Source organism: Pongo abelii, chromosome 18 (genome assembly GCF_028885655.2).
Source record: "Pongo abelii isolate AG06213 chromosome 18, NHGRI_mPonAbe1-v2.0_pri, whole genome shotgun sequence".
In the NCBI taxonomy this organism is placed as follows: domain Eukaryota; kingdom Metazoa; phylum Chordata; class Mammalia; order Primates; family Hominidae; genus Pongo; species Pongo abelii.
Window position 1 is genome coordinate 45,546,355 of NC_072003.2, and position 72,089 is coordinate 45,618,443.

At 43.0% G+C, this 72,089-nt stretch overlaps 2 protein-coding genes and 1 long non-coding RNA gene across 4 annotated transcripts; 1 reads left to right on the forward strand and 2 right to left on the reverse strand.

The window, feature by feature from the left end:
- Positions 1-24,105: 24,105 nt before the first annotated feature.
- On the reverse strand, positions 24,106-48,212 carry CCNYL1B (cyclin Y like 1B). Its single transcript, XM_054533842.1, has 7 exons — positions 47,506-48,212; positions 46,124-46,183; positions 43,748-43,782; positions 37,136-37,255; positions 32,916-33,082; positions 28,215-28,377; positions 24,106-26,314 (listed from the first exon to the last, which is right to left on the reverse strand). The coding sequence occupies exons 1-7, from the start codon at positions 47,861-47,863 to the stop codon at positions 26,201-26,203; spliced, it is 1,017 nt and encodes a 338-aa protein (XP_054389817.1). The 5' UTR covers positions 47,864-48,212; the 3' UTR covers positions 24,106-26,200.
- Positions 48,213-48,855: 643 nt separating this feature from the next.
- LOC129050773 (uncharacterized) lies at positions 48,856-53,197 on the forward strand. 2 transcript variants are annotated; one of them, XR_008514536.2, is made up of 4 exons: positions 48,856-49,119; positions 49,598-49,744; positions 51,025-51,199; positions 52,903-53,197. It is a non-coding gene; the product is annotated as an uncharacterized LOC129050773 (long non-coding RNA). The 2 variants fall into 2 exon arrangements; XR_008514535.2 differs by lacking the exon at positions 52,903-53,197 and having other exon boundaries at positions 51,025-52,524.
- Positions 53,198-55,675: 2,478 nt separating this feature from the next.
- Positions 55,676-56,550, reverse strand: LOC103889545 (putative uncharacterized protein MGC34800). Its single transcript, XM_009236432.1, is given in 4 exon segments — positions 55,676-55,720; positions 55,722-55,925; positions 55,927-56,259; positions 56,431-56,550. Coding segments are annotated over 4 exon segments (702 nt in total).
- Between the last annotated feature and the right edge of the window lie 15,539 nt (positions 56,551-72,089).

Consider the following 72,089-nt stretch of genomic DNA (forward strand, 5'->3'; position numbering starts at 1 on the left):
AGAGCTTTTCCTGCTCATCCTGAGGGGACTGCTGTGTTGTAGGCTGAAAAATAAAAAAATTCCACTGATGTCTCAAGCACATTCTTCTAGCAAATATGTTATTTCTATAGTTCTAGCCATAGTCCTTCTCCAAGACTGTCACAAAAGGATCAATCCAGCTCTACACCTCAAACTCATTTACCAATTATTAACAGCTGCTGCACACAGAGCCATGCCTCATCACTGAAGTTAACAGAATAAGACTGACAAAGGAGAACAGTATGTGTACAAAGAATTGCCTCTCTCTCAGAAACTGACTCAACATTCTTGTAGTAGGCTGGCATCAAAGAAACTTGCAGTGGTAGTTCATGGCTGTGTTCTGCTAACACACTCTGAATACAACCCAGACGTAGCCATCCGGCCAATCGAAATCTTGTGATAGGTGTAGCCGAAACCAATCTCTAAAGCCTCTCTTTTCCTCTAGACTACTTATCATCTGCATTTCAGTCTATTCTTAGACAGACTAAGGAACTAGTTTATGAGATCACTGACCATTAATATGCACCATTTACCATGACATTTACATTCTCATTACTACAATTTATTCCCAAGTAAATGTCTTTTACTTTAGAGAGTCTGTCTGTTTGTTGTTTAGGTTTACACATATGGTGCCATAACTGGAATCTGAAAAGTTTGCTGTGGGAAGGAATTGGTGATTCTCGGAGCACGTATGCAGTCCTCACTTTATACCACTGAGCGCTCTGCTCGTATGTCACCTTTTCTGCGCTGGTGAGTCTTCCCTCAGGTTAAGAATCTGTTACTTTGATACAGGATTTTTGAAATTGTTGGGATCCGGTTTGAATAAGGCTACTTGAATAAAAGACCATCCATCCCTCCTAGCATAATAAAAGACCTTTTGTCTATTCTGGTAAGTCCTTTCTGTTATAAAGACAAATATCTTTCTGGATTGAGCACTCTTGTTTTGTACCGAACTTACCTTCTGTCTGTGAAGCCTTTATTTTCTGGTTTGTGCACCTAGTTTAATATTTTGTTTCATTTACATATTTTTGTGAACATTTTAATCCTGGTTTCTTTTGAATTGTTTTGACTTTTTCCCCTTGCTTGCTTCAAAAAAGTGGCACTAGTAAAGTAGTTGCCACTATCGAAAACACTAGTCTAAACTCCTGGCATTTTCTTACAAGATTTATAGGATTTTCTTTGCTCTCTCTAGCTATTAATAAGAAACAGAATGTGATTCTCAATCATTAAGGCATGCTAGGTTTTCCTGAACTCCTGATGATTACATATTATGATGCATTCTTTGGCATATTTTAAAATTAATAGGCAAAATTACATCAGAAAAAATATAGGTCTCAAATGGTCATTATTTTAAAAACTCACAACTATAGAGTTAACATATGGAGTCCTCTAGGTTCTCTGTCTCTCTATTTTTTCCTGCCTACTCTGTATCTGCTTACTTTTCTACTGGTGTTGAGATAAAACTCACTGCATATGGTATTTTTTTAACTTTATTTACTTGTTTATTACATGTTTGTAACTTGATGTTGAGTACATATTAGTGTAGACTTAACATACAACTTGGGAGAAAAACTGACATTCTCCACTGAATGGGTTAAAAAGGAATGTAAAACTACAAAATACTTAAGTGTGAGTTCTAAATTATGGCAAACAGAACAGTAAATACCTTGTCATTTTTCTTTCTAACTTTCCAAGATAGATTTCATTATAAAAATTGTTTGATAACAATTTAAGAAGGGATAATAAGGGATACTCATAAAAAACTGTTTTACTTTAATTATAGGGTACAAATAAGAGTCTTAACACAGAAATCCTACCTCCTATTTAAAATATAAATACTTGATGATATAATGAATCAAGGGGGATTAATTAATGTCAGTTGAAAATCTAATGACTTAACTCCATAAATGCCATTTGCTTTTGTCTGGAAGAGTTAGGCTGATTTAAGGGTGACACACAGCAGAGTTCTATTTGACATTCATGTTAACTGTTTGGTGCTCAGAATGGAGATGGCCAAATACCAAGTACTTAGTGACAGAAAGTCAGAATTAATCTGTTCCAAGTGACTAAGAGCCAATAGAATTAATCTTCATCTCCTGATTTATGGTTGTGAACAAATGGATAGCTTTTTTCACTGCAAGTTTCAAAATTAAACTCTATTCTGAAGCTGCTGAAATTCACAGAACACAGAGAATACTGTCTATACTATAATTTCAATGTTTAAATGGTTTAAATACAAAATTATGGGTGATTATCAAAACTATTATTGGTAATGGTTTCTTTTGATTCTGTACATGCCCCTTAGCATATTTTGTGAAGAAATGAGTGTTCTTTTTAATACTACTCATCTTTACTCAAATACATTAAAAAATCATTTTAAAATTATTTTCTACCATGGATTACAGAAGACTCTTACTAAAAGTGAATAATGCTTATTGTTCTAAGTGTTTAGAGAATCATCTGAAAAACATATTCTTTCTAATACCACTTACAAAAAACATTTAATGAACATAACTCACTTCTAATTATATTATTCTAGTGATAAAACATTTTCTCATGTAACTATTTAAAATAGATGATTTATGGCTTTTTAATTTTTAAAATTTCATATTTAATATCATGTTAAAACTCTCCTAAATCAGTCTTCCAGTATCAAATTCTTAAATGAGAAAAAAAAGGACAAAAGAGGAAAATTCCGTGTCAATTATTTAGCCTCCTCCCTTCCCCAGAAACCAACATTTCCCTTTAAATGCAAGGCACACTCCTTTTCTTACAACAGAGATCAGGAAACTTTTTGTGTGGTTTTGTGTAAAGGGCCAGATAATAAACATGTTGTGCTTTGTGAATCTCATTTGGCTTCTATTGCAGCTGTTTACCTTTGGCTGGTGTAGTGGGAAAGCAGCCATAGACAATCTGCATTTATAAGAACAAGTCCAAATTTGGCCTTTGGGCCATAGTTGGCCAACCGCTGCCTCAGAAGAACAGATCTGCATATATAAAAGAATCATTCGAAAGAAACTGGTCTCAGTCAGATGTGATGTCTGATTCAGAATCTAGTAGCTAATCACTCTAGAACATTTTGAAATCAAGCACTTTGAATTTAGCCAACTTTCTGCTTTTAGTTAAGATTCTTCTATTGAAACACATGTCATGCTTTTCATTGGAGATAATTTCTCTTCATTTAAGAATGTGCTTCGGTATTATTTATTGAGGGGATTCAGTTTAAAATTAATAAACGGTGTCCATACAATTTAATATCCAATTTAATTTTTAAAAAACTTAATAAAAAATATAACAGAATCAAAACATTTAAAATAAGTACACTCACTACCCACTCCAGTAATTCATTTAAGTCATGCCAACTATAGAATATGAAAAATAAATTCAGAAGTGTAATTACTTTAAAATACACTACTTCCACTTTTGTCAGTATTTTACATTTATGTATATATTCTACAGTGGAAGCAGAAATTCTCTCCAAATACATTATCTCCTTAAAATCTTGAGGTGCCTATTAGAGCCACAGGCAATCTCTGACATATAAAATTGCAGCACAGGCCTTTCAAATTTGGCATTTCTCTGGTACAATACAATGACCAAGATATATAATAACTGTAAGGTGCCTAGACATTCCATTAAAAACCACTGTTTTCTTTAATGTAGAATGATTAATATATATTCTACAAGGGGCACTGAGATTAGTAATTCTATAGGGTATGTCCTGACATAATTTTCAAATTGTACAATAACATAAACAACTTTGTTAAGGCCATGTTTTATTTGCTGATTAATGGACGCAAGGCAATGTAATTTATTTTCAAGTATTTCCTTGAAAGTCTGTGCTCATAAAAATCATGAAAAGTTGGAAAGACTGTTAAATCACTGAAACTTTAAATATATCTTACACAATCTTGTTTGTACAAAAATACAAGTTAAATATAAACATAAAGCAATCATGAAAATGTTATGCAAATCTATTTTATGTGATCATTAGTTATACATAAAAGTTTCTCAGTTCTGTTATTTGTGAAAAGATCAATACCAGATTGAATGACTATCTATTGACAAAGGGCCCTAAAAAGCTTACTTTAGCACTAATCTTTTACATGGTTAAGGACATTTGCTAATTTGAGGTCACCTAAACACTGGAAAAAAAATGAAAGGGCAGCATGTCCATAAACCAACAAATAATTTGGCTGTAATGTATCATAAGACACAAAGAAACCCCACACATCTGTACAGTAAACATGTATTAGATACTCACACACAGGTGTATGTGCATGCACACACACACATGCACACACACACACACACATCTACACGCACATGCACCTATAAACACACACCTACACGCACATGCACACACACACACACCTACACGCAACACACACCCAGTTATAAAACAAAGCCTAATGAGATGCTGCTTCCAGTTCAATATTCACCTGTGCATTTTTTTTCTTATTTCATCAAATGAAGAGCTTTTTGTCACCTTGCCATTCTTGAAGACAGTATGGAGAAGATCATGACCATATTCTTCAAGGTCTCCTTTTCTTTCCTCCAGTGTAACAAAATTCTCTGCTGGCGTCCTATGAGATAATTGGCCCTTTGGAACTTTTGTTGGGATCCCACTCACAGGAGCCTCAGGCTGTATCTACCTGGCCAAGCTCACCTAGATGGTGGAGGCAACTAGGCCTGCCTTGGGAGCCCAGGGACCTTAGTCTCAGTCTCTTCTTATTTCGAAAAGGGCAAGAAAACCATTTTTTGAAAAAACTGAACACAAGGAGACAGCAGCACTTAGTGATGAATGAGGAGTGTGAGAGCTGAAGCAGGTTTGGCGTCCAGCAGCTGTGTGCCAGGTGGGCTTGAGCAGGAACCTCTCAGACTCAGTTTCCTCATCCCTGAGTAACAACAAAAACAGTAACAATAAAAGTATTGACATTTACAAGGTGTCCAAAAGATTATAGAATATTATGTATAGAAAGCAGCTGCACCATCCCTGGTAAAGTCAGAATCCAAGAAATTCCAGCTGCTACTTCTTCCATCATCATCTCTAGGAAGTAAGATTATGAGAGTTTTACTGAGCAGCAATTTTTCCTCATTTCTCTTAGCAACAGCACTAGTAACTTTTAAACACCAGCAAGCCAAATGTCCTACACAAATGAAATCCTGCCCTTAAAGGACCATGGCTGGGCAGCATGGACCCAGGTGTGGGCCCCATGGTGGTTAGTGGAGGGCAGGAGGGAAATTGGGCCCTCTCCTCCCAGAGACTCAGAGAGGCCAGAAAAAGACACTGAGGTGGCCTTCCAGGAAGCAGAAGGCTAGAAGGCCTTGCAGGGGATCCTAAATAGCCTTCAGGGCACCTGACAGGGCTGGGCCTGTGCCAGCTTCCCTCACTTTCCTCCTCTCCACAGAAGAACCTGGCCCCAGGTGGCAGGTGGGTCTGAGGCTGCCAAGCACTCACCAGAGGCTGTGGGTACCTTCAATATGGCCCTTTTTGAAGCAGCAGCTCAAACAGATCCTTGCAGAGCAGCTTCCTCAACGTCTGGAACTTCTCACTCCAGGCCCAGGTCTGCAGGGGAGCCAAGGAGGGAGACACGGGCTCACCTGTGGCTGAGACCTCCTCTCTGATGTCCCTTCTTCCACCTCCCCAAGGACAGGCCCAGATGCCCTAATGAACAGCCCAGCATAAAGACTACAGGAGAGTGAACAGAACCGTCTGGCACCCAGGAGGGAGGGGGGTGCCTGGTGAGCACAGGGAGAGGCCCCAGGCCCCTGTCCAGAAATGTGCTCCTTGCAGCCCAGACTCGAGGTGGAGGTGTCCTGTGTGCGCACGCAGTCCATGATGTGTTCTCCCTGGGGGTCATCTAGCTGCACATCTAGAACAAGGTGGCCATTCTCTGGACACTGTGGCAGGTAGGGGATGGGCAGATGGGGCAGCCCACAAAGCTCAGTGCCCTGCCATGGACCACTTTCTTCTCCGAGACCTCCCTGCTGTGGGTTCTCCACACCCTGAGACACTGCCCTGAAGTCAGACAGAAGCAAACGAGCTCCTCTCCCAAGACTGCCCTCTCCCACGCTGGCTGATGACTTCCTAGAGGGGGACTCAGTCACCAGGGGCTGGGGGCTGTTTCTTCGGGTGGATGCCCTCGAGTTTAGGCTGGCCGGTTCATCCCATTACTCCATGTGCATAAGACAAGGCAGGGCAGAAATGACACAGGCACCACCTTTATTTCTGCATTCCTGCAAAGTGGTTTCTGCAGGTCCTGCTGATACAGTTAAGCAGCTCCACTAGGGAAGGGCTTCGGAAGTGGCTCTGGAAGGTTTGGGGTTGTGGTGAGAGGCCATGGATCTACAAGGAGAGGGTGGTCACTGAGCAGATGGCTGGGTGTCTACCCACAGACCCAGAACCGGTGACATGTCAGGGGGTTATGGCTGGCTGGCAGGGACTCACTGATTGAGGTGAAAACCCCGTGTGTATGCGGTGATGCGGCCTTGTAGGTCCTCAACCATGATCACAAACAAGCACATGAGGTCCCCACACGGTGGGTTCAGGCTGCTTATGGTGAGCACTTTCAGGCACTGCACGGGATGCAGGAATGGCCAAGTGTGAATGCACCAGGCCTCCTGGAATGTGGCCCTCCACCCCACTGAAGAGCCTCTTTCTTGCTCCCCGCCCGGAAATCTCCCGTTCCAGTCACAGTTCTGGGACTGCACAAGACACCATGGCTACTCCTGGCTCCCTGGATGTACTCAGGTGGTGTGCCACCGAGGGGCTCCATCTTCAAGCCCTTCTGAGGGACCCACGGCCACTGGTCGACACAAGGTAAGGACATCCAGGGCCAGCTTTCTCTCTTCCTAAATGTGGTCCTGGTCTGGGTGCCTCCCGAGATGACTCCAGTGGGAAGCCCTGGTCCTCAGCCCCTTCGTCAGTCCCTGGCCCCCATGCTCCCTGCTCTTCTTCCCAATTCCCAATCCCAGTGCCTTGTGCACCTCCCAGGTCACCCCCAGTGAAAATGCTCAGGAAGGACAAAAAGCTACCCTCAGCCCTGTTGGAGACATCAGATGGGTCAGGGTCCATGCTCTTGCACAGGTTTCCACCCTGGTCCACTTGGATGTGGGCCTCACACACGGTATAGGGCTCTGTCAGGAAGTGGGGGATTCCCAGGCACCTGCACTCTGGAACAGCCCACCTAGCACACAGCAGAGTTTGCGGGTGTGTTATCATGCATGGTTTAATTTTCAGCTTTAGGCTTTCATTTTCAAATTTCACTATGAACACTGGAATTCTGGTTTACACACACACACACACCTGCCTGCTGGCAAGCAGGGATCCTTGTTGGCAAAGAACTTTCTCCCAAATGCCTCTAGAGGACACCCAGGGCTTGGGGAGCCCACAAGGCCACCTCATCTGTGTGGGCCCGTGTCTCAGGTGGGCAGGGCCGTCAGAGCTTCAGGGTCTTCACAACCTCACACTGCTCTCCTGGGGCAGCCCCCATGCAGGGGTGGCCTGAGGACTTCCCAGGTTCCCAGTTGGAACACTGCCCCTCCGTGGGATTTGGAATCGCAGTTATTTAGGGGGAGGAGAGAGTTTCTATGATCAACTCTGTGTACCGTTGAACTATAGACCTTTTCCACAATTGCTCTGAACAAGCAGAGAGACCCTGGGACCCTGAGCGGCTTCTTCCCAAAGAACCTGAGTCCACGAGAGCAGAGTTTACAACCAAGCCAGTCTCACCACACCCATTTATTGTGCTGGATCAGGCTGACTTCTGCACTCAGGAGCTGTGAGCCTTTTTGGTTTTCTTAAGTGACTGTCATTTATACTTACAGAATTCCATCAGGCTGATTTCCAGCCCGGCTTTGTACTCTGCGATATTTTTAGCATCATGACTATTTTTTAATCCATGGGCCATGAATTTGTAGGGTGCAGGTGTGATGGCCTGAGAGGCAGAGCTGTGCTCCAATCCTGCCCTGACGTGCTCATCTGTGACATAGAGACTCCAGCAGGGCAGGGACCTCCAGGAGCCCTCCCCTGATCAGGCCACCCAACTTCCAGACCAACCTCCACCTTGCACAGCACTGAGCCCTCTTGCAGCCCCTGGATGCTGTGCAGAACTAAGAAGTGCTCCAGTGTGTTGTCTTCTGGGTGCAGCAAGAAGCAGGTGTAATGACACGGGACTCCATGGTCCATGAGCACCTGGTGGATCTCCTGCTTCATCTCCTGGGGGAAGACTTCTGCCAGTGATAAGGCCCCCACTACCTTGGGGAAGAGGCCATATGGCAGGGAGAAAGGACATGCTCCCTTGTCCCCAGCCCAAAATACCCAGGTCCCAAGAATAAATGCCCAATATACTCAGTTTCCCACTTTTTTGCTTACGTTCCAGGTCCTGGCTGTACACACCATGTCCACCTACTCGTATGTGTGTGCTGGATGGAGCCTGGCCCTGCTGGCTCTTCCTGAGACCAAGAGTAACACCTGAGCAGAGTAGGGGGATACGGAAGAACAAGGGGAGGGAAAAGAACAGCCTTGTCTCCTCCCTAGCCCGGTACTAACGGCCCCAGGAAAAATGGCTTTCACCTTCCATTAGGGGCACTCCAAGGCCCAACCCTGGGGACACAGAGGACATGAGAGGGCTTTGCCTGGTTCCCCATTGAGTTAAAAGCATGCAACACCTCTGGGCTGGCTCTGCCCTTGGAGACCACCCAGCACCACCTCCCCTCTGGCAGACGGTGAAGTCATGGCCCAGAGAGAGGTGACTTAACTCACGGCACAGAGCAAGAGGCTGGGACTCCTGGGACCCCTCTCCCACCAGCCAGTCACTCCCACTCCTCTCCACAAACAGGCCTGGCAGATCCAGCTGGTAGCTCTCTTCTAGCAGTGGGGCAGTGACCTAAGTCTGGACTACATTCCCATGTCCAGCACACCAGCTGAATGTCCCTGGGTGTTGGGAACAGGCCCCAAAATCTGGCCATAAACTGGCCCCAAAACTGGCCCTAAGCAAAATCTCTGCAGCACTGTGATATGATCATGATGGCCATGACACCCACGCTGAAGGTTGTGGGTTTCCCAGAATGAGGGCAAGGAACACCTGGCCCACCCAGGGTGGAAAACCCCTTAAAGGCATTCTTAAACCACAAACAATAGCATGAGCTATCTGTGCCTTAAGGACATGCTCCTGCTGCAGTTAACTAGCCCAACCCATCCCTTTACTTGGCCCATCCCTTTATTTCCCATAAGAAGTACTTTTAGTTAATCTATAATCTATAGAATCAATGCTTATCACTGGCTTGCCATCAATAAATATTTGGGTAAATCTCTGTTTAGGGCTCTCAGCTCTGAAGGCTGTGGGACCCCTGATTTCCCACTCCACACTCTATATTTCTGTGTGTGTGTGTCTTTAATTCCTCTAGTGCTGCTGGGTTAGGGTCTCCACAACCGAGCTGGTTTCAGCAAGCAGCACACAATGTGGAAGCTTGAACCCAGGTCAAAGGGTCACCAGAGCGACAGTTGGAGAACTTGGAACTAAGCTGGAGGACACCCAAGTACTCTTAAGCAATCCCCGTGGTGAATAAGAAGGGGAGCTCAGAAGCATCAGGGTAACAATGGGACAAGTGTGGGCTCTGGTTCATTCCACCTTGGAACATTTTCACACTGATGATGAGGAGCAAGGAGAGTATAATGAAGAAACAGAGCAGGTTTGTTTGCCAGCTAAAGCTAAAGCAGCAAAGGAGGAAGAGGTTCATCCCTACCCTTCTGCACCACCTCATTATTTTGAAGAAAAAGAGTGGCCTGACCCTCCAGATCTTTCTTTTCTGGAGGACACTGGGTGAAAAGTAGTAGCCCTAGTGACTGTTCAAGCAGTGCCTCCAGTGACTGCTCTCAGTTCTATTCAGACAGGAATTCAGCAAGCTAGAAGAGAGGGTGATTTAGAGGCTTGGAAATTCCCTGTTAGAATATACCCCCCCAGATCAACAGGGAAATATCGTAGCTACATTTAAGCCTTTTCCTTTTAAATTACTCAAATAATTTAAACAAGCTATTAATCAATATGGACCAGGTTCTCTTCTTGTAATGGAACTGTTAAAGAATGTTGCTGTTTCCAGTCAGATGATTCCTACTGACTGGGATGCTCTTACTCAAGCTTGTTTAACTCCTGCTCAATTCTTACAATTTAAAACTTGGTGGGCAGATGAAGCTTCCATTCAGGCTGCTTGCAACACCCAGGCGTAACCTCAAATTAATATAACTGAAGACCAACTTTTGGGGGTTGGCAGCTGGGCTGGTTTAGATGCACAAGTGGTCATGCAGGTTGATGCCATAGAGCAGCTTAGAGGAGTGTGCATTAGAGCTTGGGAAAAAATTAATTCAGGAGCAGAGCAATACCCTTCCTTTAGTGCTGTAAAATAGGGACCAAAAGAACTGTAAGCGGACTTTATAGCTTGGTTACAGGAGTCTCTTACAAAGGTGATTGCAGGATATAGTGTTATGGTTATCAGCTTTCAACAATGCTAATCCCGATTGCCAGGCTGCTCTGCGACCTATTAGACAGAAAGCACATTCAGTTGATAATATCAAGGCCTATGATGGTATCAGAGGTAATCTGCATAAGGCTACTCTGCTAGCCCAGGCAATGGCAGGACTGAAACTGGGTAAAGGAAATACTCCATTTCCTGGAGCTTGTTTTAACTGTGGGAAGCATGGTCATACTAAAAGAGAATGTAGAAAAAAACAGTGAGTCAGGCCACCAGATAGGGGAAAAAAGAAAACTGCTGAGCCTGAAATATGTCCAAAATGCAAAAAAGGAAAACATTGGGCTAATCAGTGTCACTCTAAGTTTGACAAAGATAGGAACCCAATTTTGGGAAATGCCATGAGGGGCCCTTCCCAGGCCCTGTTCCAAACCGGGGCATTTCCAGCTCAGGCCATTCCCTCACCCCTGTAAAATATCTGTCCCCCACCACAGCCAGTAGTGCTGCAGTAGATTTATGCTGCACAAAAGCTGTAAGCCTTCTGCCTGGGGAACCGCCCACAAAAAGTTTCAACAGGGGCCTGTGTACCCTTGCCAGCAGGGATTATAGGATTACTTCTAGGAAGGTCTAGGTTAAATTTAAAATGGGTACAAGTACATACAGGAGTCATTGATTCAGATCACAATGAGGAAATTCAAATTGTTATATCTACTTCTGTTCCCTGGAAAGCAAAGCCAGGAGAGCGTATAGCACAGCTCCTGATTGTGCCATATGTGGAAATGAGGAAAAGTGAAATTAAATGAACAGAAGGATTTGGAAGCACAAATAAACAAGGCAAAGCAGCTTATTGGGTGAATCAAATTACTGATAAATGTCCTACCTGTGAAATAACTATTCAGGGAAAGAAATTTAAAGGTCTGGTAGATACAGGAGCTGACATTTCAAGCATTTCTCTGCAGCACTGGCCATCTGCGTGGTCAATTCAACCCACTCAATTTAACATAGAGTTGGTAAAGCCCCTGAAGTATATCAAAGTAGTTATATTTTGCATTGTGAAGGGCCCAATGGACAACCTGGGACTATTCAACCAATTATAACTTCTGTACCTATAAATTTATGGGAGAGAGATTTATTACAACAATGGGGAGCATAAGTTCTAATTCCAGAGCAATTATACAGCCCCTAAAGTCACCATATGATGCATGAAATGGAGTACGTCCTTGGCATGGGACTAGGAAAAAAATTTGCAAGGTTTGAAGGAACCGCTTCAAGCGGAAAGACAAAGTTCCCACCAAGGTTTAGGATATCATTTTTGATGGCAGCCATTGTTAAGCCTCCAGAACCTATACCTTTAAAATGGTTAACAGATAAGCCAATTTGGATAGAACAATGACCACTAAGTAAAGAGAAACTGGAGGCTTTAGAGGAATTAGTTACTGAACAATTAGAAAACGGACATGTACCTCCAACATTTTTCCCTCGGAATTCTCCAGTTTTCATAATTAAGAAAAAATCAGGTAAATGGAGAATGTTAACTGATTTAAGAAACATTAATTCAGTTATACAACCTATGGGGACATTACAGCCAGGATTGCCTTCTGCTGCTATGATTCTGAAAAATTGGCCTTTAGTAGTCACAGATTTAAAAGACTGTTTCTTTACTATCCCCTTAGCTGAACAAGACTGTGAATGGTTTGCATTTACAATTCCTGCAGTAAACAACCTGCAGACTGCTAAGCATTTTCATTGGAGAGTGTTGCCACAAGGCATGTTAAACAGTCCAACAATTTGCCAGACTTATGTAGGGCAAGCAATTAAACCTACTCATAAAAAATTTTCACAGTGTTACATTATTCATTATATGGATGACATAACTTGTGCTGGCCACACTCGAGAAATATTACTCCAGTGTTATGATCACTTGCAAAATTCAATTTCTGGCACTGGTTTAATTATAGCTGCTGACAAAATTCAGACTATTCCTCCTTACTCCTACTTGGGGACCTTGGTAAATGACACTACCATTGTGCCACAGAAAGTAACTATATGTAGGGATCAATTGAAAACATTAAGTAACTTTCAAAAATTACTAGGTGACGTTAATTGGATATGACCTGCTCTAGGCATTCCTACCTATGCCATGAGTAACCTATTTTCTATTCTTAGAGGAGATCCTCGTCTCACTAGCCCTCGGCAATTAACAAAAGAAGCTGAGGCAGAGCTGCAGTTAATCAAAAAGCAAGTCCATAAAGCTCAAATAAATAGAATAGATCCAGAGAAGACTCCAGATTTGCTAATTTCTCCAACTCAGCATTCACCTACTGGTGTTATTGTCCAAGAACAGGACTTAGTAGAATGGCTTTTTCTTCCACACACTAATTCATGGACTCTAACTCCCTATTTGGATCAAATCGCTACTATGATAGGAAATGGGAGAATGCAGATTGTTAGATTACATGGTTATGATCCTGGAAAAATTATTGTCCCCCTCATGAAGGCAAAAATACAGCAAGCTTTTATAAATAGTCTTACTTGGCAAACGCATTTAGCTGACTTTGTGGGTATTCTTGATAATTTTCCTAAAACAAAACTGTTTCAATTTTTGAAATTAACTAACTGGATCCTCTCTAGAATAATTAAATTTAAACCAATTGAAGGTGCTGAGAATGTCTTAACAGATGGGTCTAGTAATGGTAAAGCTTCTTATTCTGGCTCAAAAGGTAAAGTTTTTCAGATGCCCTATACTACAACTCAAAAAGCAGAGCTTGTAGCTGTAATTGAGGTATTGACTGCTTTTGATATGCCTATTAATGTGATTTTTGATTCTTCATACATGGTTCATTCCACACAATTATTTGAAAATGCTCAGTTATTATTCCATACAGATGAACAACTGATAACTTTATTTACCCAACTGCAAATAGCAGTTAGGAGTAAAATGTACCCTTTTTACATCACTCACATTAGGGCTCATACACCTCTTCCAGGACCTTTGACTGCAGGGAATCAAATGGCTGATTGCCTAGTTGCTAATGCAATATCTAATGCTAAACACTTTCACAGTTTAACCCATGTTAATGCCTCTGGTCTCAAATGCAGATACAGCATTACCTGGAAAGAAGCTAAAGCTATTATCCATGATGCCCAACTTGCCAAATGGTGTATTCCTCACCTTTTACAGGAGGAGTTAATCCTCGAGGATTGGAATCTAGTTCTCTTTGGCAAGTGGATGTCACACATGTTCCTTTGTTTGGGAGACTAGCTTATGTACATGTATGTGTGTACACCTTTTCTCACTTTGTCTGGGCTACATGCCAATCAGGAAAGTCTTCTGCCTATGTTAAACATCACCTTTTGCAGTGTTTTGCAGTGATGGGCATTCCAGCTTCTATTAAAACAGACAATGCCCCAGGCTATACTAGCCAAGCTCTAGCTACATTTTTCTCTATATGGAATATTAAACACATTACTGGTATCCCATATAATTCTCAAGGACAAGTCATAGAGGAAAGAATGAATCTCTCCCTGAAAGAGCAGTTGCAAAAACAGAAAGGGGAAACAGGGATTACGGGACAGCCCATACACAATTGAATCTGGCATTATTAACTTTAAATTTTTTGAGTGTGCCTAAAGGCCACATGTTATCAGCAGCTGAACAGCATCTATAGAAACCAGCTGCAAAGACAGAAGCAGAACAACTGGTTTGGTGGAGAGATCTGATAACAAAAATTTGGGAAATAGGTAAAATAATAACAGGGTAGAGGTTATGCTTGTGTTTCTCCAGGACTGAATCAACAGCTGATTTGGATATCATCAAGAAACCTGCAACCTTATCATGAGGCAGATGCTGAGGAAGAGATTCCAGGAAGAACCCAAGGACCCCCTGGTTGCAGTCATGTTGGGGCTGACACTGAGGAGGACCCCAACTGTCACAAGCAACACCCATCAAACACAGCCACCCACCTGGGGACAGATCAAGAAGCTGTCACAGATGGTGGAGGAAAACCTAAGGAAAGCAGGACAACCAGTCACAATGAGTAATTTAATGGCAGCTATGATAGTGGTGATCACCATTGCCATGAGTATTCCTTCAACAAGGGCTGACACAGAGAACAATTATATTTATTGGGCATATTTATCAATCTTGGCTGGCAGTAATGCCTGGATGTAATCACTCTATGACACAGTTACACATGCTTTCTGATCTCAGTATTTGCCATAATAAATCTGGTCCTATAATTGAGGCATACTGCCCTCAAAAACCTATTTGTAAACAGAATTGAACCTAGGCAGAAAAAATGAATGTACTTGTTTAGGAAGATTGCATTGCAGAACAGGCAGAGGTGCTGTGCAACGATTCCTATGGAATCATTATTGATTGGTCCCTAAGGGGATGTTTAGCTTGAATTGCACCCCTCTGCATGCCATGGCCATACTATGTTCAGCTGGTCTGAACAAAACGGTCAGATGGTAGAAATGATAAGAAATATGCAAGAGTTCCTATTATCTGGCACCATGGTGGTATAGTGGCCCCTCAACCTCAAATGATATGGCCCGTTATAGGACCTAAACATAAGGATTTGTGGAAGCTATTAATGACTCTTAATAAGAACAAAATTTAGGAAAGAATAAAAAAGCATCTAGAAGCACACTCTAAAAACTTGTCTTTGGATATTGCAAAATTAAAAGAACAAATATTTGAAGCATTCCAGGCACATCTGACCTTAATGCTAGGAACTGGAGTACTTGAAGGAGCTGCAGATGGATTAGCAGCTAGTAATCCATTAAAATGGATAAAAACACTTGGAAGCTCTATGATTTCAACAATGATTGTGCTTTTAATCTGTGTTGTTTGTCTTTGTATAGTATGCAGATGCAGATCCTGACTCCTGTGAGAAGTAGCTCACTGTGACAAAGCTGCCTTTGCTTTTATCTCTTTGCAAAACAAAGAAGGGGGACATGTTGGGAACAGGCCCCCAAATCTGGCCATAAACTGGCCCCAAAACTTGCCATAAGCAAAATTTCCACAGCACTGTGACATGCTCGTGATGGCCATGACACCCACTCTGAAGGTTGTGGGTTTACTGGAATGATGGCAAGGAACACCTGGCCCACCCAGGGGGGAAAACCGCTTAAAGGCGTTCTTAAACCACAAACAATAGCATGAGCTATCTGTGCCTTAAGGACATGCTCCTGCTGCAGATAACTAGCCAGACCCATCCCTTTACTTTGGCCCATCCCTTTATTTCCCATAAGAAATACTTTTAGTTAATCTATAATCTATAGAAACAATGCTTATCACTGACTTGCTGTCAATAAATATGTGGGTAAATCTCTGTTTGGGGCTCTCAGCTCTGAAGGCTGTGAGACCCCTGATTTCCCACTCCAAGCTCTATATTTCTGTGGGCCTTTAATTTCTCTAGCACCACTGGGTTAGGGTCTCCATGACCGAGCTAGTCTTGGCACCTGTGCAAGGCACAGGACTCTCGGTTTCCTGCCTATGACATGGGGTCAGAAGGAGCATGGGTAAGACTTGGTACTTTAGCTTCATCCTTCCTAGCAGACTCAGGCCTGGTCTCCAGCATCCCTTCCTCCACCTTACCTGTGAGAGAAGGGCTGTATCCTGGAGGCCAGGATCTTCACAGCAAAGCCATGTTCTGAATAACAATGACTTCCTAACCTGGGATCTTATCTCCCAAATCGACCTCATCCAGCCCACCTTTTCTGGGTGACTTGGCTGCACTAACCTCCTTCTTTGAGTTCTCTGGTGAGTCCTTGTGGCTCTGGGGGTGACAAGGATGGAGCTGAGTCAGATGGGCCTAGCTGGTGAGGGAGGGCTGTCCGCCTCACTTCACATGGAGGGGCATGTGCCTTATAGAACAGTGTCTGCATACCTTCCTGAGCCTCCACCCCACAGTCCCACCACATCCTCAGCACCCCTGCAGTCCACTGCCTCCTGCCTCCCACATCCTGAGCCCTCCCTTCCCATCTGCTGCTCCTCAGCCCACCACGGCATGGCTTCCACCTGAGCACACTGCCCAAAGCACTCTCCCCAGGGTCACCAATGCCACTGTTAGGGCCCAGCCCAGGGAACTTCTCCAGCCCTAGTGTGTGTGACTTCTCAGCAGCATCCCGCAACACTGCACACTCCCTCCTCCTCTTCCCTGACCAATATGACCCCCCTGTCCCTCCCTCTCTGGCTCCATCCCCTTCCACCAGTCCTGAGCTGGGGATGTGCCTGGGCCCAGCCTCTCCTCTTTCTCACCTCATCCTCTCCATGGCTTCGAATATCCTCCTTCCACCATGAAGTTCCTATGGCCAATCCTAATCCTGGCCCTGATCAGGCTTTTCAGAAGAAGGGGAGAGCTGCCTCCCAGGCATCACATGTGGCTGACCCTTAAGCATCACTGAAGACTCATCTTGTGGGAATGGAATTTAGCTTCCTCCACAAACTGGCTGCTGCTCTGTGTAGGTCCCCCTTCCCTGTTGAATCACTCACCCTAATCTCCCAACTGGCCCATGGTCCCCTCCCTCTGTGGCCACAGCCCTAGGATTAGCATTTCTCCTGTTTCAAGAGTGCCACTTGGAGCCCCTCTAATAGGCCCACTGCTCTCTAAGTCAAGCTTCCTAAGCCAGCACTCTCAGGCACCAACCTAAAGCCAGCCTCAGTTTCTTCCTGCCTCCCACTCAGGTCTAGATGCACCAAAACACAGAAGGCTGAAGACCCTGCACCTGCCCTCCCACCTCTGTTCTTTTGTCAAGGCTGCCTCTGATATTCCATTCTTTCAGGCATGCACACTCATCTTTCTAGGCCTAGGTGAAATAAGCCCTCTTCTCAAATGCCGCAATGACCACTGATGGCAGAATTACACCCCGTCCCCCAACTTACAGTCTGTGAGGAGAGTAGGGACTAGGTGGCATAATTTTCCATTCCTACCTAGGCACTAGGGGAACAAAGGAGAGCCCCTCCCTGCCCTTGGGAGCTGGGGCCTCCTCTCAGAAACCCTCCAGCAAACACAGGCCTGCCTGGATGCCCATTGAGCAAATGGGGACCTGGGACCCCAGGGTGTGCCCATCAGCCAGGCAGGCCTGCTTGGCTTGGCTTGGCTGAGAGCTCAAAGGTCTCAGCCCTGAGCAGAGTCTGGGTCAGCTTCCAGATAGAACAGCGCACCCAGATCCACCCATCCCAGCCAGCCCCATCTTTTCTTCCCTACCCAGCTCTCAGCAGTGGGATTAGGGTGCATTTCCCAGAAATGTGTGGGCCCAAACCAGACCCACTGGAAGCATGGAGCAGGAGCCTCAGACAGAGATTTCGCCAGCACAGAAAGGCATATCAGGGACATGGAGAGAAGCTACTATCCCTCCCCTGTATCCCACGACATAGGAGAAATAGGACCTCCGGGAGCTCAGATATGGTCCCCTCCTTCTCACCCTAAATAAGGGTGTATGAGGCTCAGAAAGGTCCAGAGCCTGACCCAAGGTCACCGGTCAGAAGGAACCCAGATTCCCTTCCACAGCCACACCCCCACGGCTGCTGCACTGCCTGAAACCCTGGCCACTGCGAGTCTTCAATAACTGCATCTGCTGTCACCCCTCCATGAAACTGCCAAGAACCACAAGGATGCACAAGGACTTCCTCTCCCTTCTGGCGACCCAACAGCCCCAGGCAGGGTAACCCCAAGCTCTTGGTAAGTGAGCAGCCCTGCCCCACAATGAAAAACTGCCTGACACTAATGACTGAGCAGACAGGAGTAGGAGGGGAAGAGATCGGTTGGTTTTCAAGAAGCAGCAAGAGGAAGGGCAGATGGGAGGAGGAACTTACCCTACCAGGTCCCAGAGAAAGGCTGTGTTGACTGGCATGCCCCTGGAATGAGGGGAGAAGCAGGAAGGGCCCCCATCCACTGTGAAGCAGCAGTTTTGAGCTCTGAGATCCCAGAAGCGGGGAGGCAGAGACCTGGACCTAGGTGAGAAACCTGTGCTCCTTGGCGTGTCTAGAATGGGAGGCATGGATGAGGGGAGGGAAGACAAGGCCAGGTGGCCACAGGCCCCATCCTCCCTCCCCAGCTCTGGGAGCCCACCACCTGCAGAGGGCACCTATCCCCTGATCAGGTTTCAAAGCAATGTGGCTGGTTCCCCAGAGGCCTCCTTTTACCCATGAGGGTCGGTCCTGCCCCTCCTCCTTCCTCTGGAGAAACCTGAAGGTCTCCTCATCTCTGGGTGAAGCCCTGGGGACCTCCCCAGTGAGAGAGTTGCCAACTTGTTCATGAGGACTCCCCTGCTCCCCTGGTGCCACCCTCTCCTGTGCCCTGGGGTCTCAGGACGGCCATGTTAGCAAAGTAGCCAGTTCCCTGGAACGATCTGTGTTCCTCACTCCAGTCTCTGCCGCTACCCTTGCCCTAATGCAGCTGGTGGGTCCCAGGCTGGAGCTCAAGCTGGCTTTGGGCTTCAGTGGGACCACACTTACCAGGGCTGCCCCAGGAAGGGTGCACTCCCTTTGCCTTGCATCTGGCTGTAGTTTGGCCAGAAGGATGGCTATGGGCCAGGAGGCCCCAGTGGCTCCAGGATACCAGAAAGCACAGCTATCTGCATTCGGGCCCATCTCCCTATACCCCCAGAAAGGGGCCACTGCTGGCAAGGTCACTGGGGGACAGGATAACCCAGCATTTGGGGTACTTGCACCCCTCAAGATTGAGGGCCTAGGAGACTGGCTGACAGCGTAAGGGGGGTCCTCTGCTCAGCTTCCACCCCAGAGGGTTGGGCAGAACTGCTTTGGCAACAGCTGATGCAGAGCCAGGCCCAGGCCCTGAGGGGCTACCCCAGTCTGCCAATCACAGGCACTGAGCATCTCCTCTGCCTTCTGGGCCTAGAGGCCCGCTGGGGCCTCTGGTTCCTGCTGCCCCCTGCAGGTGCCCTGACAGTCACCTCCTTCCTGAGAGTCACTGGTGATGGTGAGAGGGAGGTGGATGGAACCCCCCATCACTGTCTCCCAGAGGACAACTGCACTGTTACCCCAGGCCTCTGAGCTCCAACTGAGAAGCTGGCAGCTCCACCTTCCCATCCTCACAGCCCCTTCCATGCCAGGAGGGAACCAAGTCTCTCCCAGGGAGAACAGAGCTGGCAGCAAGAGGCCAAGGGCAGCTCAGCTGGGGAGAAGGAGCATGCACACCTCACCAGGGCACCCCCCAGGGCCTCTGCTGTGCTCCCAGGGCCCTGTCAACATGGCTCTGGCATCCATCCTAACCAGCCTAAGAGGGAGCCAGGATCTCCCTACATGCCTGCCCCTCCCTGGGACCCAGGCAGAGCCTGTGCCTCTCCTTAGCCCCCACCAAGGGTTCTGGGCCTTACACAATGACCAGATGGGAAGAAGGGCCAGGCCTAGGCAGAACCCCTCTCCTACGCACTCCCCAGATTGAAAAAGAAATAGGTCATTTCACATGTCATGATTTTGTATAAATATTTGTAAGAAATTTACTAAAATCCTATATGAATTAATAAACAAATTAATTAGATACAATCAGATACAAGATCAACATACAAACTTAAATTGTACTACTGTATAAAATTAGTCAATCTAAAAATTAAATGAAAACAAAAACACCATTGGTAAAAGCCTCAAAAAGGAAGAAATAGTCAGAAATAAATTTAAGAAAATAAGAGCAATGACATCATAGTGAAAAATTATTCTAAAATGCTAAAAGTAATCAAAGAACTGAATATGTTGAGAGACATCAATATTCAAGAATAACAATGCTTAATATTAACATCAAAATACTAAAAGCTGGATCTATAGATTTAATGCAAATTCTCTAGTTTTTTCAATAAAAATTTTAAACCTCTTCCTAAAATGCATGTGGATACGCAAAGGAAATAAAATATATGCATTTTTTTAAAAGAATAACAAAATTTAGTTACTTACACTGCCAATATCTTTTTTTTTTTTTTTTTTGGAGACAGGGTCTCGCTCTGTCACTTTGGCTGGAGTTCAGTGGTAGGATTACAGCTTACTGCAACCTGGAACTTCTGGGCTCAAGTGATCTTCCCACCTCAGCCTCATGAGTAGCTGGGACTACAAGTGCATGCCACCCATCCTGCTAACATTTGTTTTTTCTTGTAGAGATGGAGTCTTGGTGTGTTGCCCAGGATAGTCTCAGACCCCTGGACTCAAGCAATTCTCCTGCCTTGGCCTCCCAAAATGCTTAGATTACAAGTGTTAGCCACCTTGCTCACCCATCCAGTATCAATTTTTACTGCAATGTTATAGTCTGGTACTAGCATAAGTATAGATTCATGTAGGCCAACAAAATAAAATAGAAAGGCCACTAATAAACACATTAATTTATGGTAAATTGATCGTGTCAAAGATGCCAAGAAATTGTAATAGAAAAATAAATGTCTTTTCAAAGAATTTTGCTGGGAAAAGTAAATATACACTTTGCAAAACGAAAAAGTGGACTCCTAACTCAAACCGCAGGCCCCCAAAAATACTCAAAAAGAGTAATATATCAAAATGTAAGAGGTCAAACACAAAATTCTTTGGAGAAATCTTATAGTTAATATTTGTATTCTTGGATTACATAAATATGTCTAAGATATTACACCAAAGGCACAATTTTATTAAAAAAAAATTATACTTTATTGAATTGGAAACTTTTGTTTTTAGAACATCAAAAAGAATATGAAAAAATATGCTGCTTAATGGGAGAAAATATTTTAAATTGTATACATTATTTGGGTATATTAGGGTTTATAAAGAACACACACACACATATATATTTTATATATATAATATATATTTTATATAAAATCTCATTTATATATGGAAACTTAAAAACCAAACTCAGAGAAGCTAGTATCTAGAATATATAAAAAACTCTTATCAGTCAATAATAAAACAACTACTGACCAATTAAAAATGGACAAAAGATTTGAATAGATGTTTTCCATAGAAGATACATAATTTGCCAATTTGCTGAATTTCATTAGTTGTTAAGAAAATACAAATCAAACCACAATTAATACTAGTTGACACCCACTAGAATGGCTATACCAAAGATACAATGACAAATGTTAGAAAAGAAGTGGAACTCACATATGCTGCAAATAGGAATGTAAAATATTGTGCCACCTTGAAAATAAAACAATATGAAATAAAAATGCGGCTATCCCTCAAAATGTTGCACATAAAATCACTATAGGACACAGAAATTCTAACCCAAAGTTAGTATGCAAAGGAAATGAAATTCCTATAATCATACAAAGACTCTTACATAAATGCACATAACATGTGGTCATGTCCCTGTAATAGAACGCCACTTGCCATCCAAGAGGAATGATGTAATGATGCAATGATGCAAACTACAACAGAAATGAAACCCAAAAACATTAGGCTAAGTGAAAGAAACCAGACCCAAGAGACCACATAATTCATGATCCTGGCTATTAGAAACTCTGATAATAGGCTCATCTATAGAGACATAAAATTGATTGTTGTCTAGATCTGACATGGCAAAGGTGAATGCAAATAGGATGCATTTTCCTCTTAAGGGATACAATATTCTAAACTTAGGTGGTAATTAAGCTCGCATGGCTCTATAAATATACCAAATAGCCTGGAGTTGTGCTTAAAATATGTGGTTGTATTATATAAAATATACCCCGTAAAGCATTTTAAAAAGTTAACATACACTAAGGTTGTTTAAGATTTTGAGGAACCCAAGTCACAGATTGTAAAAATGAAATCTATTTCTTGTCCATTTCAAAGCATAATAAAGAAAACGGAGGCGGCAAGCTAACACGCAAAGGTTTGGTTAGTGATGCAGGGGTATTAATGGGCAGGAACCATGTGATTCGTTTAACCAGGTCAGAAAAGCAAAGGAAATGACCGTAATTTATTGAAGACCACTCTGACTCAGAGTGACTCAGATTGTTAGGAATGTGAAAGCTGTAGTTGTAGGTTTGGGCATATTTCTTATCAAACACAGCTCAAAAGAGATATCTCATAGAAAGGTTATCAACGACTCTCCTATCCGCAGTTGCCTGAAGTTTTACAGTTGTCTATCGCCAGTCCTAAAACTGCATTGTAGTCACTCATTCTAAACCCAATGTAACACTCAAATCTAATACGAAACTCCATATTTCATGACTACCACGTTCAATAATTTGCCTTTTTTTTTTTTTTTTTCATTTTTTGGCCAGCCCTCCGCATTTCCTCCATTTGTAGCCCTACCTGTCGCCACTCGCTCTGGAGCAAAATTGTCCACCTCGGGAGCTGGGGCTGCGGGTCCGCTTAGTGCGCCGGGCGCCCGTGTTGGCTGGCTCAGGAGCTGTGGGGCGGGCTTGGCGCTCACAGGGCGCAGATGTCCCCTGACAGTCCCGGGAGCCCGCGGCCGCCCCCCTCCGCACCAGGCCGCGCTCCCCTCAGCAGGCGCCCCAGGGGCTCGGATCTGGACTGGAAACTGCGCCCAGCAGAAAAGGAGCAGGGGGAGGGCGGACCCCACCCTCCGCTCCGCACCGTCCGCCAAGTAAACCCAATTCCAATTCCGAAATAAAAGGATGCAGAGGTGCGCAACTAGCTCCGTTCCTTCCTGCTGCCAGCCCTTAAAGGATGGCCCCACTGTCCCCAAGGCTCGAGGAGCTTCCCCGCCCAGGAGCCCCGCGACTCCCCCGAACTGAGTTTGCCAAGCGCCACGTGTGGCAGGCGGGAGCCCAGGCCTCCTTGCCGCGTCCACTGGGCGATGCAGAGGGCGAAGCCGGTTTCGCTTCCTTCCTCCGGGACCCAGAAAGGTCTGACGCCGGGAAAATACCCCCGGGTAGGGGCGACCCTAGGAGCCCCACGATCTATCTCCCAGACGCCCTACGGAAGGACCCTGCAAGACCCAACCTGCTGAGGCCCCTTCCTTCCACCCTTTACCCCTCGGGGGAGCCATCATTCCCCTGCGAGCCCCCTAGGTTATTCCCGCGCACCCCGCATTGACCTCTGGCCTTGGAGCACCCTCGAGTTTCCCCGCCCGGAACGTGGGGACTCCACAATTATTCCCCTCCAAACACTCCTCCCAAACCTGTCTCCTGGCATCAGCGACGCTGACACACCGTGGCAACTGCCCAGGCTGCCCCCTTCCCCCGGTCCCAACCACCTCGGAGTCTCCACAATGAGTTCCCCAGGTCGAGGGCTGTACTGAGACCCCGCACAGTGACCCCGACACAGAGGACGACCCTCCAGCACTCCCTCAGACATCCCGCCTTCCCTACAGGGGAGACCAGGCCCCACCCTCCACTCAGGCGATGGCTTCCCCAGCCACCCCTAAAAAGATGCTTTCCCGGAGACCCCGCACAGGGGGCCTCTGTTACACGGGGGTGACCCTATAAATCCCTCCCCAGACATCTTCCCCCCTCCCCAGATGGAGACCTCATAAGCAGAGAACTCCCCTGGAGAGGATCCTGAGAAACCATCCTCAAAGCCACCCCCACAATCAGAAAGACCCAAGGGAGAATCGTGGCCACCAAAAGTATCTCCACACACGCACTCCTCCCGGCACTCAGGGCCACCTCACCCCATGGAGACCTCAAAAGGCTCTCTGCATGTTGCAGGGAAAAGAAAGGGAGAGTCCAGCAGAACTTCCCGCAGGAGAATCCATTTTCCTTTTATTCATTATGCAGTGGAGCCTAAGTGCAGGGCACGAAGGATTTTTACACAAAATTTTAAGTTGTTATGTAATAGGTTTTCATGGAAATTTAAACATTTAACAATGATACAGATAATAGATAATAAACCCATCCTGAGTACATTATCACTAGGTTTCAGCAATTCTTATTTTGCCATTTATTTTCAACTATCGATCCAAATATCCTAGTAGTATTTTAAATCAAATATAAGATACAATATCATTAATTTTGGAAAAATTTAAGTAACTATATCTAACAAGTGAAGATAAAAAAGAAAGTATCATTATCACAACTAATACAATTTTTAATATATAAAATAGATAAATTTGTGTATTCACCAAAGAGTAGACTTTACAACCACGGAAGGTTTTGCATGAAATGTTTTAACATGTTTAGTCTAATATTTTATCTTCAGACAAAATATCAATACATGAAAACATTCAATTACATATAAAGGGCCATAGATTATGGTTGGAGGAGGAAATCGCAAATTGACAGTGGGATATTCCAAACCACTGCACTGTGAAAGTAAACACAAGAAAGAAAATAGGGATTCCTGTTGTTCCCGATAAAAGGAAAGGAAAGGTAACTCCCAGAGAGCCACTCCCTCACTTTGCCATATTCAAATGTCTAGAACAAGGCACAGGTCTGGCGGTACCCAAGGAAAGATGACGATTCAGGGTGTAACAAAAGACAGCAGAGATCACGGGGCATCTTAGGATTCTGCCCCCCACATCCACCCTTGCACAAAAACTTGATCTAACGTCTCACATTGGTGGGAATCTGGTGTTCTTTCAAGAAAAAAGAGTCTCAGGAAGTGTTTCCCTTGTAGACTCTGAGGCAGTTGATCCTCAGCACCTTCTGTTTTGGAAGCCAGAAAATTATTTCTTGATTGACAAGGGGGACAGTCCTGTGCACCATAGGAGTCCCATTGTTGACTGCATGTCAATAGGTGCCACCAGTTATTACAACCAGAACTGTGTGGGCAAACTTCCTCAGGATGCAGAGGCCGCTCCCGTGAGAACTGCAGCTCCTCTCCATATGCAAACAGACAGATGCAGGCAGCACCAGCAATCTCTTGAACCACTGCAGTGCACTGGAAAATGTGAGGCGCAGTGTGTCTCTGTGTTAGAATTATTGAGAGGCTTTTGTTTTGCTGACAAGTGCTGAGACCATACAATGCACCAGGGCAAGATTAGCTGGGAAAATGATCTTCTGATAAGGTTTTGAACCCAGATGCTCCTCCTTTGTTGTTTTCCCGGAACTGGGTAAATTCAGTTTTCACTTCTGTAGCTCGCCTAACAATCCCAAGGCCAGGTCTTTTACTGCTTCCCTAGGTGGTGTGACCATTATCAGCCTGGGGGAAGATGAGCTGATTTCATCTCTTCCTTTATAACCATGATGTGGGGGCCTCATTTCACATGCACAGATTCCCTCCAAAGACTAGATGAGCAGACCTGAGCCACCCTGCTGCTTGGAGTAATGACAGCCTTGCCCCAATGCCACTCTCTCTTCCCACCATTGTTGAGTTTTGGGCCATCATGCATTCAGTGCCTCAGTGGACAGAGAACCAAACCCAGGTGCTGTCACAAATCTGGAGCCAATTCTAAAGTTTTTTTAGCTCCAGCTCAGTTCAGACCACTGTCACCTGCTAGGGACTGTGGGTGACTGTGGACACCACTGGCACCTGCTTGAGACTGTGGGTGACTGGACTCTGAGCTGGGATGTGCTGTGTCCATGTGACACTCCTTCTCTCCCAGAGTTGTTCAAGAAGGTGGTGCCCTAGGAATGCCATCTGGACCCAGTGAAAGAGGAAGGGCAGGAAGCACCTAGCATCCACTGTTCATACCACCATCACCCAGATCCACAATGTGGCTAACTTGAAGATGCTTCCTGTAGATGAAAATCCTAAACAAACAAAAATAAATAACAAATGACAAATAAAACAAAGAAGAAAAAAAGAAAATCCTAATGTTTCTTTCAGCAGAAGTGATATTTTCTAGTCTTTACAGTTGAGAAGTTCAGGGTCTTATAAGGCTAATTTTTCTCTTTAAGATAAGATGGCATTAGAGCACCGAATACCAATGAAGTTCATGCTGATAGCCCTTTTCATAGCAGTGGCATCTTGATGCAAGTCTTTGTATTCACACAGCTGTGACATAGCCTAGGAAAGTAAGTCAAAGAGAAAACAGGTACAATTTTAAAAAGGGCTCCAATTTTTTTTTTTTTGAGACAGAGTCTTGCTCTGTTGCCCAGGCTTAAGTGCAGTGGCACGATCTCGGCTCACTGCAAGCTCTGCCTCCCGGGTTCACGCCATTCTCCTGCCTCAGCCTCCTGAGTAGCTGTGACTATAGGCGCCCGCCACCACGCCTGGCTAATTTTTTGTATTTTTAGTAGAGATGAGGTTTCACCATGTTAGCCAGGATGGTCTCAATCTCCTGACCTCCGGATCCTCCCTCCTCGGCCTCCCAAAGTTCTGGGATTACAGGCGTGAGCCACCGCACCCGGCCAGCCTCCAGCATTTTTTAAAAGGCATCACTGATGAGAAGCCACACATACAGATTCCTGTAGGTGGTCCCTTTGCAACTGCTTTGGCTGAGGTTTACACTACCAGGTTCTGAGGATGCTACTTCCTGCCCATTCACTAAGGTGATCTCTTTAAGGGCTATGAATAGATTGCTAGAGCTATGAATAGATTGCCAGAGCCAAGAGGAACCTACTTTATTAAGTTATTTTAAAATTGGGCTCATCGCTTGATGATATAGTCACATAAAAAATAAAATAGGACTCCCAAAGATTTCAAGAGTATTGTGACAAGCTCCTAACAACAATATCATCTGTTACCTGTGCACTTGTTCCTTCAACGCAATAAACATGCACTTGTGCCAAAAAAATCGATTTACTCAGTGATTCAAATTCTACCAAATCCTTGTTAGTTACTATATACTCAAAGCAAATTTTAATGAGACAGGTTTGTGCCAGGCTGTTTCGGAACATCCAAGAACTCTAATGACTAAAGCACCATAAGGTGCTACTTTACATGCACATTGTGGTAGAAAAATGTATTATTCTAAACTACCACCAAGATACCAGAGAAAGTGCCAATTTTATATGTGTCTATTTCAGTTGTAATTTTCCTGTATACTCACCAAGGGTCATAAGCCATAAATCTTACGTTACCCCATGAAAGTTACCATTTTCACTAAAAACCCATGTCCTTCCTACAGCCAGTACTTGAAACACTGGCACCTTATACAGTCTAAGTACAAGTCTCTCAGCCACTACTGCTTTGTCTAATAAACTCATGGGACTGCACCGTGATATATACAGTAGACAATGACATAAATTTGCAAACTGTGTAAGTAAAAGACAGTCAAGAGTAGTAAGTGCATTGTGTATATAGGTATAATTAGGAATACAATTGCATTTATTCAAGCATTGTTGTGTGAATGGATAGAGGTTAAAAACAAAACCCATTAAAATCAGATTAAATTTAATTAAAAATATTCTGAATTATGGTCATAGCAGAAAGAATATCAATAATTGTTTAAGAATATGGATCATTGGCCTGGAGCAGTGGCTCATGCCTGTAATCCCAGCACTTTGGGAGGCCAAGGTGGGCCAATCACCTGAGGTCAGGAGTTTGAGACCAGCCTGACCAACATGGTGAAACCCGGTCTCTACTAAAAATACAAAATTAGCTGGGCGTGGTGGCATACGCCTGTAATCCCAGCTACTCAGGAGGCTGAGGCAGAAGAATTGCTTAAACCCGGGAGGCAGAGGTTGTGATGGGCCGAGATTGCACCATTGCACTCCAGCCTGGGCAAAAAGAGCGAAACTCCGTCTCAAAAACAAAAAAAAATTAATTAATTAATTAATTAATTAAGAATATGGATCCTTCTATAGACCATAAAAGATAAGAAATATGATGCCAAAGAAATAAGCTCTTTGGTCTGTTAATTTTAAGGCTTTCATTTTCCTAATCACTATTTAATATGATTTTGTAACAGATGTTGGCTTTTGAGGCCGATGGAAAACTCCACTAAGTGACTTCACATCCTTACCTCCAGTTTCTGGGCTTTATCTTTGTGAAGAAAACTAAATAGAAAATACAGGTCATGGTCATTTGCCAAGGCACGCAGGTCGAAGTAATATTTTGCATAAACACTGGCAGATACATGAATATTAAACTCAAGTAGCTCCAAGAAACACTTCTCCATCTTGCTCCTGGGGGAGGAGAAACACAATAAAACCAACATAGGACAATTCTAGTCAAGTGGGTTATCTTTTAAAATATCATTCTGAGCTACTAGGATGCTCTAAATTCTATTTAGAAACAAATAAAGGCTGCCTGATCGGGTCCCTACACTAATGTCCAAACAAGACACAGCTGCTTGGGGCTCTTCTGCATCCCAGCACCCCAAGTTTGGGATGAGGGAAAGATGGAAGCCTCCTCTGCACTCCTGCTGCTGACTCGGGGCTCATTCTTCAGAGTTCCCTTAGGGCAGCTGCACAACTCAAACTCCATGCTCACTCATGAGCCCCGCAATAGCAATCACATGACAGGAACGATGGGTGCCATTTATTAGCTCTTTAGGACCTCCAGGCAATTTTACCAGGATGATAACAGGAAGGGGCTTACTGAAGTAGAGAAGCACCAACAAGAGGACTGGGTGCATCACCACGGCAACACGGACCCATGGAGAGCCACCCTATTATCTCAGAGGAGGAAAAACTCTAAGGCTACAAGAAGGATTCATCCCAAATAAATACATAAGCAAGCTACATTCCACGGCAAAAAGAATCCCCTTCCCTCTGCTCCAGCCCACAAGGCTATGTCAAGGGGGCATAACGCAAGTTTCTGCTCACCTTAGTATTATGAAGAGTTGAAACTGCCACTATGACAGGGCAAGGATATTCTTTAAAGTTTGAAAGGCAGAAAAATCAAGGAGAGACATTTTGGCTAGACTAAACCCATTTTATGATGTAATTTCTAGTAGGGCCCTGGTCTTACACACGCAGTGTTGCTCCTGAGTTAGGAATGCAACCCTGAAGTGCTCAGCATCTGTCACCCCTGGCCAGAATGGGATGTGGGGGAGTTGAATGGAGTGGGAGACTAAAGGGCTGGGAGCCGTCCTCTGCCACACGGTCATCCAGCCGCCCTCACCAAGGCTAAATTAATAGGTACACAGTTAGAGTAAATCTGGCTGCTTTCAGAGTAACCCCTGTAATGAGTTAATTGCTTAAAAATGATCACTATCTGAACAATATATTTGGTTTCTTGGTTTGAAAGTTTTAATATTTTACCCACTGGCTAAGTCAACAAATGCTTGATGTTCTCCTGTAAGGGGGGCAGTTAGACCATGAGCCAAGATGAGGTGATCTCATTTGCTGAACTTAAAACCCAGCTGAACCTACTTCCAAAATTAATTTTCTGTTCAAATGTCCATAAGTCCATAGAAATTTCAATATATATATTTGAATTATATATATATAATTCAAATTATAAATATATAATTCAAATAATATATGAATAGATAGCTAATCAGGACAAGACTTATGACAGGAATTAAAGGCACTTCACGATCCCTTTTTATTTTCTCCACTAGTACATTGTAACCATGTAGAAATACAGTACTTCACAGAATTAACATATTAATAGAAATTTAATCCTGAAGAAAAGCATTCTGTGTATAGAATATGCATCTTCTGGGCTTTGTGGTTTCTTTTAAATGGCTAGATGATTGAATAGCATACCCTTTACAGACACAGCAAATTTTCCAAGTAGCAGCTACTTAGTTTAACTTACTCTTTAGAAAGGAAATATATTCTAGGGAGACACACAGATATTGGAAAGTTTTTTTTTATTTTATTATTATTATACTTTAAGTTTTAGGGTACATGTGCACAATGTGCAGGTTTGTTACATATGTATACATGTGCCATGTTAGGATATTGGAAAGTTTTAAGAAAAATCTGATCGACATCAATTTTTTAACTATTACATTTACACTCAAAATGGGACCATTGCAAACAGTCAACAGCAGGGGGCTGAAAAAAATGTCTATAAACACTTTGATGTAATGCTTTTCAAATTCCTAAGATCATAAACAGAAGCAGCCTTTTCGGAGCATAGCTCCTGGTGTTTCACCACTCACACACCAACAGCACTCTTTGGAACTGGTCGTCTTGGAGCTGGGCTCTGCCCCACTGCTCCTGGAGCTCACTTCTGTGGAAACCTGCACATATCCCTGCATGCTCTCTGATCTTGTGACTAGAACTCAGAGCCCCAGCCAGCTGAGCTGCAGGTTTTGAGAACAATTCAGCTGCCTTGATGGTAGAACTAAGTGTTTATGATTACAAATTTGAAGCCGCCTTTGCAAAAACTGTAACTAAGAAAATCATGACAGTGAAAGAGAGCTGATCTAACTGACTTCATCTTGCTTCTAACCTCCAAGCTGTCCTTGTTCATTCCTATGCAGAGGCCAAACTAACTTTAGGATGAACTTAGTTTATAGTTTAATTTTGAAACAAAGACAGTAGCAGCCCTTTCCCAAAACAAACCCACTTCCTGCCTGGGGACTAGTCTGCCTTTCCAGGACTAACATATTAGCCACAAGATTAGAAATTATGGTTTAGGAGTCATGTGGCTGAAGGCTGCAAGAGTCTGAACCTTCCCATATTTCTCCTGGGAATAATATCACTATTATAAAACCTAAGATCAGTGCTTGAGACATTTTGCAGGCCCTGTACTGGGATAAGGTGGCACCACTCCAGTCAATAAACTTGGCTCATCTGGTTTTGTGGCCCCCACCCAGGAGCCAACTCAGTGCAGGAGGACAGCTTCAACTCTCTATGATTCCATCTCTGATCTGATCAATCAGCACTCACCACGTTCTGACTCCCTACCCACCAAATTATTCTTTAAAAAACCATCCCAGAGTTTTCAGAGAGACTAATTTGAGTAATAGTAAAACTCTGGTCTCCCGTACAGCTGCCTCTGCGTGAACTAAACTCTTTCTCTATTGCAATTCCCCTGTCTTAATAAATCAGCACTGGCTAGGCAGCAGGCAAGAAGTTGGGCAGTCACAAATCTTGCTTTCTTTGAGGAACCAGTTTACAAATGGATGACTACGATCAAGGCCAGTTTAGTGTTTGCAATGTCCAAAGTATTTCTGCTAGTTTCAAATTCATTTGCTGTCACACTCTTTGCTAAAATTGCTACCAGAAATATCACCATGATCACTTGGTTTACACTATTAGCAAAGTGGTGGCAAAAATAGATTTTTGTTTTTCTTTTTGAGACAGGGTCTGGCTCCATCACCCAGGGCTGGAGTGCAGTGATGTGATCACAGTTCACTACAGCCTCAACTTCCCAGGCTCAGGCAATTCTCCCACCTCAGACTCCCAGGTAGCTAGGACTACTACAGCTGCCTGCCACCATGCCCAGCCAATTTTTAAAAAAAAAAAATTTGTACGGACAGGGTTCACTGTGTTACCCAGCAGGTCTTCAACTCCTGAGCTCAAGCAATCCACTCACCTCAGCCTCCTGAAGTGCTGGGATAACAGGCATGAGCCACTGAGCTCAGCCGCAAAGGGGTCATTTTTAAATGTAGATATATATACACTGAGGTATACCTACAATAGACTCTATATCTTCAATTGCAGACATACACTGAGGTGATTCAGAATGACAGTATTATCTGGAGTCATGGACAAAGGTCACAAAACCAACTCATCCCATGCCTGGAATGATCTTGGTCTGCTGCTGCTGCTCAATGTGAACAAGGGCTGCTCCCTTGTCTTGCACAGATGCAGCCTGCACAGCTGTCCTCACTGTCGAGCGGGCACCCAGGAAGGCTCTGCTGGAAATGCCTCCCTGCTCACCCTGCCTGCCAGCTCCAGGGCCCTTCCCTTCACAGCAGTCATGAGGCTGGATTGGAAGGGAGCCCTGGTGAAGCTGTGTTTCAGTGTCATGTTGGTACATCTGGGAGGAACCCCATGACTCCGCAAGGCTGCTCACACTGTCATGGGCATCTCCAGACCCCAGCATGCTGCCGCGGATGTCTGAGTACCCATGGAGCTTTGTGAGTGTGGTGGGCATGCAGAGATGCCCCAGAAATGCTTCTCACACCGCGGGAGGCGAATGTTGGAGCTTCTAACTCATCAGGCTAATTTCCAAACACATGCAACACTCCCAATGGGGAGAGGCCAGGGCACAGGAATCTGTGGCTATTTAACTTCATATCTCGAGGTTCCTATAAAAACAGATCTTCGGATAAAATGGGGAGGAAAGGACCAGCAAAGTCAACTACACAATGGGTGACTTAGGTTGAAGCTATAACTTCTCCATAGTCCAGAGTCCTTAAGACCTTAACAGTGGCCAATTATTTCAAAGGCCAAATGTTTGCCCCTTAAAAAGGGGCTGAAACTGGCAGATAGCTTCTAAACAGCTATAAAGATATTTATTGTACTGTGTCATTCTGATAGTACACTTGTAAGAGGTTTGCCAAAAAACAATCAGAAAAATACTTTTCAGTTTATCCAGGAGGTTATTACAATAATAACACATCAAGACCTACCCATGAATGCCAAAAAATATAAACTGTTATACTAAAGCTGGATAGAGAGAAGTCTGTGGTCTTATGCCTATTTCCTTTATCTGCACAATGAAACCTATAAAGATATTTTTTACAGTGTTAACTTGTAGAGCAAATGAGGTATGGAAATTGGTCACACAGTTCACCAAAAGCTTACAAACTCACATGTTCTCAACTGCAGTGTCCTTGGGATTCTGGCTGTCATCCACACTCCACAGACCACGATTTCTCCAAACCTTGGAGGCAAGAAGCATGGCTCCGAGGACAATCTTTTTCCAATTAGTAGGACAAAGATCGATGTTAGCACTAGTTAGAAGTCGTTCGATGTACACCTGCAAAACAGAGCACTGCCCTTTGATTTCAGTTCAGTTTAAGTGTGGTGATACGAACATTTAAAAATGAAAGATTTCTTCTGGTTTTGACCAGAAAGTAAGTGCCTTTTATTCTTATGTTCTGCAGAGACTTTGCTCAGATAAAGCAAGAGGCCAAATCACAATCGTAGTCAGATACCTCTGCAGCCTACTCTGCCTATAGACATTTCCAGCACAATTTCAGTCACAGGGATGACTGGACATCCCTGTGGGCATGAAGAGAGGCACCATTAGCACCTTTACCCTCATGAAAGGCAGCACAAACTCAGACCCAGTGCAGATTAAGGTTGTTCAGGAAACACTCCAGTGCCGTCTGTGTGCAGCGTTACACCTGGCTGGCAGGTAAATAGGAATTTTACAGGTGTGCCATGCTTGAATATGTAACACTCAAGTGATACTGAGAACACTGCTGTCTTCTCCTTTTCACAATAACTAACTCGCTCTTGGGACACCAGCTGAGGAACTGCAGCAGATCAAGCTCACTTCCCAATGCCTGCCGTGCAGACAGCATGACAAGCACGGGTCTCTGTGGCTGAGAAATAATCTCCATATTCAGTGCTTGATAAGGAATGCATGAGTATAAAAAGAGGGTCCTGCTCACAGCCCCTATGTTCCACATCTCCACAATCTCTTCATGAAAACTCATTTCTTGTTCTACAGTATCTGCATTCAGTCAATTCGGTTGGATTTTAGGCAGAGACAGCTGTCAGCCTCTGTATTCCTGGGGTTCCTCTCAACCTGACAAGCGGTTTGTGAGACAATCTCAGAAAGTATTTTCTATCTATCCAATCTCTATCCTATAAAGAACTGGGTGAGGGACCAGCTGAGTGAAGGTTACAGTGGTGAGCAGTGAGGCATTGCTATCCCAGAGGGTGCTCTGCAGAAGAGTATGTCTCTACACTACTTGACATCTTTGTATCAAGACCAAAGGAAAACAGTTCATTTTAAGAGAGTTCATTTGTTGTCTGAAGGTTATCAGATTGGCGGCTCAGATCTGGCAATGTTCTCCAAACTCAACTGTGTTTTCAAAATCAAATAGCTCTTGAACATGATATGTTCTTATGAGAGATTCTGCTCCCTTTCCCCCTAACTCTGCACTATCAAGGATCCTAGGAATGACCCTCCCTCCCAGGGTTCAACTCCACAGCACTCACTAGAGAGCATTTAAACAGCATTGGCAAGCCCTCAACTTCCTGTCACCTTTACTGGTAAGCCGGACCTGCTGACACTCACTGAAACCACTTGCCCTTCTGGGTTAGTGAGAAAGTTCCCTTTTTAACACCAACTCTTCTATCAGCACGGTGGATCCCATCCCACTTTTGCAGAACACTGTTCCCCAAATCACCTCTTCTTGAAGACTTTCTCCCTCTCTGCCAGAGATTTCCCCCAATACGAACGTGTTTCCTGTTCCCATCCTGCTCCCCACAGCTCCCCAGAGGCATCCTCTCATTTGCTCACAGCATCAGGCCATGTTGCCAGCTCCTCACCTCCCATCTCCTTAACCCACCTCACCCACCCCCATCACTCACCTGAGACTCCTCTTGCCAAGGTCCTCAGAGTCTTGACACCTACAAACCAGAGCCCTTCACCCCAAGGCTCCACTCCCCAAGCTGGCCCTAATCTTGTCCAGGGAATTGCCATTAGCCTAGCCCCTGGGGACTAATACTTACATGTGAGTTACCCTGTTCCAATCTGTGTGCAATCCCTCTATGCCTGCCTTCACTGGTAGGCTGTCTGCTTCAGATTCTGAGCCACCATGGGTCACGGTTCACCTATATCACCCTAGTTGCTTCTTGGTCCTCTTCTCTGCCCCAACCTTCCTCCCAACTGTGGTCTACTCTCCCCAAAGCAGTCACCATAACCTCTTCAATTAAGAACACTGCACTCCCCTGCTCAAGATCTACCATGAGTCCCCCATCAAACTGGAATAAAACCTAAACTTCTTCCCATGGCCTGCAAGCCAAAGGGCTCTGTGAGCTGTCACACTGCCTCTGCGGCCTCATCTCTTCCATTCTTTCCTTCATTCCTCTCACCACGTGGGTCCCCTGTTGTTCCTTGAACACACATGAAATGTGTTCCTGTCTCAGTCTCAGCACTCATCCTACATCCTGTCATGCCAGCACTTCTTATTGTCCTTGCTTTATAGTCAGGTCACTGTTCAAATGTGACCTCTCTGCAGAGGCTCTTCCTGATCATTCTATCTGAAATAGTGAGCCCCTCCCACCACTCTGTCTTTATCCTGCTTTATGGTTTTGCTATTTTCCATAACCTAAAAAAAATGCTTTCCTCATTACAACATGAGCACATAAGACAAGGACTGTGTTCAACCTGTCCTCTTTTCTACCCCAGCACTTAGAAGAGTGGGACAGGGTCGGCATCCAGGGGGTGTTTATGGAATGGACAACTTCTTGGCAGCATTTAGCACTGTGACCACAGCCTTTCCTATCTTGAACCGTTTGTTCTTCTTTTATTATCCTCTCCTGCTCTTCCTCCTCCCACTCTAGCCACTTTACTGGAGGCTTGTCCCTTACATGCTGGTTGTTCTTACACAGCTATCTTCTGTCCACCTTCCTTTCTTTTCCTTTTTGGAGATGGGGACTTGCTATGCTGCCCAGGCTGGACACAAACTCCTGATCTCAACTGATTCTCCTGCCTCAGCCTCCCGAGCAGATGGGGACTATAGGTGTGTCCCACCATGCCCGGCTTCTCCACTTTCATTCTAAACACTTTCTCTGCATTTGAGCAGCTACTCTCTTTTTTTTCAGAGTTTCACTCTTGTTGCCCAGGCTGAAGTGCAGTGGTGTGATCTCAGCTTACTGCAACCTCCACCTCCCGGGTTCAAGTGATTCTCTTGCCTCAGCCTCCCGAATAGCTGGGATTACAGGCACCAACCACGAAACCCAGCTAATTTTTTGTATTTTTTAGTAGAGACAGGGTTTCACCATGTTGGTCAGGCTGCTCTCAAACTCCTGACCTCAGGTGATCCGCCTGCCTCAGCCTCCCAAAGTGCTGGGATTACAGGTGTGAGCCACTGTGCCCAGACTTGAGCAGGTACTCTTACTCCTCATTCCTTATTTCCAGTTCAGATTCATGCTCTAGTCCCATAGATACAAATATTGACTGTACACGGCCACTCTGCTATCTTACAGGCACACCAAATTTAGCCTGTCTGCAGTGAACACCCCCTTCTTCCAATCTAGCTTTCCCTCCTGCATCAGCTCTCTCTCTCTCTCTCCAGCTGGAAGTTCCACTCCTGCTTCCTGCCCGCATGTGCTGAGCATTCCAAACGGCCTGCAGCTCCATGAAGAGGCCTCCACTTGATCCAATGCCCACAGAGGGATTTCTATGCAGGTGCCTAGCAGAAGCCTTCCCTTCTAAGCTCTAGCCAGATGCTAAAGGAAAGGGTACTGTTCTAAGTATCTTTTCTCTCCTGGCTGCATGGTTGACATTCCTCTACAGGTTAGTGTGGGGAGGGGTAAACCAATCCCAGCCATCTGAAGAAGACTTCATATTCAGAATGAGTCTCACCACAGGAATTCTGTGAGAACGATGTAGAGGTAAGGACACAGCTGCGGCTTAGCAGGCTATCTAGCAAAGCCTGTGTCCAGGTCTTACTGGTACCACGTTCCTGGGCAATTTCTGGAGCAGACACAAGAGGTCAGCAGGAACAAAGCATTCAGAGCAGCAGCTCCCAGTCACAGCATGCATCAGAAGTGCCCGGGGAATATGGCCTGGGACTCAGCTTAGACCTACATTGGAATCTGTTGAGGGAGAAACCAGAAATCTCTCCTGCTGCCTTTAATAGCAATTATTCTGAGATAAGAAAAGCAATGGCATCACTTTAAACCATAATGATGATTCAACTCAAATATGTGTATTTAGCGGCTTGCACAGGTTTCTCTTAAAAGATCTGATGATAATTTCAGGAATCTACTTTTAATTAGAAACATGGCCATACGCTGTGTAGGAGACCAGTTGTTAAAGATGCTTTATAGATTAAAAAAAATATCTTACCAAAGCTATGATTGCACATGGAGCTGTTAGTTTTATGACTTGAAAAAGAGTACAGAAATATCTGAAAATACAGTTGCGTTTGGGATCATGCTTGAAGGATTTCCCTGGAAACTTCTCTTGCTGAAAGAAGAAAAAAGGCAATATAAATATCCACTCAAGGAAACTTTTTAAGAACTCTTAAGACGGCATTGTTCACATTTGTGCCCATGTGTCCCTTACAACAATTTTGATGGGATAAAATGTCTTTTTATTTTAAAAATATAAACAGCAGGATCTTAAAATATTTTTGGTTTTCTGTAAACATAGGCCCTAAGGTGGCCCTGTGATTATCATATATCTGAAAAATGAAGTTTTTAAATTTTTATAGCATTTAAACTAATTTAAATTTAAATTGTTTTCTAATTCTATTCACAGAGATTGTGCATATTTGTTAGGACTATTTACAAATATTTATATTGTTTGCTGCTATAGAAAATTATTTTTTTAAATGACACAATTTGTTATTTGGATGGTATATTTACTCCCGTTAGTGCACTAATTAAACAAAGCTGCAAGTCAGCTCTTACTCCAGCATGCCCACTTGACAACACTCCTTATATAAGATGATTAGACACAACAGAGGGAAGACTTAAAGGTGGGTGAGTCTGACTTCAGCATGAACTAAATACAACTCTATGAGACAAAAATAGAACCTCAAAGAAAGCGACACTTACTGAAAGTGGATGTATTGGCTCTTCAAAAATAGCCAGAGATCTATTTGCATAGCTATAAAATAAGAATGTGCATTTAAGAAATTAATTCGGGAACTGTTAATATCTTAGTAAAATATCTGCTTGGGAGTAGGGCATGGAGGGTGGAGAAAGATACCTCTTGTTTGCTTTGGTAAAATTTGTTCATCAAAAGAGTTTTTGCAAATTTTTCTCCTGGATCCTGGCCTTCAGAGGGTTTCTTGACCTGTTTTTCTTCAGCACATTATGTCCTGAACTGTGAAGTCTTTTCTACATTGACGAGCCAGACTTGCCTTTAAATATTGACCCCCACCACTAACAGGCAATGGTAATAAACTATATCTATTTTCACTCCTCTAACCTCATGCTGGAACATGCTTTATAAAGCAGTAGTGGTTGGCAATAAACTTCTTATAACTTTTAATAAATGTGAATGAGATTCAGATTTCCCAAATCTTCCTTTATTATATGTTTATCATATTTGTTTAAGTAGTTTGAGTTACAAAATTAATTGCCTTTTTATTTTAAAAGAGGCCAGTCTTTAATGAACTTTAAAAAAATAACACATTGTGTGCTCATTTAGGAAACCAGTGGTTCTCCAAATGTGGTTTGTGGACCCCTGAGATTCCCTAGGAGGCCCATAATGTCAAAAGTTCTTTTTTCTTTTTAAGACAGGATTTTGCTCTTTCACCCAGAATGGAGCACAGTGGTACAAACATGGCTCACTGCAGGCTTGACTCCCTGGGCTCAAGCGATCCTCCTGCCTCAGCCTCCCCTGTAGCTGGAATGAAATGTGCACACCACCATGCTCAGCTAATTTTTAATTCTTTTTTAGTATAGATGGGGTCTTGCCACCTTACTCAGGATAGTCTCAAACTCCTGGTCCCAAGTAATTCTCCCCCCTTGGCCTCCCAAAGTGCAGGGATTACAGGTGTCAACAACCACCTATGGCCCAAAATGTTCTTATAAGAATACTAATTCAACCTGAGAAGCTGATTGAAAATAAAACATAAGAATAATTTATTACTTTCTAAAAGTATTAAGACATTGCTTACTTTTTCACTGTTCAACACTTGTAATGACTGTATAAAAGCAAAAGTGGGTAAAACTTCTTGTTTCTCAGTAAGAATAACGGCTGTGGTACCAAATTATACTAGTATTCATTACACTCTTCACTGTCCCTTGCAGTTTTTATTAAAGTATCCTGCTTCACTTAAGAATATCCTCGATGAAACAGTAAAAATTAATGGTGTTATTAAGTCCTGAACTCTCTTTTTAGTATTCTAAGTAGTGTTGCAGGAAGTCAGGGACCCCGAACAGAGGGACCAGCTGGAGCTGAGGCAGAAGAACAGAAATTGTGAAGATTTCATGGACATTTATCAGTTCCCAAAATTAATACTTTTATAATTTCTTATGCCTGTCTTTTCTGCAATCTCTGAACATAAATTGTAAAGACTTTATGGACATTTATCACTTCTCTAATTATACTCATAATTTCTTATGCCTGTCTTTACATGGGCAAGGACTTCATGTCTAAAACGCCAAAAGCAATGGCAACAAAAGCCAAAATTGACAAATGGGATCTAATTAAACTCAAGAGCTTCTGCACAGCAAAGGAAACTACCATCAGAGTGAACAGGCAGCCTACAAAACGGGAGAAAATTTTTGCAACCTACTCATCTGACAAAGGGCTAATATCCAGAATCTACAATGAACCCCAACAAATTTACAAGAAAAAAACAAACAACCCCATCAAAAAGTGGGCGAAGGACATGAACAGACACTTCTCAAAAGAAGACATTTATGCAGCCAAAAAACACATGAAAAAATGCTCACCATCACTGGCCATCAGAGAAATGCAAATCAAAACCACAATGAGATACCATCTCACACCAGTTAGAATGGCAATCATTAAAAAGTCAGGAAACAACAGGTGCTGGAGAGGATGTGGCGAAATAGGAACACTTTTACACTGTTGGTGGGACTGTAAACTAGTTCAACCCTTGTGGAAGTCAGTGTGGCGATTCCTCAGGGATCTAGAACTAGAAATTCCATTTGACCCAGCCATCCCATTACTGGGTATATACCCAAAGGACTATAAATCATGCTGCTATAAAGACACATGCACACGTATGTTTATTGCGGCATTATTCACAATAGCAAAGACTTGGAACCAACCCAAATGTCCAACAATCATAGACTGGATTAAGAAAATGTGGCACATATACACCATGGAATACTATGCAGCCATAAAAAATGATGAGTTCACGTCCTTTGTAGGGACATGGATGAAATTGGAAATCATCATTCTCAGTAAACTATCGCAAGAACAAAAAACCAAACACCGCATATTCTCACTCATAGGTGGGAATTGAACAATGAGAACACATGGACACAGGAAGGGGAACATCACACTTCGGGGACTGTTGTGGGGTGGGGGGAGGGGGGAGGGATAGCATTGGGAGATATACCTAATGCTAGATGACGAGTTGGTGGGTGCAGCGCACCAGCATGGCACATGTATACATATGTAACTTACCTGCACATTGCACACATGTACCATAGAGCCTAAAGTATAATAATAATAATAATAATAATAATAAAAAGAAAAAAAAAACCAGTGTATGTATGTCAATGTACATACTTTTATTGCCTGAAAAAAACAAAAATAGCATGAAAAACAAAAATGGACTCATTCAGATACTTTCATTCAAAGTGAAAGAAAGTATCCCTTAAGGTCACCACTATTAGGGGTAATACAGCATAATACTACGCGATAACAAAAGTCGATTCTGAGAAAAAATTCATATATGAGAATAAAAAGAACAGAAAAAAAAAATGCACCAAAACACAGACTAGTTGGTACAGCTTTAGGTAATACCTGTCCCCATTTTGTTCTATTTAAAATTTCATATAATGAACATATATTGGGGTGTGTGTGTGTGTGTGTGTGTGTGTGTGTGTGTGTGTTTTGAGGAAGTCTTGCTGTGTTTCCCACCCTGGAGTGCAGTGGCCTGAACTCAGCTTACTGCAACCTCCACCTCCCAAGTTCAACCAATTCTCCTGCCTTGGCCTCCTGTGTAGCTGGAAATACAGGCATGTGCCATCATGCCAGGCTAATTTTTGTATTTTTAGTAGAGATGAGGTTTTACCATGTTGGCCAGGCTGGTCTCAAATGCCTGGCCTCAAATGATCTGCCTGCCTCAGCCTCTCAAAGTGCTGGGATACAGGCGTGAGCCACCATGCCCAGCTCTCAAGATCACTTTTTTCTCCCCATTTTTTTACAAGACATCTTTCAGATATTTTTAAAATAATTAATGACTTTTAGCTAACTTAAAAATTTCTAACACTTTGTGTACTAACAAAAACAGCTCCATCTATGTTGCACAGCAATGGGACCACATGGCATGTATGGAGTTTGAACAGAATTCTTACACAAGGCCTGAGTGGAAAAGTGTAATATACTTATTGGAGGTATAAATAGAAATTGCCTGAATTAATGTCATAATTATGTTGAATTTAAACTTAGATTTATACTTATATATGGGTTAAATCATTAAATATGATGGATTGACCAGAAATTTATTTTCTCTTCCTTCTGAAATCTCATTAGAATTATTCATAAAACAAACATTATACACAGGACCAGGAGACAGGATTGATGGCAGATCATTCTGAGTCAATGCTGCAAGGTGAAAAGCAGATAGAGGAGTTGCAACTGACACAGAAGCACAACTTTGGAGCTGACAGGGAGTGACTTGAACAGAAACAAGCAACCTTGTTTGTTTTGAAGAACCCAACCCAGGCTCCAAAATCAGAGGCACATGGTACCTGGGAAGGCAGGGTGAAATACACAACAGAAGCCAGCAAGGTCAACTGTAAATCTGTGCTTAGAGCCCCAAGTCCACCGCTCTTCCCATCTTAGAAGGAATGTGGATGTGTATTCTCTGGATATATTATACCTGAGGGTTTCTAGGCTCAGAACTACAAGGGCTAAAACCTGGAAAATGGGAATAAATTGCACACACAAAGTGAAACTGCGCCTTCCTTCCCAACCCTGCTCCTGGAAAGCCAGCAGCCATGCTTGCACTGCCCAGGCAGAAAACTGGGAGGTCCTCCTTGGAAGAAAACTGAACCATTGCAAAGAAAATACCCTCATATAATACACTGAGTTTCCCCAAAAGAAAAGCTGGCTTGACCTCCAAATCCCCACAATGAGACCCCTCAGTGAACAAAGGTCCTGCTTCCAAACAGGGAAAGCCAAAGACCACCACACATCTCAGAGAAGCCTCCAGTGAGAGATCAAAACAACAGGAAAAAGGAATTCTGGGACCAGTAAAAATTCAAGAGCAAAACTTTTTCAAAAAATCTTAAAATACCCTTAAGGAGATTTTAAAAATTCAATAGAAGGGTTAGCGCAGAAAGTCAAAGAATCTCTAAGAAGCAGAACAAAAGACAAATTGGAAAATAGGAGGGGAAGAAATTAAAGATCGATGCAGAAATACTGGTCTAAGAGGCCGAATATTTGAATCGTAAGAATACTAAAATAATAATAAAACAGAGAATATAGGACAATTCTCTAAAAGAGATAGTCTGCAGACTTAATGGCTGCAATAAAATAAAAGGTCCCCACGAAGCTGTATTATACAGCTTCCTGGATTTCAGAATCCCAGGAATACAGAAGGTCTTAAAAAGCTCAACAATGTAAAAATTGGTTACATATGATGTATCACACAATGGCAACAGTTTCAAGAACAGTATAATGGAAACACAATAGAGAAATGTCTTCAGAGCCATGAAATTTAGTTTTCACTCTAGAATTTTATACTCTATAACAAAGGAAGGGTTTTGAGAGAGGCTAGATCTCTATACATGTGTGTGTCCATGAGCCTTTCCTCGGAAACTGTGCTCCAGCACCATTGGGGAGTAACACAAGGCAGAAGGCAATGCACAGTCTAGGGCTCAGGGATCCAACATGAGTGGGCGCATAAGAGTTCAGAGAGCGCTCCCAGGGAAACAGGCTCAGGGCAGCCTAGGGAAACACAGTCTACCCTGGAGGAGGATAACCAAAGGCCAAGGAAAGTTCCTTCAAGAAAAAACACAGAACACATGTTTCAGTAAATAAAACATTATTTTTGATAGGCATGTGACAAATGTTACAACACTTGGGGAAGAATAGCTATTAAAAAAGAGGCAAAGGAACATAGTCAGAAAATTAATTCCACACACAAAATAATGAAGGATGTGAAAACAAAGAGGCCAGCTGGGGGCTAATGGTCGCATTTGGCTTTATGAGCTATCATGGGCTAGGAAAAGGGGGGTTATCTGGGAGAAGTGCAGAAGTGTTCAGGTTTCAGAAATATTTAAGAAAAACAATGAAAGATGTACAAGGAGGAGGCACAGTCAGAACACTACATGACTCAGCAGTGAATAATATGTGCATAGTCATAATCATGTAAATATCAATTAGTGATTTAATAAAAAATGGGTTACAGATGGAAGAAACGGGGAGGGAAATAAGTTCACGGTGGAGTGAGGAAGCTACGCTTTCACCTGCTACGGCAGGAAGTCAGCAGAAACTGTTGGAGAAAGTGGACTTAGCTATTTTTAATTTTATTTGAATACAAAAGATTAAATATTTAAGGCAGATATTTATATCACAACCAAATTGTGTAACTTAAATGTCAGACACCCTTAAAAATGGGCACAGTAAGCTAAAGACTTTCCTGCATAAATCTGATACTTAGGAAAATAGAAGAGATTTAGAAAATCCACCAAAAAAGGATCATGCTAACAGCACTGGCTCCCTGTTAAATTTTTAAGGAATCATGACAGACTTTTAATTCAAACAATTAATTTCTTAACTTTTCAAAAGCTTACTTACATAATATAGGTGAGAGCTGCTCCTCTTTTCTTGGACTAAGAATGAAAAAATAACTAATCAATTCTGGTATAAATACCATAGAATAAAAGTAGTTGCTAATCATCTGATTATCACTATATAAAATGAGCTAAAATTCCATTTTTAAAAATTCTTACCAACAAAAGTTATCATTTAAATAATCTGGCATAAAGTAAAATCTAAAAATATAGTTTTATTTTTGACCTAACAGATGTTCTATTACACAAAAATGAAAGAATCCCCATGTACACAAGGAAAGGCAAAACAAATTAGGCAACATGTATGCCCTCCAAATCTCGTGTTGAAACGTAGTCCCCAGTGTTGGAGGTGGGGAAGTGTTTGGATCATGGGGGCAGATCCCTCATGAAAGGCTTAGCGCCATCCCCTTGGTGATGACAGAGTTCCTGCTCTGAGTTCATGCATGATCTTCTTGGGTTTTTGTTGTTGTTCTGAGATGGGGTCTCACTCTGATACCCAGGCTGGAGCACAGTGCCGTGATTATGGTTCACTGCAACCTTGACCTCCTGGGCTCAAGTGATCCTCCCACCTTAGCCTGCGGAGTAGCTGCGGCTGCAAGCACGAACCACCACACCTGGCTAATTTTTAAACTTTTTGTAGAGACAGAGTCTCACTATGTTGGCCAAGGCTGATCTCAGACTCCAGCCTGAAGTGATCTGCCTGCCTCAACCTCCCAAAGTGCTGGGGTTACAGGCGTGAGCCACCGCACCACCTGGCCTGATCTGCTTGTTTAAAAGAAGGCAGCACCTCCCACTCTCTCTTGCTCCTCCTCTCACCATGTGAGAGATGACTTCACCTTCCACCATGATTATTAGGTTCTCAAAGCCCTTGCCAGAAGCAGATGCTAGCACCACACTTCCTGTACAGCCTGTAGAACCGTGAGCCAATAAAGCCTCTTTTCTTTATAAATTATCCAGTCTCAGGTATTCCTTCATAGAAATGCCAAAATACAGGACAGATGAGAAATTTAGCTAATAAAAAATTTACCTATTGTATATCTAAACCCCTAAGCAGTAGTGTTTTCTGATTCTACATTTACACATAGCTTACTTTCGTTACCAGGATCTAATAGCTGACAGCTCTAAGAACCAGTTTCTGGCCAGGAGCCAGTCTTTAGATGCACTAGAATCCCTGCAAGCATCCAATGACTGATCAGTCATCTACTAATATGTTACTGAAAAAATAAACGGGTCCTTACACAACTGAAAAGTGGCCTAGCTTAAACTCAAATGTTAACATGAGTGTGCCAACCTAATTGAACTTGGTATCCTCGGGACACAAAATCATTTCGTTCTAATACAGGTCCAAAGAATAAAAGCTACAAGGGGCACTTGGGCCACACTTCGTTCCCTACAATTCCTCCTCCTTTGAAGTTGAGCTGGTCTCACTGACACACATTTCTCACTGCTGACGAGACAGGGGCATGGGGTAGGTTTTCTTCCACTTCCACACACTCTATGTGTGAGAAGCCTATGGCTCTAGAAGAAACTGAGAAATACAACAATCCTAACCGGAAGTTACCAGCTCGAGACAGGCAAAGTCCATACAAATTATGAAAATGCAGGGGAGAAACCCATTTTTTATTGTGCTGCATTACTTCAGATGTTATTATAGACCCCCCACTTCTTGTATTCTTGCTGTTGAAAACAACTGAAAAACATGATGTATGGCTTTTTTGAAAATAAAGTAAGATTTAGCAGAATGCTACAAAAAATAAGCAGGAGTACAGAAAACTCCTACAGTTCTAATTCTCATCCTAAAACAAGCAGGATGTGGAAACTTTACACTAGTTTCACACACTAAGGCTAACCTGGAAAACAGCACAGGCCATGTTTACCTTTCCATTACATTCGAATGAATAAGTTCTGAGTAGCATGAACATGGATGTGACAGGCTCATGTGGTTAGAACACTGTGTAAAAAGGAGGTCAAAATCACAGATCCAATCTAGAACAACAGATTCTTTTGATTTGTTCAAGCGAAATCCAAGCTGTAGCCTAAATCCTATCACTCATCATTAAAATGTACTCTTTGGAGCAAGGGAAAAATGGCAAAGATGTATAAAGAAAAAGGCATACATCCATGACTACTACACTAAATCATGTGGCCAATTAATTGCATTCATAAAAATGTCATCAAACGTGTAAACATAAAGCCTGCATGTTTCCATGAACAGTGTCAACTAAAGGAAATTATGTCACATATTAAAATAAGGCAAGTAAATATATAAAAAGTTGAAATTTTTTACACTAATATCTGAGTTCCTCTAAATACTTTCTGTAATACACAAAACAGAAAGTTTGTAGTTTTTTGCTTGGAGGAAAAAACAATATTGTCTTACCACTCATTTGATATTTTCTCAGGAAGAGTGTAGTTTCCCCTGGATGGTCAGAAGCAAAATCTGTAGAGGAAGAAGGAAAAATGTAATAATTTAAGTGAGTAGAAAAGATTCTTTTTAAAGCTACACATCCATTTTAATCACTTTTAACAGTCTTGAGAAACGTTTTTAGTGATAAATGTAAAGAAAATAAAGGCCACAATGTCCCAATTCTACTGGAGAATGCAAAAATCACAGAAGTTCTCCACGTATGTGGAATAAAACCAGGCTGTGTCTGAGACTTCTTTTTAAAACTTGCGCCTAAATAAACTGATGCCACTTTTAGATGAATCATATACACGCCCTCCTCCTTCTACTTATCAAATATACCCACCCTCCTCTATGCTGCTATTACCAGCACATTTCAGGGAAAGTCTCAAGCAGCAAGTGATGCTGTGGTCAATTACTGTCAGACATCAGCTCAATATAGCAAATATGTTAAAACAAAGAGCTGTTTTGGGCAAAAAACCATTTTTTAAAGAGACAGGGTCTCACTCTGTTGCCCAGGCTGGAGTGGTGCAATGGTGTGATGGAGCCAGCATAGCTCACTGAAGCCTCAAACTCCTGGGCTCAAGAGATCCTCTTGCAGCTGAGACTATGGGTGCAAGCCACCATACCTGGCTAATTTTTAACTTTTTTTTTTTTGTAGAGACAGGGTGATGTATGAGACATACATGAAAATGTGTTGTAAATCCTAAAGAATGATATAAAGAGTCTATTTTGGGCTCTCATCCAACACTACCCATCTACTACCTAGTGTGTAAAACCACTCAGAGGCTTACCTTATACCACTAAACGAAAAACTTTCACAAGTACTTGCATGCTTTGTGTATAAAGGTACAATTCATTCACATACTATCTTTGTTCATTCTTTCACGATTTTTGAATATTCCGAGACTACAGTACTTTCCGGCTACAAAGCCACATTCATCATGAAGCTTAATTATTCAAACGTTTAAATAAATTAAGAGGTCAACCAATGTTTAAACAGAAGAGCTGTAAGACACTTCCTCTATAGCAATGAAATCTGTAGCACATATTTTCTATTTTGAAAACTTAGTTTCTGCCTAGCTTTGGGAGATGAGAAAGGGGCCAGAACTGGACACTGGGGTAGCAAGGAGGAGAGAAACCACCAGATGCTGCAGGGAAAAAAAATGGTTGCGGAGGGGAGGTGGGGGACGTAGGCACGAGGCAAGGCCAGTCCTCCTGCCTGGTGCCTGGGCCTAGGAAAGCTGGCTAGGGGCAGGAGGGAGGAGTTCGAGGCTGTGGATGCCTCTAGGGGGGACCTTGGGTCAGTGGCGGCCAGAGGCTCGCCTGAGGGCAAACACTATCAGTCGCCTCCTTACCTTTGGGCATCTCCTGGTCGCTGATGTGCTGCAGGTCATGGCCCTCGCGGGCTCCGAAATCCCACTGGGCAGGCTCCACAGCAGTGGGGTATGGGTCTACTGCCACCTCTGCCTCCGTGAGGTTATAGCTGCAGGGTGGTTCAGCCCACCGCACCCTGCGCTGGCTTTGCTTGGGGCTGGCATCAGGGAGCAGCATGTTCCATCTGCGGCGCCTCCGCTCCTCTTTGCCTTGGCCTACACTTTTGCTTGACGCTGCCTCATAGATGTCAGCGCTGCAGTACAGCTCCCCAGACCTCCTGCGCTGGCCCCGTTTGAGGCTGGCATTGGTGCCCAAGCAATAGCTCAGCGTGTTCCCCATGGGGTAGTCCGGCTCCTCTCCAGCAGCTTGGGCCTTCCCTTGCTTCCAAGTCTGCAGAGCTCAGCACTTCCACCTCTTCCCAGCAAAGACAGCTGGCAGGGCCATCCCCTGGCTATGGGGCTGCACCCCACTAGCAGCCCGCACCCCGCCTCAGCCGCCTCCCCTGAGCTGACTTGTCTGCAAGGGTCCCTTGGGAACCCGCTTGTTTTATTTAGAATGGGTCTAGATGCAACAAGTCTGAGAGCTGTGATTGCGGAGAAGAGAGCACAGAGGGAGCTCCTCCTCCTTCCACCGCTTCCCACCAACTGAAGGAGGTTGCCCTGCCAACCGCCAGTGCTCCCTCCCGGTTCCCAGGAACCAATCAGGCCCAGAGACCCCTCCACGCGCCCCTGCCCCCATTGTGATGTGGGAGCCTAGGCACAAGGCTCAGTAGGCCCTGCCATGCCGGCAGCCCCGCCCCCACCTTTCATTCATTGCTGGCTGCTGGGATCTTTCAGGTTTCTCCCCTGTGAGGAAGATCTTATGGTTTCAACAAAAGAAGAGGCTTATGTAAAAGAAAACTGGGCCGGGCGCAGTGGTTCACATCTGTAATCCTAACACTTTGGGAGGCCGAGGCGGGAGGGTCATGAGGCCAGGAGATCGAGACCATCCCGGCTAACATGGTGAAACCCCGTCCCTACTAAAAATACAAAAAAATTAGCCAGGTGTGGTGGCACGCGCATGTAGTTCCAGCTACTCTGGAGCTGAGGCGGGAGAATCGCTCGAACCTGGGAGGCGGAGGTTGCAGTGAGCCGAGATCGCATCACTGCACTCCAGCCTGGGCGACAGAGCAAGACTACGTCTCAAAAAAAGAAAAAAGAAGAGAAGAGAGGGGAGGGGAGGGGAGAGGAGGGAAAGGGAGGAGAGGAGAGAAGAGAAAACCACCACATAATAAGATTTTAAATGTGATCATAATTTTTTTTTTTTTTTTTTGAGACGAAGTGTCGCTCTTGTTGCCCAGGCTGGAGTGCAATAGTGCGATCTCGGCTCACCATAACCTCCACCTCCTGGGTTCAAGCGATTCTCCTGCCTCAGCCTCCTGAGTAGCTGGGACTACAGGCATGCACCACCACGCCCAGCTCATTTTGTACTTTTAGTACAGAGGGAGTTTCTCCATGTTGGTCAGGCTGGTCTGGAACTCCCGACCTCAGGTGCTCCACCCGCCTCAGCCTCTCAAAGTGCTGGGATTACAGGCGTGACCCACTGCGGTCGGACAGGTAAGCACTTTTAATTAATTATGTACTAGGTGCATAGCTCCAGACAAAGAACAATGCCTAGAATTAGACTTCTGCTTATGTAGAAGGATCAAGTATAAGGGCATGAATTTTTAGACAACTAAAGCAAGTATCAGAAGAAAAATTTTAACTTAAATGATCTAGCAGGGACACTGATTAATTCGGAACAAATTTCTAAATTTTGGAGATATTTTTATTTTATCTCTTATCTTAAAACTATATATAGGAGATATGGGCCTCACTCTTGCCCAGGCTGGAGTGATTTATGTAATCTTTCTCATCCTTGGTTTATCTAAAAAATATGAATAATAACACAAATTTTATAAACTTGCTCTAAAGATTAAATGAGGGAAATATAATACTGCTCCCTCCATATATTGAACACTTACAAAATTGCAGGCACTGTAGATTTTTACATGTGTACCATACATAAGCCACATAACAACCCCATCTTTTATAGGTGAGAAAACCGAGACTCAGATGAGTTAAAAACACATTCACAATCATATAGTAATGAGCGATGGAACTGGGACTCAATCCAGCTCTGTCTGACTCCAAAGGTGGTGCATCATCTTAACGAAGACCAAGTTATACCCAGCACATGAAGGTACTCAAAAGATGTGGATTCCCTTTTTCTATCCCCTTATGTGTGAATTTCAGTGGCTTTCACAACCTCAGAACAACCCCACACACCCTCTCAGGTTGCCTTTCAGTGGTTCCATTCTTCTTGGGGATGATTAGGAATCTGCATATTTAGACTACTTCTTCAATCATCTCCTTATAAACGTGTGGATAAAGTAATGAAATTTTCTAGGCCATAGGTTACTAACTGTGAATTAATTGTCTAGCTTATTTATTGCAAATTTATTTGCAATACATTTTATTACATGAAAAAAAAAATCACAGGATCTACTGAATTTGTGCAGAAAGATCCCAAAGTACACTGCAGGAACATCTTACTGACTACACAGGAAGACTAGCCCAAACACACAAAGCCTGAGTCCCTCCAAAGGCCAGGTGTGGGGTGGTTCTTTCCTGTAATCCCAGCAATTTGGAAGGCCAAAGAGAGTGAATCATTTAAGGCCAGGAATTCGAGTCCAGGCTGGCCAACACAGTGAGAGCCAGTCTGCATAAAAAATTACTTTTTATCATTATAATCAAAAAGAGTACCGCTAACATTGCTTTAGGATAGAGAGCTCTGGTCTAGAATTCAAGATATGGAGTTATGAGTCCCAATGTGGTTACTTAACGACTGTTGTGACTTTGGGCAATAATCACTGTGATTCTCAGCCCTTTCTTTGCAAATTATCAGCATTGGAATAGATGTCTTTTTAAAGCCCTGACCAGCTCTACCATTCAATGATTTTGTATCAGTGGATACCTGTCGAAACCATCATTTACTTGTCTAGTGATGCCCTGAGGTGTTCCTGTGGTCACAGGAAATGTGGAGATAATATAGTCATATTGGTCATAGGAATTATGACCATATGGTCAAATATGGTCGTAGGAAATAAATTTGACTTTGCTTTTAAAATGGGTGATTTAACCACATGGAATCTATGACTATTTTGAAAAATAACATGAGACAGTCCATGTGATGCAGCCTGACGTGGTCCCAAAGCATTTCTGCAGGATAAGAAACTCACTCACAAAAGCATTCACTTCCCCATGAATATACCAGTGAATCCTCCAGCCACAAAAACTTACAGTCCATATATGTTGTAATGTCTAATACTTGTGTGAATTACTGCATTTATAATGCACTCCTTGAAAGGGTATGGCCTGCTTCCCAAAGTCCTTGGTACTGGAAGCCCAACTTCCATTCAGTAACTGGAAAGCCCTCTCCCACCTTCTCCCATTTCCTTCCATGACTGCTGGATTATGAAGGAACTGAAAACCACAATAAGTGAGGACTGGTTAAAGAAACAAGTGATGTTTATCCTGAGAATGACTGACAACATTTCAGTGAAAAAATGAGAGTAGTATTTGAATAACTGAAGTTCTACCGTAGAAGAGGGTTTCAGCTGGACGTGTTCTGTGGACTCCTAGGATCCATGGCATGGTAAGCCCCTAGTGAATGTTTATTGAGTGAATAAATCCTGTACTGCTCTCACAGCATGCACCAAGACCATGGGCCACCATGGGGTCCTGGGGCTGAACTGGGCCCTAGCAGGGGCAGTCCCCTCACTCTCCTTTGATCAGAAGGCTGCATGTGCTCTACATTTTAGAAGTAACCCTGTGAACTGGGACATCCAGACTCCAAATGATGAGTAACATTTGCTTCGAATTTTTTTAAAAGCTTTATTCATCTAACAGTTGGGTTATTAAAAGTTACCTTGGTAAAATAAAGTACTTTGGCTTCACTTTCTATAAACAGTTTCCTCAAACACTGACTATGTGTTACATCAGAAATCAATGTGTTCTGTCTACTTTGTCTCTGTTATCTCAAGAACCAATTTTCCTTACTTTCAATTAGTCTTAGTGTGATATGTAACAGAGTCAGGTGTTATCACTATTATCTCAAAAGCGTGTTTCTTTTTTTATTTTTTTTTTTTATAGAGATCAGGTCTTGCTCTGTTGCCTAAGCTGGTCTCGAACTCCTGGCCTCAAGCAGTCCTCCTGCCTCGGCCTCCCAAAGTGTGGGATTATGGGCGTGAGCCACCACAGCCAGGCTGAAAATCTGTTTCTTAAGGAGTAATGCAGAACACATAACATTCTTAAATATACCCCAGCCTTCTCTAACTAAGCCAAATTGTTTAAAAGTTCTATAATATTTAAGATTCAGGATACTGTATTTCAACCTCCCTAAAAACAATGTATTAAATCTTAGAATGCATGTGCCATAACCTCACTTTTCTGACAAATAGTAAAACATTTTGTGAGCTCGGTACAATAACTTGAAATAAAATGGTAAATATTAAAAAATTAAAATATACATCCTGCTTTTTTTTTCAATTACATATGTCAAAAATAGTAACCTAGACCAAGACATCCATTTCAATCAGTAGATATTTCAAGCCACAAGATTTAATAATAAACAATATTGGGTGTATGTGACAATCCCCAGCTGGATCAGGGAAGCCCTAGCTCTACATGGTATTACGGTATAAAGATAATGTCTCTCTTCACTGGCAGAGAGGGATGGCCTATCCCTGAATACAGGATGGGGTCAGTCTCACTGCACCTTCATGAGCCATCTTATCAACCACACTTTGCATTTCTTTCCTAAGCTAAATACACATCTTTTTGGGAGACAATACAGCACTACATGGTACCAAATACTAACCAAAAAAATCATACAAAAAAAAACAGATAAATAATAAAGCATTCAACTGCTAAAACACAGCAACATTAAGCCACCTCAGTTTTCTTTTCCCAATGCTTGCAACACCCTCAATCCCTCATCTTATGATGAGGGAACAACATCTTATGATGGCAAACAACATGTGGTATGACATGGGGAACAACATTTTATGATGGGGAACAACATGTGATATGACATGGGGGAGTTACATCTCAACACCATGGAAAACTTTTAGAGCGCAATGTTAATTTCCAACAGAAGTAAACAGCTAATGAGTCTTTGAAACTTTTTTGTTCAATGATGCACTGGCAAAAATAGCTTATCCTCTTACAATATTTTCTGTAATATACAATATCACTGTACAATATCACTCTTACAATATCACTGTAGCTTTGTGAGAAAGAGATTTTCTATTTGTCTGTCTCAACTGAGAAGACTTCACTGTCTGATTCTTTCTTCAGGAACCATGCACTTCCTTGCACTGTCACTCAGCTACTCGGAACATCTCTTGAACATCTCTTGAACAGTTCTGTTGTTGGAAGTTTATAATGTCAGGTGCCAGCACACTTGAAATGCGTGAAAATGAGGTGATACACACTTCTGTTCAGGTTTTGATTCAGCCTGCCTCAGTGTCCTGGCCTCTTTTCTCACTGGATGAAATGGACAGGCCATCAGCATCAGACTGTGTTCTGAATAATCAGAGGACACTGTGTTTTGCTTTCATCTGAAAAGATAATAAATAAATCAGGAAACCAGAAAAAGTCAAAGCCATGAGTGATTATAATGCCAGACACTGGCTATTTTTCTCAGGTTAACTGTCCACATGACCAGTGCTACCAGATAGTCACAATCTTGTCTGTTGGAATGTGAGAGAGAGAGACAGACCCGCTTACAGTAAAATGTAACAGTGTTTTCCTGGTTCCTTCCTGGTTTGTACTGATGTCACAGTCCTAAGATTAATTCATCAAAGTTTCATTAGGGATGATCACAGTTTTTAAATGGGCTTTGTAGAAAAGTTAAATCATTTTAAGAAACAGCAGCCCCTATTGCATTGAGGAGCTAACAAGTTTTGGTGGCTCTTCTGTTAAAGTAGCATAGATTTCTAACACTGTTTGATCTTAAACAAAACATTGTTTTTTTCATTTTCCTTAGAGTATGATTCATGAAATACTTTACATAATTTTAAATGTTCAAATTATAAACAAACCTTTCTAATACAAAATACAGAAAGTCCAATAGTATACATTAAAAGTTTGCAATCACATTATAGAAACACCATCTTTTTTTTTCTTTTTTTCTTTTTTTTTTTTTTTTGAGAGTCTCACTTTATCCCCCAAGCTGGAATGCAGTGGCCTGATCTGCAACCTCTGCCTCCCAGGTTCAAGAGATTCTCATGCCTCAGCTTCTGGAGTAGCTGGGATTACAGGCACCTGCCACCACGCGCGGCTTTTTTTGTATTTTTAGTAGAGACAGGGTTTCACCATGTTGACCAGGCTGGTCTCCAACTCCTGACCTCAGGTGACCCCCCTGCCTCAGCCTCCCAAAGTGCTGGGATTATACATGTGAGCCACTGTGCCCGCCCGGAAACACTATCTTATTATTGCACAGCTTTAATAATGTAAAATATTTACTCACAACTGCTTATAATGTTGTCAATAATTTATGATATTTTGTCTGTAACTTGTTCCCCAATCATTGTACTACAGACCACACTAGAAAATAACTGTCCACATAGCGGCTACAAACATTTAAATTTTAAGAAAAAGCTTGTTACTGACAGGTACTTGTACACACAAAGCAGGCTCTCTTTCCCAATAGAAATTCACATTGTATTGAAATAATCCACTTATTTATAGTAAAACAAATCTTGCTTTAAAAAAATTTACCTAGCCAGATGTATTCAGAAGTAGATAAACTTCATTTAAGGTTGGGGCTATTATATTGTCTGCTGCCCACATAATTTTAACTTTATAAATACGTCAGAGGAAGACACTGTCATAATACACAGCATTTGGACTACTAAACCACTTCTTTTAAGATGAAGAGTTCTAAAAACATAGTTCAAGTGTCTAATTCGAGCAAAACCAGCGAGTTTCACTGGAATACTGCAGGAGACGCCCTTTCTCCCTCTAGGGATTAGTGGGTTTTAGTAGAAAAGAAGTGAGGATTGCCTGGGCTCTTTCTGTTCCTGAGGCCGTTTTGCAATCACCTTTTTTTTTTTTTTTTTTTTTCACTTGAAAGGTTGCAGAGTTCTCAAGAACAGTCAGACTCACTGTGGAAGGACGCGAGTCCCGTGTGTTCAGCTAGTTTAGACCATCTCCTTGTTCTCCTGGGTAACCTGGCGAATGGACGCCGCCTGATGTGCAGGCTGCTGAGGTGCGCTGTCCAGACTGACAATGAGGGCTATTTTGCGCTTTTTGCACCCCAGGGTACCCAGAGGGATGGTGCAGCAGCCAAAACTTCCTGGGATCTGGGAAAAGCCTCTGTTCTGAATGATGGAAATCTCATTGTTCTTTATGGCAAGCTCCTGGGGGTGAGCTGCAGATTCCTGGTTCCAAAAATTGGGGTCGCCATTCATTATTTGGGCTGTCAGATCCTTCTGGAATGTTTCAGAGAACTTCAGGGCATCAAACCCTAGCAGAGCCATGGACTGTTCCACCGCCGCAGCTGGCCTTGGGGGAGGTTGTGAGGGTCCTTATTCCACATGTGAGTGCCAAGTGTACCTGGAGGTTGCCCTTGGTGGTGAAGGCCCTACCGCAGATGGCGCCGCTGAACGGCTTCTCCCCAGTGTGGGACCGGGCGCAGGCCTGTGGAGGCCCCTCCTCTCCGCTGAGGAACTGCAGGCTGAAAGGGGACCCTCCTTGCCCACCGGCGGAGGTGGCGGGGGCGGTGGTCAGGTCCGGAGCGCCTCGTGGCCAGGGACGGACGGGCGGGCGGGCGGGCTGGCTGTCCAGCCTCTGGGTCTTGAGCGCTATTCCCTGGGCTCCTCCAGGTTGCCCAGGTCGGGGACTTGGGGCAGAAGCGCTTGCCCAGCACCAGGGCAGGTTCTGTGCCCGAGTCTTCCGCAGCCACAGGTTGGGCGCTGGCCCTTGAGCGCTTCGCGGGGGCGGACAGCAACAGGAGACATTGGCTGTGGCGCGATACCGACCAGCGGGCGGGGAAGACACTGCGGGGAGAGCTGGGGCAGAAGAGGACTTGGCAGGCTGGGCGCGGAGCTCACGAGGGGCCCTGGCTTCAGCGCTGAGGCGCGGACGCCAAAAAGGCTGCGAGACGCGAGACCCCGCGATGTTGGAGGCAGGGTCGCGGGTCGGTTCCGCGCTGGGGGCAGCCAAGGATAGGAGTCGGGAAGAGCAGCTGGGGAGCCGGGGGCGCTGGAGCGGGCGCAGGCTGCGACAGGAACCGGGAGCCTGAGCCCGCGGGGTTGGCTGGGGCCCCGGCGGAGAGCCGGAGCGCCCGGCGCAGGTTCAGCGGGGGCAGCTGGCCGGGCCAGGGCGGACGCGCTCGGGGCTGAGCGAGGGCGGCAGCCGCGGCGATGCCTGAGGGCCCCGGGGCTGCGGATCTGCTGCATGAGCTGTCTCTGGGGACCCTGCCTGCGCGGAGCCAGGAGCGGCTCCAGGCTCCCGGCACAGCCACCCCGCCGCCTGCCTGCCGGCGCCCTGGAGGAACCGCGCCGGCGCCACCTGGTGCTCAGCGACGTCTCCAGCTCCTGCGGTGCTGGGCGCTTGGGCCTCTGGCGGCGCCCAGGGCAGGTCCGCCACCCCCGACGTCTCTGCTTCTACAGGCTCGGCATCCTTCTCTGCGGGCCTCGCCTTGCCTTCCTGGTGGGCTTCTCAGAGACCACTCTCTTGGCCTGGTCTTTGGGCGAGCTGGTAGGAGAAGGTTCTGGAGTCCTCGGCGGGTGGGGCCCTAGGCTGTGTGCAGTGAGATCAGCAGGGGCGGGGTTCAGCGGCTCTTCTGCTCCAGGAAGTCCGGCTGCTGGAGCTCCGCACAGTTTCTCGCTGAAGTCGATCTCCGGCCTGCTGCTGCTCTCCACCTGCTGTCTGGGTCGTGGGGCTTCCCCCAGTGGCCTGCTGGGGAGTCCCCGCCGGGAGCAGCAGCTCCTCCTCCATCTTGAGGAGTGGGGCTTGGCCTGCTTGCACCCAGACAGCCTGTCATTGGTGCCTCTCAACCGTCTACACACACACATATGCACACACAACAGCTCTGTGGCATGTGCATGCCTCACACACACATACATATGTTCAGACACAAGCTGATTGTCTGAAAGATTGAACAGCTCGGAAAACTACCAAGAAAAAAAAAAACAGGGGACATCTCTGAGTTAACAGAAGGGAAGATAAGAAATCAGGTTGCTAGAATTGTTTATGTAATAAATATAAATCAAAAGATATATATTTTAATACATCCAATGTTATAGCAAAATTTTACCTTATGCTCCAGCATCCCTGCCTTCAGACCATCATTCAGAGCATGGTGACTCTCCGTTTATGCTGAATTCCAATGATACAGGAAATTTCTCATTCAAGGCAAATTGGAAGCAGCGATCACATATCTCTACCTTCATTAAATAGTCACACTGTCAGGAGATTGACCTTCACTAAAGATGGAACTATTTTATATTAGAATATGGTATACTTCTGACATGATTTTAGTGTATAATGTTTAAGAAGCAAAGAAAAATAAACCAACAGTTACAATTCTTTAAATTTGATTACTTCAAAAAATATACATATTCATCCTAGAAAATTCACTTGTATGAGTTTCCCCAAAATGCTGAATATGTGAGACCTTGCTTCATTTAATTCTCCTTCTTTCTCTATGTAATATATTTTAGAATTCTAGCTGTTAATTTATTACTGTTTTATGTTTTTCAAATTACAAAGCGCTATCTGTAACCGGTATTTCAGAGTATTCCCAGAAAGACTACAAAGCCATCACTAATCTTTTAAAGAACAATGACTCACTAACAGATGGTTATTTTGACATTCATGTTGCTCTATGGTAAATACTTTAAAGACACGTTTCTGGGCATCTCATTATCATTATGGATAAATAGTTCCAATTTTTACTTGAATTACTCCACTTCATCAAAAAGTGAAAGATAAATTAGGAAAATTATTTCATTTTAAGAAGCATACTGTCAATAATATTAATTAGAAAAAGAGTTAATCAAAGGTTAAAGAGGTTACTTGTACTTTTAACAAATAAAATCATTTGTGTTTATGCAAGTTTGTTCATACAGAAAAATTAGAACAATATCTGTTAGGGAAGATGATGATAATGCCAGTACTCATGATGACACGGCAATGGTGAGAAGCAACTGAAACCAGAAGAAGACTGGAAAAAGGGTAAGGGGACACCACTCCTTAGTTTACACTTGGAAGTAGAAGCTTATTTGCTGAGCGTTTATCCTAAACTCATCATCCTAAGATTTTTGTTTCTATAAATTGAAATATAATAAATATAATGAATTGGTTCTGAACACCCATTAGAACAATCACACTAAATAATTAATATAATTTTTAAGAAAAATGGGATAAGTGAAAAATATGTGAAGGCAATTTAAAGAGAAATATGACAGTCCTATTAAACAACATACTTATTTTATAAAGTGTTATAAAATATTCATCTTAACTTGTAGTATTTCTGTACACTTTTACTTGACATATGTTGTTAAGTCAATATGTGAATCACAAAATACATAAAATCTCCTTTCTCTTAATGTTTTTACATTGACATGAGTTTATTGTGCTACAGGATGAATGTTTATGCCCTTCTCCCAAAATTCATATGTTGAAACCTAACACCCAGTGTGATGGCATTTGGAGGTAGGGTATTTGGTAGGTGATTAAGTAGTGAGGGTGGAGCGATAACAGTTTATAACAAATTTCCCTAAAATTTAATAGCTCGGTTAAAAAATTTTATTGTCTGTCATGGTTTCTATGAGTCAGAAATTTGAGAGCAACTTGGCTGTAGAGTTATGGCTTGAGATCTCTCATGAGTTTAAATCAAGTATTATGGACCCCTTCCACAGGTCTGCTTGAGTGTCCTGCTTGAATTTTCCACAGAACTAGGGATCCAACACTCTTAGTCAATTTTTTGAAATAGTTTTAGTAGGAATCTTACTAGATCTTCTTTATACACCTGGTAAAATTTGATTATGAATTCATCTGGTCTTGGGCTTTTTCTAGTTGGTAGGCTTTTTATTACTGATTCAATATCACAACTCATTATAAGTCTGTTAAGGAATTCAATTTCTTCCTAGTTCAATCTTGGGAGGTTGTCAGTTTCCAGGAAATTTATCCAATTCTTCTATATTTTCTAGTTTGTGTTTGCATAGAGTGGGAGTGTGTGTGTGTGTGTGTGTGTGTGTGTGTGTGTGTGTGTTTAAATCTCAGAAGTTTTGTATTACTGTGGGGTAGGTAGTAATGTCCCCTTTGTCATTTCTTGTTGTGTTTATTTAGATCTTCTCTTTTGAATCTTTTGGATTTTTTCATTGGTCTAACTAGCAGTCTATTAATCTTATTTATTCTTTCAAATTATTTCCCATTATTTTCAAAGATTTTCTAGATTTATTACTTAATCTTATTCTTTACCCTAAAGTCATTCAGGAGCAGGTTGTTTAATTTCCATGTAATGGTATAGTTTTTAGAGATTTTCTTAGTATTCATTTCTATTTTTATTGCACTCTGTTTTCAGAATGTGTTTGGTATGCTTTTGGTTTTTAAAAATTTGGTAAGGATTGTTTTATGGCTGGATGTCTGTTCAATTTTAGATTATGTGCCATGAGCAGATGAGAAGAAGGTATATTCTGTTGTTTTGGGGTGGAGAGCTCCCTAGAAGTCTATTAGGACCATTAGGTAGGTGTTAAGTTCCCAAATATCTTTGTTAGCTTTCTTTCTGGATAATCGAATATTGTCAATGGGGTATTGAAGTCCCCCACTATTTTTGTGTGATTATCTAAGTCTCTTCATAAGGCTGTAAGATCTTGCTTTATATAAGATCTGGGTGCTCCTGTATTGGGTGCATATATATTAAGGATAGGTTTTTTTTCATTATGTAATTTCCTTGACTTTTTTGTTCTTTGTTGGTTTGAAGTCTATTTTGACTGAAATTTGAATAGCAACCCCTGCTTTATTAGTTTTCGTTTTGCTTGGTAGATTTTTCTCCATCCCTTTATTTCAAGCCTATGGATGTTATTGCATTTGAGATGGGTCTCTTGAAATTATAGTTGGATCTTGCTTCTTTACCCAAGTTGCTACTCTGCCTTTTAACTGGGGGGGCATTTAGCCTGTTTATATAAGTTTAATGTTGATATGTGTGGATTTGATGCTGCCATTTTGTTGTTAGGTGGTTATTATGCAGACTTGATTGTGTGGTTGCTTTATACTCTCAATAGTCTATGTATACGAGTGTTGTGTGTGTGTTTGGTTTGGTTTTTTTTTTTTTTTTTTGTATTTTTAGTATAAACAGGTTTTCACCACGTTGGCCAGGCTGGTCTCGAACTCCTGACCTTGTGATCTGCCTGCCTCGGCCTCCCAAAGTGCTACTGGGATTTCAGGCATGAGCCGCCGCGCCCAGCTGCATGATCACATTTTTAAGAGGAGTATTTACAAACATGTACAGAAAAAAGAAGGAAGTTGTTAACAGTGGTTATCTCTGGTTGGTAGAACTACATGTGACTTTTAAAAAATACATGTTTTAAGTTTTCTAAAATTAACACATATCATTTACTAAAAAAAATAAAGGTAAAGGAAAAAACTCAGTGGTATATGTATCAGTATATATGTAATGCTTTCTGCTTGGATACTGTTATGAAAACCTGAAATATCTTGAAATATGATAACAGGCTTCTCATGTATCACATAAACTCCAATGAAAACTTCAGCTTCCAGCTCCTTGTTACTACCATAATATGTACATGAAACTGTTCACAGAACTCTGGAGGTTAATGCTTTACTTTGAAGGAAAAAAAAGTCATTCTACAGCTTAACAGGAAAAGGATATCCTCTCTGTAGTTTGAAAGCAAACTGGAGACAGAGCTTTATAAAAAATGCATTAGTTGCAAACCGAGAAGAAACCCATCTGAGGTGTAAGTGCATTTCACACATCAGTTCAAAAAACAATACCGCCAAGGCCTTTGGAATTTGGAGAGAAAGACTACCTAAGAAAAATAAAATATGGGGTGGGTTGTTATAAACAAATAAGTCCAAGAACCTGATGAGTTCAGGCCACGATTGTGCTCTCATATGCTTCTTCCTGATCTATGCAGTTTTACACAGACCTGGCAGGTGATGTGCTTTGGAGAAACAGATTTGTGACTCTCAAGCCATGTGTAGTGCTGACTCCCTCTGAATACTGTCAAACACATATTGGATTTGCAGTGCATGCTGGGCACTGTTTTTTTGTTTTGTTTTGTTTTGTTTTGTTTTGTTTGCTCTTGTTGCCCAGGCTATAGTGCAATGGCACGATCTTGGCTCACCGCAACCTCCGCCTCCCGGGTTCAAGCGATTCTCCTGCCTCAGCCTCCCAAGTAGCTGGGATTACAGGCATGCGCCACCACACCTGGCTAATTTTTTATTTTTAGTAGAGATGGGGTTTCTCCATGTTGGTCAGGTTGGTCTCAAACTCCCAACCTCAGGTGATCCACCCGCTTCGGCCTCCCAAAGTGTTGGGACTACAGGCGTCAGCCACCATGCGCAGCCACTGGGCACTGTTCTTAAGCTTCATTCCTGCAGTTGAACTCAGGGCATCCTCAAAACCACCTGTATTAGTCAGGGTTCTCTAGAGGGACAGAACTAATAGAATGAAAATATATATATATATATATATATATATATATATGAGTTTATTAAGTATAAACTCACACATGATCACAAGGTCCCACAATAGGCCATCTGCAAGCTGAGGAGCAAGGAAGGCCAGTTCGAGTCCCAAAACTGAAGAACTTGGAGTCTGATGTTCAAGGGCAAGAAGCATCCGGCACGGGAGAAAGACGTAGTCTGGGAGGCTAGGCCAGTCTAGCCTTTTCACATCTTTCTGCCTGCTTTATATTCTGGCTATGCTGGCAGCTGATTAGGTGGTGCCCACCCAGATTAAGGGTGGGTCTGCCTTTCCCAGCCCGTGGACTCAAATGTTAATCTCCTTTGGCAGCACCCTCACAGACACACCCAGGATCAATACTTTGCATCCTTCAGTCCAATCAAGTTGACACTCAGTGTTAACCATCACACCATCCTATGAAGTAGATACCACTGCTGTCCCCACTTAACAGATGAAAGAGGTGAGGCACCTTGTTCTAGCTCACATAACTAAGAAGGAGTTTTTTAGCTCACATAACTAAGAAGGAGATTTTTAGCCAAGATTGAACGTAGGGAGTATGACTCCAACTCAAATTCTTAGCATCTGTTTTGCCTGTCAAGTAGCCTTATTAGTGGAGAGAAGCATCCAGAATAACCCCAGGGGGGACCTAGCCCATGTGATTTGCCTTTACAGTTTATACTTCAGTTTGCACAAAAGCATTGAACCAGGAATGATAGCACATGTTGATTAAATGGTTCTTATGAGCCAGGCATTGCCCTAAGTATTTTACAGATAACAATCCCATTATCCATTATAAGCCTAGGAGTACTATTATCCCCATCCCCACTTCACAGGTGAGAAGACTGAGTTACAGAGAGTTTAAGTAACTTGCCCAAAGTCACATAGTTAACAAGTAGCAGAGCCAGGATCCAACCCCAGGCCTTCTGATCTAGAGCCTGTACTGCTGATCTCTATGCTATGGGATGTACTTCTAGGGAAATGTGTTGTATACTGGTTCTATGTCAAGCCTTGTTTAAAGTGTGATATTTGGATCATCTCATTGGAAATGACTAACACACTGCCAGAAAGCGGCTGGGAAGTAGTTTCTTCAACCTAACAGCTGGTTCTCTATTAAAATGTTACCAGGCCGAGCGCAGTGGCTCACGCCTGTAATCCCAGCACTTTGGGAGGCCAAGGCAGGTGGATCACAAGGTCAAGAGATCGAGACCTTCCTGGCCAACATGGTGAAGCCCCATCTCTTCTAAAAATACAAAAATTAGCTGGGCGTGGTGGCGCACGCCTATAGTCCCAGACACTCAGGAGGCTGAGGCAGGAGAATTGCTGGAACCCGGGAGGCAGAGGTTGCAGTGAGCCAAGATCGAGCCACTGCAGTCCAGCCTGGTGACAGAGCAAGACTCTGTCTCAAAAAGAAAAAAAAAATGTTTCCAAGGGAACCTAGCAGAGTGATTCCAAGAGGGAGCTTTGTGATCAGAATGACCAGTGTGGAAATGAATACTGGCTATACCTTTTTTTTTTTTTTTCGAGACGGGTATTTCTCTGTCACCCAGGCTGGTGTGCAGTGGCACAATCTTGGCTCACTGCAACCTCCACCTCCCCGGCTCAAGAGGTTCTCCTGGCTCAGCCTCCCAAGTAGCTGGAATTACAGGCACACGCCACCACGTCTGGCTAATTTTTGTATTTTTAATAGAGACGGGGTTTCACCATGTTGGCCAGGCTGTTCTCAAACTCCTGACCTCAAGTGATCCGCCCACCTCAGTCTCTCAATCTACCACTTATTAATAAAGCTCTAGTGCCTTTTTTTCCTTCATCCCCACCCCCGACCCCCTACCCTCTCCATCATCCATCCATCCACCAAAAGAATTAGGAGAAATTGAAATGGCAGTCAAACTATCCCCAGCAAGGTGAAAGCCACCAAAATCACTGGGAGCCCCCACTTTTGTGGAGAGACATTTGCTGCAGGTGGCTGAGGGAGCAGGAAAGAGGTGAGGCTCTTGAACAGTGCTCCTCGAAATGGGATTCCCTAGACCAGCAACATCAGCATCACCTGGAAACATACTAGAAATGCAACGTCTCCAGCCCCAGCCCAGACCATGAGCTCAGAGGCTCTGGGAGTGGGGCTGGTGTGTTTCATGAGGCCCTCCAGGTGATCCTGGTGCACATTCAAGTTTGGGAACCACAGCCCAAGGAGATGTGGAAGACAGGACAAGGCCCCAAGCTCAGAGCCCTGAGTGGGATACGAGTAACTTGGAAGTAGTAATAATCAGGTGGGAACTCTCTCCCTCAGTGAATTGGAGCAAATTCAGTTTTCCCTGTAATAGCTTCACTGCCCCTTTCCTTCTGATGGAGGCATCTAGGTGGCATGACAGAAGCATCTGGAAGGGCCAGTCCTCCAGGTAAACCTCTGGAGGTGGGTCAAGCCTGGGAGCACAGAGAGTTGGTGTTGCTGTTGGGAAAAGTTTAATACTCGGTCCCCTCTTTTATAGCTGTTGGAATTGAGGCCCACTAAGGGCAAGGAAGAGACAGAGCCAGGACCCGACACCGGAAACTCTGGCCACATAATCTGCCTGTCAGCACCTTTCCCCAAATCCTTTTTGGGCTCAGTTGTGTGTTCCTTGGACTTCTCTCTCTCCTCCCCTTGTGTGCATGCTCTGGAGTATACGTGCCCACCTAGGTCTGCTGGTCTTGACCTTCACTCTGCCCTCCAGAACCACCCTGAGTCCCACAAACATGATGTTATGGAAGGCCTCAGTTCCTCCTCAGTTCCTCTAGCAGCTCTGGCAGGTGCTCAGGGGAGACAGAGGCACCGAGGGGAGGCAGAGGCACCAAGGGGAGGTGGATCAGATGAATTTGGAAAGTTCTCCTGAAGAAGAGAGTAGGGAAGAGAAGCATGGCTTGGCAGAGAAATGTGGAAAGGCAAGACATTTGAGAAGACATAGAGGTGAAACCCACTGATACTTAGAGAGGCTATTTCTTAATGCAAAGGAAAAGTACTAGTAATATAAAAACAAAACTTTCACTAAAGCATATAGGCTGTATGATCCCACTTTATTTTCCAAAGATGTATATAGATTTACACAAGAGTCTGGAAATCTACATCAAAACATTTGCAGTGATTATCTCTGGATGCTGCAATTGTGATTTCTGTTTCCTTTTTTTCTTATTTTCTGCATTAAGCATTCATTGAATTTTTTTAAGATACAATTCACATACCATAAAATTCACCACTTTATTTTAAAGCATGCGATTCACTGGTTTTTAGTTTATTCACAAAGTTGCACAACCATCATCACCATCTAATTCCAGAACATTTTCATAACCCCAAGAAGAAACCCTTCACCCAGGAGCAGTCATTCCCCAACATTGTTCCATTCCCAGCCTGAGGCAACCACTAATTACTTTCTCTCCCTTTGGATTGGGTCTCTTCTGGACATTTCATATAAATGGAATCATACAATGTATGGTCTTTTGTGACTGGTCTCTTTCGCTCAGCATGTTTTCAGGGTTCAACCATGTTATAGCAGGTATCAGCACTTCATTGCTTCTTATTGCCAGATAATATTCCGTTACATGGATAGACTGCATTTTATTTATCCATTTATCAGGCGATAGACCTTTGAGTTGTTTCCACTTTGGGGCTATTGTAAATAATGCTGCTCTAAACACGTGTGTACCAGGTTTTGTGCAGACATATATGTTCAGTTCTCTTGAGTATATGGCTAGGTGTGGGATTGCTGGGTCATATGGTAACTCTTATGTTGAATTTTTTTTTTTTTTTTGAGACAGGGTCTTGCTCTGTCACCCAGGCTGGAATACAGTGGCACAATCATACCTCACTGCAGCCTTGACCTCCTGGGTTCAAGCAATCCTCCCACTTTAACCTCCAGAGTAGTTGAGACTACAGACACATACCACCACTCCTGGCTAACTTTTTCTTTTTTAGAGACTGAGTCTGACTATGTTGCCCAAGCTAGTCTTGAACCCCTGGGTTCAGACCATCCTCCTGCCTCAGCTTCCCAAACTGCTGAGATCACAGGTGTGGGCCACCACGCCTGTCCTATGTTGAACTTTTTGAGGAAACACCTGTTTTCCAAAGAATTTGAACCATTTTACATTCCTACCAGTAATGTATGAAGGACCTGATGTCTCCACACACTTGCTAATACTTGTGATTGTCTGTGTTTTATTATAGCCGTCCTAGTGAGTGTGAAGTGGTATCTCATTGTGATTGTGATTTGCATCTCTCTGATGATAATAATGCTAAGCATCTTTTTAAAAAATATATTTTTACATATTTTTATCTCTAATTGACAAATAATTGTATATAACTATGGGGTACGATGTGACATTTTGACATATGTGTACATTATGGAATGATCAAATCTAGCTAATTCACCTATTCATCACCTCACACACATCATTTTCTGTGATGAGAACATTTGAAATACATTCTCTTAACAATTTTGAAATATACTATACATTATTTTTAACTGTCACCATGTTGTGCAATAGATCTCCAAAACTTATTCTTTCTATCTAACTGAAACTTTATATCCTTTGACCAATATCTCATTCCCTCCCCACTCCACCACTCCCCACTCCCAGCCCCTGGTAACCACCATTCTACTTTCTAGGTCAAAGGGTTCAGTGTTTTTAGGTTTCACATAGAAGTGAGGTCACATAGGGCTGGGCGTGGTGGCTCATGCCTGTAATCCTAGCACTTTGGGAAGCTGAGGCGGGTGGATCAGCTGAGGTCAGGAGTTCGAGACTAGCCTGGCCAACATGGTGAAACCCTATCTGTACTAAAAATACAAAAATTAGCCGGGCATGGTGGTGCATGTCTATGATCCCAGCTACTCGGGAGGCTGAGGCAGGAGAATCACTTGAACCCGGGAAGCAGAGGTTGCAGTGAGTGGAGGTCATGCCATTGCACTCCAGCCTAGGTGACAAGAGCATAACTCTATCTCAAAAAAAAAAAAAAAGAAATGAGGTCACACGATGTTTGTCTTTTTGTACCTGGCTTATTTTACTTGGCATAGTGTCCTCCAGGCTCATCTGTCTTGTCACAAATGACAGGATTTCCTTCTTTTTAATAGATGAATATGTCCCCATTGTGTATATAAGCCACATTTTATTTATCCATTGATGGACACTTAACTTGATTTCCCATCTTGGCTGCTGTGAATAGTGTGGCCATGAACATGAGAGTGCAGGTATCTCTTCAACAGACTGATTTCAATTCCTTTGGATGTATACCCAGTAGTGGAATTGCTGAATCATGTTCTATTTTTAGGTTTTGGGGAATCTTCCATACTGTTTTCCATAGCCACTGTACCAGTTTACATTCCCACCAACAGTGGACAAGGATGCCCCTTTCTCTGCATCCTTGGCTACACTTGTTATATTTGATATTTTTGATAATAGCCATCCTAACAGGTGTGAGGTGACAGCTCGTTGTGGTTTTCATTTGCATTTCTTTCTTATTTCAGTAGCTTTAGGAGTACAAGTAGTTTTTGGTTACATGGATGAATTGTATAGTGGTCAAGTCTGAGATTTTAGTGTTCCCATCACCCAAGTAGTGTACGTTGTACCCAATATGTAGTTTTTCAATCCCTCACCCCCTCCCACCCTTCTCCTTTCTGGGTCTTTGATGTCCATTATACCATTGTATATGCCTTTGCATACCCATAGCTTAGCTTCCACTTATGAGTGACAACATGTGGCATTTGGTTTTCCAATCCCAAGTTCCTTCACTTGGAATAATGGCCTTCAGCTCTACCCAAGTTGATGCAAAAGACATTATTTCTTTCTTTTTTATGTCTGAGTAGTATTCTATGGTATATGTATATTACATTTTCTTTATCCACTCATCGCTTGATGGGCACTTAGGTTGATTCCATATCTTTGCAATTGTGAATTGTACTGCAATAAACACATGCACACAGGTGTCTTCTGATAGAATGACTTCTTTTCCTTTGGGTAGATACCCAGTAGTGGGATTGCTGGATCAAATGGTTGATCTGCTTGTAGTTCTTTGAGAAATCTCTATACTGTTTTCCATAAAGGTTGTACTAATTTACATTCCCACCAGCAGGATATAACCGTTCCCTTTTAACTGTATCCACACCAGCATCTATTGCTTTTTGACTCTTTAATAATGGCTATTCTGGTTGGAGTAAGGAGGTATCTCGCTGTGGTTTTAATTTGCATCTCCCTGATGATTAGTTAGGTTGAGCATTTTTTCATTGTTGGCCATTTGTATATCTTCTTTTAGAAATGTCTATTCATGTCATTTGCCTACTTTTTGATGGGATTGTTTGTTTTTTTCTTGCTGATTTGTTTGAGCTCCTTGTAGCTTCTGAATATTAGTCCTCTGTCAGACATATAGTTTGCAAATATTTTCTCCCATTCTGTGAATCGTCTGTTTCCTCTAATGATTATTTCTTTTGCTGTGTTGAAGGTTTTTAGTTTAATTAGTTCCCATGTATTTATTTTTGTTTTTATTGCATTTGCTTTTGGGGTCTTAGGCACAAATTCTTTGCCTAGGCCAATGTCCAGAATAGTTTTTCCTAGTTTTTTTTTTAGAATTTTTATAGTTTCAGGTCTTAGATTCAAGTCTTTAATCCATCTTGAGTTGATTTTTATTATGATGAGAGAGAGGGAGCCAGTCTTATTCTCCTGCATGTGGCTATCCAGTTTTCCCAGCATCATTTATTGAATAGGGTGTCCCTTCTTCAATTTATGTTTTTGTGTGATTTGTTGAAGATCAGTTAGTTGTAAGTATTTGACTTTATTTATGGGTTATCCATTCTGTTCCATTGGTCTATGTATCTACTTTCATACCAGTACTATGCTGTTTTGGTAACTATATCCTTGTAGTATAATTTGTAAAGTAATATGATGCCTCCAGATTTGTTCTTTTGCTTAGGATTGCTTTGAACTATTTGGGCTCTTTTTTGGTGCCATATGAATTTTAGGATTGTTTTTTCTAATTCTGTGAAAAACAAAGTTGGTATTTTTATAGGAATTGCATTGAATCTGTAGATTGCACTGGGCAGTATGGTCATTTTCATGATATTGATTCTTCCAATTCATGAGCATGGGATGTATTTCCATTTGTGTTATCTACGATTTCGTTCAGCAGTATTTTGTAGTTCTCCTTGTAGAGATCTTTCATCTTCTTGGTTAAGTATATTCCTAGGGTTCTTTTTGTTTTGTTTTGTTTTGTTTTGTTGCAGCTATTACAAAAAAGATTGAGTTCTTGATTTGATTCTCAGCCTGGCCGTTGATAAGTAGCAGTGCTACTGATTTGTATACATTGATTTTGTAACCTAAGACTTTACTGAATTTATTTATCAAATCTAGAAGTCTTTTGAAGGAGTCTTTAGGGTTTTCTACATATACAATCATGTCATCAGCAAACAGAGATAGTTCGACTTCTTTTCCAATTTAGATGTCCTTTCCTTCTTTCTTTCTTTCTCTTGCCTGATTACGCTGGCAAGGATTCCTTAATTTGCATTTATCTGATCTGAACATATTTCTCTGTGCTTATTGCAAAATAGGATTTTTATCTCTGTCTTGCTTAAGAGGGTACTGATCCTCCAAAAGTTTACGTGCCTTCCCAAAAATCATGTAGTAAAAATAGAATAATTGTTTAAATGCAGGCTCTGGAGCCCAAATCCTGGCTTTTCTACTTTTAGCTGTGATGCTCAGGCCTCAGTTACATCTGTAAAATGGGAGCAACCACAACTGCCTAAAAATGTGTTGTGAGATTCAGAAATAAAGTACATCAAATTACCACCACTACCTGACCCCTAAGAGAGTCACTCTATAAATGACAGCATGATTATCATCTTCGGACAAGACAGGGTGAGGGCTGCATGATGTGAGGTGGATTCTCCTGACCATTGCTGCCTCTGCATGTTGGTGGACTGGCCTCTCCCTTTGCTGAATGTTTTTCCCACAGATATTAGACAAAATATAGAGTTGTCATTCACAGAGGGAGACAGACAAATGGGAAATCTGTATCTCTCTTGATTCCAGATTAGTTGTTTAGTGAGCCCAAATAACCTGCTGTAGTGGTACCTGAGGGCTGGAATCAGAAGAAAAAACAAAAAAGAGCTCTTATTTTTTGGAATGATCTTTGTTTTTGTCAGTCCAGGTTGCTGTAACAAATTACCATAGGCTGGGGGGCCTAAAAAATGAACATTTATTTCTCATATTTCTGGAGGCTGGAAGTCTGAGATTAGAGTGCCAACATGATCAGGTTCCTGGCAAGGGCCCTGTTCCTGGCTCACAGACAGCTGCCTTCTCACTGTGACCTTACATGGTAGAGAGCAGAGAGAGAAGCAAGCTCTTTCCTTTTTTTTTTTTGACCCGGAGTCTCCCTCACTCTGTCACCCAGGCTGGAATACAGTGGTGCTATCTTACCTCTGCCTTCCACACTCCAGCAATTCTCCTGCCTCAGCCTCCCAAGTAGCTGGGACGACAGGCCCAAAAATTAGCTGGGCATGGTGGCACACACATGTAATCCCAACTATTCAGGAGGCTGAGGCAGGAGAATCCCTTGAACCTGGGAGGCAGAAGTTGTAGTGAGTGAACATTGTGCCACTGTACTCCAGCCTGGGCAACAGAGTGAGACCTTGTCTCAAAAAAAGTAATTAATTAATTAATTTTTTAAAAAAAATTATTATGGAATTTGGAAAGATTGGGGCACTTGCAATTCAATTCAGGTAGGTCTTCTGATCTTGGAATTCACAAGTTATCAAGCCAAATGCTGCAGCTACCCAGGGAAGATGGAAAAAGTGAAACCTCTGCATGTTTCCTCACCCTGCCTGCTAACCAGCCCCTCCATCCCGCCACTTCCATGCGGCGGGCGTAGGGAGGCAATATCCCCTCTTAGAACTGAGAGAGAGGACATGCTAAGGAGGCCTGAGACTTACTCTCTTTTTTTCAACGAATTTAATTCTTTTCCAAAGATAAAATATAAACATGCAAAGATTCTCTGTAATAATGATGATATATGAGCTACCATTTATTAGATTCTTTTTTTTTTTTTTCCTTTTTTTTTTTATTATTATTATTATTATTATACTTTAGGTTTTATGGTACATGTGCGCAATGTGCAGGTAAGTTACATATGTATACATGTGCCATGCTGGTGCGCTGCACCCACCAACTCGTCATCTAGCATTAGGTATATCTTCCAATGCTATCCCTCCCCCCTCCCCCCACCCCACAACAGTCCCCAGAGTGTGATGTTCCCCTTCCTGTGTCCATGTGTTCTCATTGTTCAATTCCCACCTATGAGTGAGAATATGCGGTGTTTGGTTTTTTGTTCTTGAGATAGTTTACTGAGAATGATGATTTCCAATTTCATCCATGTCCCTACAAAGGACGTGAACTCATCATTTTTTATGGCTGCATAGTATTCCATGGTGTATATGTGCCACATTTTCTTAATCCAGTCTATGATTGTTGGACATTTGGGTTGGTTCCAAGTCTTTGCTATTGTGAATAATGCCGCAATAAACATACGTGTGCATGTGTCTTTATAGCAGCATGATTTATAGTCCTTTGGGTATATACCCAGTAATGGGATGGCTGGGTCGAATGGAATTTCTAGTTCTAGATCCCTGAGGAATCGCCACACTGACTTCCACAAGGGCTGAACTAGTTTACAGTCCCACCAACAGTGTAAAAGTGTTCCTGTTTCTCCACATCCTCTCCAGCACCTGTTGTTTCCTGACTTTTTAATGATTGCCATTCTAACTGGTGTGAGATGGTATCTCATTGTGGTTTTGATTTGCATTTCTCTGATGGCCAGTGATGGTGAGCATTTTTTCATGTGTTTTTTGGCTGCATAAATGTCTTCTTTTGAGAAGTGTCTGTTCATGTCCTTCGCCCACTTTTTGATGGGGTTGTTTGTTTTTTTCTTGTAAATTTGTTGGAGTTCATTGTAGATTCTGGATATTAGCCCTTTGTCAGATGAGTAGGTTGCGAAAATTTTCTCCCATTTTGTAGGTTGCCTGTTCACTCTGATGGTAGTTTCTTTTGCTGTGCAGAAGCTCTTGAGTTTAATTAGATCCCATTTGTCAATTTTGGCTTTTGTTGCCATTGCTTTTGGTGTTTTAGACATGAAGTCCTTGCCCATGCCTATGTCCTGAATGGTAATGCCTAGGTTTTCTTCTAGGGTTTTTATGGTTTTAGGTCTAACATTTAAGTCTTTAATCCATCTTGAATTGATTTTTGTATAAGGTGTAAGGAAGGGATCCAGTTTCAGCTTTCTACATATGGCTGGCCAGTTTTCCCAGCACCATTTATTAAATAGGGAATCCTTTCCCCATTTCTTGTTTTTCTCAGGTTTGTCAAAGATCAGATACTTGTAGATATGTGGCATTATTTCTGACGGCTCTGTTCTGTTCCATTGATCTATATCTCTGTTTTGGTACCAGTACCATGCTGTTTTGGTTACTGTAGCCTTGTAGTATAGTTTGAAGTCAGGTAGTGTGATGCCTCCAGCTTTGTTCTTTTGGCTTAGGATTGACTTGGCGATGCGGGCTTTTTTTTGGTTCCATATGAACTTTAAAGTAGTTTTTTCCAATTCTGTGAAGAAAGTCATTGGTAGCTTGATGGGGATGGCATTGAATCTGTAAATTACCTTGGGAAGGATGGCCATTTTCACGATATTGATTCTTCCTACCCATGAGTATGCAATGTTCTTCCATTTGTTTGTATCCTCTTTTATTTCCTTGAGCAGTGGTTTGTAGTTCTCCTTGAAGAGGTCTTTCACATCCCTTGTAAGTTGGATTCCTAGGTATTTTATTCT

Bases quoted from the DNA above. Each gene is read 5' to 3' on its own strand.
- CCNYL1B (XM_054533842.1), bottom strand. From the start codon at position 47,863: ATGGGGAACACGCTGAGCTATTGCTTGGGCACCAATGCCAGCCTCAAA. The intron at 46,184-47,505 runs GTAAGGAGGCGA...CTTCCTCTACAG, and splicing joins CGACCAGGAGATGCCCAAAG to ATTTTGCTTCTGACCATCCA. The intron at 33,083-37,135 runs GTAAGATATTTT...TCTGTTTTGCAG, and splicing joins CATGTGCAATCATAGCTTTG to GTGTACATCGAACGACTTCT.